Source organism: Sander vitreus, chromosome 21, assembly GCF_031162955.1.
Source record: "Sander vitreus isolate 19-12246 chromosome 21, sanVit1, whole genome shotgun sequence".
NCBI lineage: Eukaryota > Metazoa > Chordata > Actinopteri > Perciformes > Percidae > Sander > Sander vitreus.
Window position 1 is genome coordinate 24,056,220 of NC_135875.1, and position 66,022 is coordinate 24,122,241.

Consider the following 66,022-nt stretch of genomic DNA (forward strand, 5'->3'; position numbering starts at 1 on the left):
GCGGAAACTGAAAGAGCGCGCTGTCTCGCACATGCGCAAAGGGCGGTCCCGTATGACACTTTTTTTTGGAGATCTAACGTAAATCAATCTCTTAGGTGGAGCTATTAATACATTTTTAGTTAAACCACTTAAATGTGTATACATATGATCTTAAATAGATATATTTAAATAAAGCAAATGATATTTAAATGTGTCACCTCTAAGAAGGGCTTGAATCTTTTTTTTTGAGTGTGGCTGTGCCCTCTCGTAGCAGCGCCTGTCCCACTGGATTGTGGATGCCTTTGCCTCTGCATATAGAGCAAGTGGACAATCTGTACCATCTGGAGTGAAATACCACTCTACCAGGAGTGTCTCCACGTCGTGGGCGACTTTGAGAGGGGTGCCCTTGGGGGAAATATGTGCTGCGGCCTCATGGGCATCGCAGAGCACATTCTCCCGATATTACAGGGTGAATGTTGCCACCCCCAATTCCATTGGGCGTGGTTCTCTGGCCGGGGTCCTCTGCTGCATCCTTGTGTGGTGGGTACTCTGGCTTCCGCATGACTCTGTTGATATGAGTCATCCAGTGTTAAGCACTGCCTCTGGCAGTCACTAAGGATGAAATAGAACAAAAATTACGAATGTAACTACGGTTCTATGAATCCTGGATGACCGCCAGAGTTCTTGGTCACTAAAAATCATGCAAACCCTCGAGAAGATTCTGTAGGAATGTGCTTGGGGATGACACCGGAACTTAAAGTGCTTACATTATGCTCATTTTCAGGTTCAAAATTGTATTTAGAGGTTGTACCAGAATAGGTTTATGTGGTTTAATTTTTAGAAAACACCATATATTTGTTGTACTGCACATTGCTGCAGCTCCTCTTTTCACCCTGTGTGTTGAGCTCTCTGTTTTAGCTACAGAGTGAGGCATCTCACTTCTGTACCATCTTTGTTGGGAGTCGTACAAAGTAAGCACTGCCTCTGGCGGTCATCCAGGATTCATAGAACCATAGCTACATTCGTAACTTTTGTTATCCTCCGTAATATTGTCCAGTTGCTAACATTGTATATATAGGCATTAATGTCAGCCATGGCACACACTATACTTTCTCATTGTATGTACACACCAGCCAACCACAAATACATTAGGAAAACTTTTATAGAAAAAAGTTATACTACAGCTATAAAAACAGAATCTACTGCACAGTATGTGCAAGAAACAAGAATATGCTGCAAATGTATCGACCTCAAGGGTCATCCAATCTCCTCTCTGTCACACCACAACATTTTATCAACATCACACCTGATGTCCTCCCTTGCAATGCAACAAGGGAAAGTTCTTTTGTCATGACGCAGCACAACAACAACTATCTTCTGTGTTGTCCTCACAACCAGGATCCATTGCTCCCAGTAAGGACAACTGGTCGTGAGGACGGTGATCATATACCGTCCATCTCCATGCAGAAAAGAGACAATGGGATCATGACTCAGTGGGATTTACTGTAGGAATGGGGAGTATGGTGGGAGAAAAAACGAGGGTGGACCACAAACTACGTTTGGTTGCTCTAAATTGTGTGGAAATTGAATTGTTCCCCATTTTGCCTAAGTATATTTATCTGACAACTTTTACAACAATACCACATACCTATTATGTATCTAATAGATATGTGACAGGTTATTGTGATTGTTGGTTGCTCTATTTTGCATGTAGGGATTTAGATAATGAACATGTGTATAATTGCATTTGAGAATAATATGATTCAATAGCAGATGAATGCAAACTATTTTGATCTGCAAGGTTTCCTCAATGCATTTTTTACAACTGACCTAATGTTCATATAGTCATATAGTTTGACAGAGTTTAAAAGTCATTCTTTATTCATTTAGCTCTGCAGCCAATATGTGTCTGATCCTCATTCTTAATATCTAGCCTTACCCACCTTTTCTCTTTCGATGGGGAATAGTATTTATCCCCATCATTAAAGTTACATAACCCGAAATGGAAATTCCTTTTTACTGACAAATGTGTATATTCTTGGTGTTTGTTGACTTTTGTACTTTGGAGCAAAATTGTAACTGTTAAAATCTAGCTTTCAGAGTGTAATAAAAACTTAACAGCACAATAACCCTAACCCTCCCAAATGTAATGAGTCAGACGGCTTAAATTGCCGATGCTACTTGGAGTGGGGAACCCCACATACAGTTTTAATCTTAGCAATGCCAGCTCACAGCTCTCACTTATCACAGATATGTCCAAAAATTGTTTAATTCAGTTTGAAGAAGGGAACGTATGCACAGTAGCTTTTGTATCAATATAGTTTACTTAAGTTAATCTTCACGTTTAATTGAGTATTGTGCTGAAAAATGTGGAAAGACAGACATCTTTCAAGTGGAGACAAAACTGTTGAAAAGCACCAACTTCCAATGCCAATCACCAAATCAACAGCTCGGATACTTTCAAAGGAAGTAGCCCTGCAGCAGGTATTTTTACACTGAAAAACAACTGAAAATCTATCTGTACAATTTCCTCCAACTCATGCCCTGATTCACACAAGCAGGGGGGACAAGGCTGCTTTTGGCAACCAGTTAATTTCATGAAACCGTGTTTAAGTTCCCACCCAAAGTGTGCCCATTATGTGTGTGTGTGTGTGTGTGTGTGTGTGTGTGTGTGTGTGTGTGTGTGTGTGTGTGTGTGTGTGTGTGTGTGTGTGTGTGTGTGTGTTGGAGCTTTGATTAATGTCCTAAATGAAACACAGTTTGGACGTGAGGGAAATTATTTCTTAAATAGAGATTCTATTTACTGTGCTCTCCCTCCCTCTGTGTCCTCTCTGTCTCTCTCACTCTTTCATATCTCTCTTTATGATCTTGCCCTTACACTCATGCCATCTCTGTCTTTTTGTTCCTTTGATTTTCCCTCTGTCTTTACTCAGCCATCAGTCTATATTTCACTCTCTGCCTGTTATTACGGTCTCACTCTATATCCGTCTCTAGTCTCAGTTCTCACCCTGTCCAAACCTATTTACTCTCATGTTGTCTACCTATTCACCCATTAATTTATTCCCAACTGTATTGATACTGCTGTCATTTACATACTGTTAACCAATGTGTTTAGGATTGTCATTTGCATGTGTTGTTGTCAGTCCAGCCCTCTGAGGTTTTTCTGTTCCACTGTGTACTGTATTAATACATTTCTGTGTTTTTACTCATTTCATTTAAAGCAGAGATCTTCACCCCTAAGTGGTTCTTAGAGTTACCGCATTTCAAAAATTAAAATATGTCTGAAAATATACATTAACATGAATCTAACACATTATTAGCAAAGCCTTTTTGCTAAAAACATTTAATTTACACAACATTGAATAATGACAGGCTTACTATAGGTAAGACATTTAAACTTGATTTATAAATAATATGTAAATATCAATTTTCATCCATCCGGCCCAGTTTAAATTATGCAATTAAATGTTATACAATGTATGTAGTAGGGGGTCCCCGCTCCAACTCTCTTTTAAGGGGCCCTTGGCCTAAAAAACTTTGAAGACCCCTGATTTAAAGGAATGATGGGAACTATATTTGATTGCTTTCTTTCTGAGAGTGAGCTGAGAGAATCAATACCAATCTGATGTCTGCATGTCAAGCTGGAGTCAGGATGTGGTTAGCCTATCTTAGCAGGAGAGAATAGTGTGTCTGGGACTATTCTAAAGTGAAATATTATACCTATATTACAACACATCCAAAGTCTACAAATGAACATATTGCATCTCATTTGCATTTGTGTGTGTGTGCAAGTTAAACGTGTTGTGGCTAATTCTTGAAGAGCAGCTGTTATCTGTCTGCTCAGTACTTTGAATTGGTGTGTGTTCTGTTTGTGTGTGGATTAAACGGCTATACAGTGTGTTAATGTGTTTAAGGTGTTAGAAGGTGTGTTTCCTTTTCATTGTAGGCTGAGCCATGTTAATACTTTCCCTCCTGCTACCAGTCTTTATGCTAAGCTAGACTAATCAACTCCGACTCCAGTTCCATACTTAACACACACAAGCTTTTGCTTTTTAGAGTTTTTGAGTCAAACTTTAAACTCTAAGTGAGTTATTAAAGGTCCGATGTCATGCTGATTTTGAGGTTCATATATGTATTTTGGGTTTCTACGTTTCTATGTTTATATCATTTAAAGTGCTCATATTATGCTTTTTGGCTTTTCCCTTTCCTTTATAATGTTATATATCTTTTTTGTGCACGTTATAGGTTTACAAAGTGAAAAAGCCGAAAGTCCATCCCAAAGGGATTACCATCTCCAACAGAAAACACTGTTCACAAACTGCTCCAAACAGCTCTGTTGTAGTCCAGCCTTTACTTCAGAGACAAACGTGCGTCACTTTGTACCACACGTTATAATGCTCGCCTAGCTGCTAGAGTGGCACACCCTCATACTCTGCTTCTGACTGGCTAGTAGTCCTTACCTAGGTACTGTCAGGGCACGCCCTCATACTCTGCTTCTGACTGGCTAGTAGTCCTTACCTAGGTACTGAGCATATGCGACTCCCAACAAAGATGGAATAGAAGTGCGATGCCTCACTCTGTAGCTAAAACAGAGAGCTCAACACACAGGGTGAAAAGAGGAGCTGCAGCAATGTGCAGTACAACAAAAATATGGTGTTTTTTTGAAAATGAAACCATGTAAACCTATTGTGATAATACCTCTAAATACAATTATGAACCTGAAAATGAGCATAATATGAGCACTTTAATGTAAAAAAAAACCATTATGTTTCTCATACTGTCTGTCTGAATATACCTGTATTCACCCCCTGTATGAAACGCTCCAATTTAGCACCTGTCTCCTTAAGCCCCCCCCCTCCTTAAAAAGCCCAGTCCGCTCTGATTGGTCAGTGTGTCCAGATCTGCACCGTCATTACAGCCGGGGAAAGACTGTAACAGCACTGCAGCGGCACTGTAGCGGCACTTCCTACCTTCCTACCTTCCTACCTCTATTAATTATTTATTAGTAATAACCACTTGAGATGTAGCATTTCGTTTTCGAGGGGCGACATAAATGTTGCACAGTTTCTACATGTTTCACCAAGTCAAATTTAAGACTTTTTAAGACCATCATGAATGTAATTTAAGACCTTCATCACAACATCAACTGAATCCTAAATTTAGTTTTTTTTCAATCCAAGTATCGCTAAACTTGCACTTCCACATACCTAAAGAATCAAATCTGTTTTATATCTGTGGGACAATCTGTAGAGACTTGCGCCAATAACACAAAAGCTGATTGGCTGCCATGCAAGTTGCATGATGGTCTCATTTGTAGTCGTAATACAGCGAAATTATATTTGGTCTAGTGAAAGAAAGAACTACAACAACAAAAAACAGCATTAGAGGTAAAGTTGCATGGACTTAGGAAAATGAAGACCTGTTTAAAATGATTTAAGACCTGAAACACAATACTTGAGCAACTTTAAGACTTTTTAAGGCCTAAAATCTGGATTTTGAAATTTTAGACTTTTTTAAGACCCCACGGAAACACTGGTTTCAGGTTTTGTATTGTTTATTATTGCAGTTTTAATTCTGTTCAATTGTTTTGTTGCCGTCTGTTATTTCTGTGTTGCTTTAATTCTAAAGTGCATTGGGACCATGTATAATGGTGATTTTACACTTTAAACGAATTTGATCGATTGATTGATATATTGTATAGTTGTGACATCACAATCGTACAGGGAGTCCTGACGGCTCGTTTCTGATTACGGCTGTTTCTCTGTGGATTGAGCGTTTTGATACTTTCAAAGGATAGCACCTCCACTTGTTTCATAATCCAAAAAAGACATGGAAATCTCACTCTTTATTTTTACAATATGGGACATTTAAGGAAATAACTTGCACACATGCAGTGCAAGGCCTTACAGTAGGTAAGAAATAAATTGCCTGACACTGAGAGTTAATGAGCTCATCAAAATACTGTGTGCAGTGTTACAGACTTCAGAAAGGATTGGTATCCGTCAACACACAGACGTCTTCAACACACGTCCTATAAACAAGGCAACACACATGAGCCCCACAGGACCCAGCTGTGGCTCCGTCCATACAAATGCATGTTGTGCAAATATGTATTGTTCAAATCTGCAGAACTTTATTTTACTGTTTATTTGAGATGCATTTTTTAAACAAAAGGTCCACTTGTGAAAATATGTGACACACCAAGACTGTGTTCCAGTTTGTAAAACAGCAAATGCATGTTCTTAAAACTCTTCATGTAATCAACAAAATGATGGTGTCTACGAAGAAGAAGTTCTTACTCAAGACAGCAGAGAGACAAACCCCCTTCTTGTTTAGAGGAACACGCCGACTTATTGGGACTTTAGCTTATTCACCGTGTCCCCCAGAGTTAGATGAGTCCATACATACCCTTCTCATCTCCGTGCGTGTTGTAACTCTGTCTGACCCCCCCACCGCTAGCCTGGTTAGCACAGATCCTGGAGGTAACCGGTTCCAACTAGTCTACTGCTCCCAATAAGTGACAACATAACGCCAGCATTTTCATATTTACATGTTGTGATTTGTATAGTCACAGTGTGTACAAATAACGTCACATGAGACACAGTCATCTTCTAACCGTATACAAACTGGGAACTATATTCTCAGAAAGACAAAGCAGCTGCTACTTGGGCGGAGTGATATGCTCGCAGCACCCGAGAAGCCCAGCAAATCACACAGCTGCTTCGTCTTTCTGAGAAGATTGTTCCCAGTTTAGTATAGTTAGAAGATGAGCTGTTATTTGTACACGCTGTGACTATACAAATCACAACATGTAAATAGGAAAATCCTGGCGTTATTTTGTCACTTATTGGGAGCAGTAGGCTAGTTGGAACCGGTTACCTCCAGGATCTGTGCTAACCAGGCTGGGTGCGTCAGACAGAGTTACAACACGCACAGAGATGAGAAGGGTATGTATGGACTCATCTAACTCTGGGGGTTACGGTGAATAAGCTAAAGTCCCAATAAGTCTGCGTGTTCCTTTAAACAAAGAGGACAGTACACACATGCGTCATTCAGAAAAACAAAAGTGAAAATAAATTTCAAATAAATATTGGTAACACCTTAAAATAATGGAACAGGGATTATCATGAATTCATGCATGACTTCATGCATGCAAAATCATGAACTTATTCATGTAGTATATCATGAACTATCAGTATTGTACCACTATTAATGATATATCATGCATGAATTAATGCAGGAACAATATGTTTTTTAATGCATCAATTAAGGAATTTGAATCATCATGATTTCTGATTTATTTCTGATTTCTGATTTATTAATGATGTCTTCTTCATAGGTAAATCTGTAGTTAAAGTGACAAGCTAAAAAACTGAATTATAGTGTTGAAAGTGTTACCAAAGTACTTCAGGTATGTTCACTATGCTTTATCTTGCCTGTCATTAACATTAGGCTACAGCTGCATACACTTTCCATTAGTCCATAGCCACGACGTTCCACTTCCAGGATTGCGCTCGTCCGTTTTCGGATGTCCGTCATCTTCCTCTTTCTTTGTGTTGGCGTTCTAAACTCCGGTGGATTTATGAGGACTATGGTTAACTGCTCCTCAGATTTCTGCAGGGCAAATCCCGACAGCTAGCTAGACTATCTGTCCAAACTGAGTTTTCTCAGTACACGTTCCACCAAAAAAAGCTCCTTCCTGAAGCTATTTTGCAGAGGCGCCGTGGCTCCGTCCGCCACCCAAGAAGATTGTAATTGTTTTAAAGAAATGCCAATTAACCAGTGAGTACGTTTTTCTCTCATCCCAGAATGCTGTGTGGACTAGCCAGACCTTCCTCCGCAGCGCTGTGGAGGAAGGTCTGGCAATGGGAGATTAACCTTCCATCAACATGCTGAAAACGTATTGACAAGGAGAGCCGTAGATACACAGGCAGTGAACTGCCCAAGAGTTTGTGTAACAGCAGGTGAGTGTGTCTTGTAACAACAAAGCCAAGGCGCTTCAACTCTCGCTTCATTCATCCTTTTCTCCGCTGCCTTCACATGCAGTCGAAGATTTTGAAGCTTCAAATATTCGCTGTTAATAAGTACTGAAGCTTTGAAGCTTAAAAAATGGTATTTGGTACAGCCCTAGAAATTAAAAAAAGTAGAATCAGAGTTTCAAATTCTACGTTCAAGATAAATCAAACATGAAGTTCAGTTAATTATCATACAAAAAAAACATAAAAAATGATTGTGTTTTTACTATTAAAAGTCTATGCTGCTGCCTGAACTGATCCTAACATTGACTGATGTGATTCACTCCTTGTTTGCACATGATGTTGACACCTGACACTCGACTTCTGACAGCAGCTTCCTTGTGGTGAAGGTAAATGGCCGACTGCTGTGTGTCGCCCCGCTGAAACAAGCCCTCTCTGGTCTCTGATGATTATGTGAAGCTCATCCCCCCCCCCTCCCCCCTCCCCGGACCACAACAACTTTGATTTCTGTGGGAGGGGGCGAGGCTGAGCATGAAGGCAATGCATCAAAACGCCTTTGCAGTGCCGCTGATAACACAGCGCTGCCTCAGGAATAATAGACTTGATTGAATTAACCATCCATTTTTCTCCCCATCCTCTCTCCTCATATCTGGCTGTGGCTTGATCCCACTGGCAGCCAAACGCTTGTGATTGAAGAGTCAGAGAAGGAGGCGGTGGACAGAGAAAAAAAGAGGAGAAAGTCAAGAGGTGAGAGGACGAGTTTGAAAGATGAAGACGGAATGTGAAAAAGGGGAAGGCTGAAATGGGAAGCCCGGGCGTGTGAATGTGTTTGAGTTGGGTTGGAGGGGGTCATAATGGACGTCCAAGCCTCTCTTTTGTCTCTTGTCCTTCAGATCTGGTCCTTCAGCCTCTGAAATGGAAGGACGGTACAATAGTGCTTTTCCTAACGGGAGCATTCAACCATCAAACAGAATTAGGGGGATGAGGTCTTCTCGGCTCTCGACAATTAGAGACGCCCAACAAGAAAGAGTCCTTCACATGAATGATTAGAGTGCGAGCCACATGAATTAATGGTGTACTGAAAGGAAGTGTGCTGCTGCATGTTTGAAAAGCATTTCCACTGGAAACATCTGAGACCTGTGGTATTAAAGAAGCATGCTACTCTTTGTATTCAACACGCCACACACCGGGAGAATATAAAGCATGAAATGGTGGCCACTCGCAGAGGAGGAGGGAAGAGGTGTCACTGTGGATCATGTTAAGATTCTACGGGCCCAGACTTTGAACGCCGCGGCTGCTTATTAATATTCCGGTCTCACCGCATGCTTTCGTGGATGCTGAGATGGGATTGCAGTGATAACTGAAGTACATGGCGTAGGATGCAATCCCCTGAATTACTGGAACCTGACCGGCAAGCTAAGCCGCCCATAAGGCCGCCTGGAAGTAAATCAATGCCTGTAATTGGTTTGTTTCCCTTTCTCTCCCAGGCCCTCGCTCTCCCTCGCTAACATCTCATGAACATAGTTGACACAGTCCTAATTTGTTGTCTTTGTTGCCGTTTATGAAAGGAGAGGAACTAATGCGAGTGTGTTGAAAGGGTCACAGAGTGGAAGAGAACTTGAATGTAGGCAGCTCCTATTCATACCTCCTCTCCAGCCGTAATATTTCAAAATTGCATATGTGTTCTTTGGCTCATCTGCCTTTGTTGCATTTCTGCTTAAAGATGCGATCAGGGAAAGTCATTCTTCAGGTTCTATTCAAAGTTAAACTTGTAGACAGAAAAAAGATTTGTGTAACTTGAATAAATGGACTGTATTTATATAGCACTTTTCTAGTCTTGACACCATTCACCTACTGAAATGTGGGGTTCAGTATCTTGCCAGAGGACACTTGGACATGTAGTCTGCAGGGGCCAGGGATCAAACCGCCGACCTTCTGATTGCCACAGCCACCCTACGACTTGATTGGAAACACAGTGAGTCGCTTTGAATCTAAAGCTCAGAGGCAAAGATTTATAAAAAACACTTCATAACTATATCTTTTACATCATGTATCTTAAATGTTTGTAAATGAATGTTTGTACTTAAATGTGCTGATCCAAAGCCACGCCACCATTTTCAATACCTCTTATTAAATGACAGAATTGTCATGGCTTTCCAAAGTGACCCTGGCTGTCTAACACAGTATACCAACCTATCGTGTTCATATTGGATAATTCTGCAGCACACACTTTACATCAGTCAATGCAGGAAGTTGTGTGTCCTTTATGTAGCAAATAATATAATAAAGTAAACTAAACCAAACTTTTATGTTGCAAAACAGGAAGTCAGGCTGTGGGGGTCAGGCAGGATGCAGGAGACCACAGATAGGTCCCAGAACAATCCAGCTATGCTCTTCTGAAACTGTGATCTTTCTCTACCCTTAACCAGACCATAAAGCCCAGTTCAGACCAACGATTGGCGACGAGACAAAACCGTTTTAGAACGTCGCAGAGAAAAGTTTCAGTGGTCTGAACCGGCCCATCTCAGCTCGACTCAAACCAGCTTGATGGTTTGAGTCGAGCTCAAATTATTATTATAATTTTCACCGATTCATCACTACAAATGTAACTGTAGCAAGCATCTCACTATCGCAAACGTCATTCGTCATTCATATTTATGCCAAACAATATATTTAGCTAAAAAAAAGTCAGAAATTAGGATGGAAGTACAAAGAGTGGTTGCTATGGAGATGATACACCGTCTCGTCGCATTGGTGTGAACTGGCAGGTTTCAGAGTAGTGGTAGTTGCAAGTTTCAACTCGTCTCATTGCGAATCTTTGGTCTGGACTGGGCTTAATGACACCTTGTATGCTCGTAAAATATTCATCAGTTTGGATCCGTCACTTTTGTGTGCTAAGATTTATATATCCATATATATAAATATATCCAGTAGTTTATGGGAAAAGTGTCAGGTAATGATGATGGGAAGGTTTTCTCATGTTCATTCCACAAACAATGACAATAATAAATATTTTAATCTAGTATTTTACCATTAGAAAATATATCAACCATTGTTTTTTATGTGTACGACAATTTTGAACAGATGCTGCTGATAGTGACAGTTTTAATTGTTCTCCCACCCGTTCGCCATCAAGAGTCATCCTTTTTATGATTTGCTGGGTCATGATTCGGAAACCATGATGACTCAACGGAGCCTTGTCAGACTGTGGATTAAGAGCCAGCTTTTCTAATGTCCCACGTCTGATCTCAGCCATTCAGAGCCCAAACTGCCCATGGATCAGGGTTTACAGGTCTGCTCTTCTGCTCTCTGCAGTTCTGTGCGCAGATAAATGGCTCGGTCTATTTTCTGCTGTCTGGGGTTGAACAGGGCTGCAGTCGTGCTGAGATGAAACAGGGGGGGTTGATGCGCTCCTTCACCTCTACACCCTTCATTCCGCTGCATCACATCTACCCCTTCTTCCTTCACTTCCAGCCCTGCAATCTCCCCCATTCCTCCCCTCTTACTCCACCGTTCCCTTCACCATCCATCTGTTTTCTCTCCTCTCCTCTCCTCTCTGCAGAGCCTCTTTAGATTTATCACCGGCATGCCTCTACCTCTGCTTAGCTCTTGGGCCCCGTCACCGAGCATAGGGGGCGGGCGAGCCGCCTCACTTCTGAATGAGGTGACACCCACCAGCTGACGTGAGGTCAGACGCAGCAGAATGAGGTGGCGTGCCCATGTCGCTCTGCCTATTACACATGGCAGAGGTGAAATGTGTGGCCACATTACTGTCTTCATAATAACCCCCCCCGACCCATGCTACCTGTCGTTTTCGTTGACGAGATTGGGTTCACGAGAGAAGATTTTACCACTATTTTAAAGAAAACTCAAATGATGAAATATGACAGGAAAAATTTTCTTTTATTCAAATGAAAGTCAGAAAATGAAAAATTAGCACTGGGAAAGGTTTTGCCACAAACTCAAAAGTTTTCTCTCCTGTATAATTAACCTCTTCAGACCTAATAATTGTGACGTCCCTCTCTCCTCAACCTATTAAATCAAATGATGATTCATTTCTTACACTTCACTATAACTTTTATTCTTGTATTTGTATCTTATTCTTTTTTATTTTATTCTGTTTCATTGTCATGACTGTTGTTAATTGCTCTACCTCTTAACGTTCACTGTACCGTGTACGGTACACCTTGTGGCTGTGGCGTCGCTGTAACCTCCACTCATAAACGTTTTTATAACTTTAAAGCATTAAATCTTCAAAATACACAGCCATGCGACACACCAATTGAAAGCTTAGACTCTCAGGATTCCATTAAGCCCACACACAAAGCATAAGATGATTTATAGCAGTTACACAACTGCTACAAAGTTATAGAAAATAAAACAATACAGCGTAAACAGCGCAGCCCGTGTCTAGTGCATTCATACCTATTTCCTTTTTGTTGCCCAAAACTTTTTTTTCTTAAATCCCCAAGAGTTCAAGGAAATGGAATATCCAAGCCATTATATCCAAAACGAGCTGTTCGCCTCACAATCTTGACATTTCTGGCCGAATCACAACGGAAAATAGCTGAACTGTTCTCGTGTCTCTCCTGAGGCTCCTACCAACTTGATGTGGGCGTCACTGTATTCACTGACTTCTTTGGTTTCCATAGAGACCTGGTATAAGCCAATCGGTGCAGGTTTGCCTGTGATATACCAATGGAAAGCTGAAGAGTCCTCTGACGCGATGTGAGCCCACGTGCACTCGAGCGACATTTGCTCGGACCAGTTAGATTTAAATGCTATAAGACCCATCTACATTTTTAGCCAATGAGCAGACAAGTCGATACATACCAAATATGCCATTGAAAGTTTAACCCTGTAATGGCTGGAGCTGTGTCAAAGCAAAAACAGGGCCTCCTATAAGCATATGGCACCCTGTGCAATGTATAATTACTTATTTCTATATATTTATGTATATAGTTATTTCAAGTATGTGTATGATTGATGTTGGTGTGTTTGTGTATAAGTGTTTTATTTTGTACTTTATTGGCTTTTTTCTTTGCACTTTTCAAATGGAAATCAGAAAAACGCACAGACATATATGTAGAAAAAGTTCATATAAAATCCATTTTTGAGTCTTTTGGCTTCTGGATTTTGAGAAAAACACTTCCCTTGGCTTGCCCTACAACCTCAGCCTGTCCGTCACCAGGGCATATGAAGGCTTTTATCTTCTGCCTGTCAGTCAGTCACCAGGGCATAGAGAACACATGTCTGTCTCAGAAGTGTAACTGCGCAATCTCGCTATTATATTATATTGCAGCAAACGCTATCAGCGTGAAGTTTTAAAAACTGTAACCACACTTGTGTCCGCTTTACCGGCATCGCCGTGTGTGTGTGTGTGTGTGTGTGTGTGTGTGTGTGTGTGTCGGAGCTGGGCCCCGCTCTCTGTGAAAGATGCGGAGAGGACAGAGTAGCTCGCGCTTACACGCTCTGAGGTACCGAAATTTGGCACCGATTGATTTATGAATTGGTCCTTGGTTATTCTGCACTTGTGTACTGATATCGCGATGTACTTTTAACCTCGACGAGAAATATCGTAATGTTTTAACTTAGCAAGATCTCTTGGGATGAGGTAACGGTCAGTAGATAATATTAGCAAGTAACGGTGACGTTATTGTGTAAAATGAAGTCAAATGGGCTTTCTGGTTCACCGTACTTCACCATAGTTGTGTTGTCCAAATAACATGATTGAAATAATCTGGCAAAACTGCTGCCTTGTATGAAACATGTCTGCTCGTGGTGTTCCTGGTTCTCAACCATTAATTGGTGAATACAGGGTTAGGATAAGCAATAAAACTTATGAGTAAAATTACTAAAATAAGAGCAAAGATGTAAGAAAGCGTAACTGTCCTTTAGGGTGAGGACAGGATGGAGACAAATGGACCTGCCACAAGGTGCACAAGCCCAGGATAACATTTAGAGGTGGACCAGTGGTTCTGCATTGATGACTTTGTTCTCCGATCTCTCAAAGTTTATGTGTGTGTGTGTGTGTGTGTGTGTGTGTGTGTGTGTGTGTGTGTGTGTGTGTGTGTGTGTGTGTGTGTGTGTGTGTGTGTGTGCAGTGGATGTGACAGCATTGTCAAGGACATGGCTACGAGGCAAAGGCCCCTGTCTCACACGGGGACAGAGGTCTGGTGTAATCAGGTCTCTGCAGGCACCACGTCAACCTGCCTGTCATACATACACACAAACACACACATATCAGAATCACATTAAGCCGGGCCACTGTGTTCCACTCAAGTCGTTCCATTTGCTTTGATCGATACATGAAAAGTGATCCAAGACTGGTCCAATGCCTTCTACTGACAAACAAGGGCCCGAGTGGCTGTCAATCGAAAGCCATGCATTGCATTTTGTTCTGCTGCGCTGCTTATCTGGTAAGAGCAGGACTCTCTGTCTCTCTCTGGCCGATAATCAAACCCATACATGCCTCTTTGACCCTTTCTCCCATACTACCCCCTCCTTAATAAATCAGCATGTTGATACTTAGCAGATTGCATGGCTGTTTTTTTCCCTGACAGTTCCAACAAGCACGGCGATGCTGAGAGCATACAGGAAACACGCTCAGTAACACCTTGGTGGTAGCAGGAACAGAGAGACTCTCATCACAAGTTCTGCAATCCAATTTTCACATTATGCCGGGTGAATCGTTGTTGCCAGGCAATAGTATATTGATGGTTCGCTTAACTTGGCAGGACAAGCTCCGTTTGCATTCCTGTCTATTTAATGGCAGCCCAAGACGTTCCGTCACGTCTTCTACAAAGGGTCTGTTGTTTGTATTATTCAGAGCGTCACTGACAATGGCATCCTTAGGGGGGAAGTAAGGGAAACTGAAGATGGTGCTCAAATAGTGCTTTATATGAGTAAGATCTGAAAAAGCTGGCAAGAATATCCCAATACAGAAAAAAATGAAAGAACTGTGCTGCTTAAACATGAGAAGTAACCAGCATTTCAAACAAGAGTAGCATTTATTATGATTGTCTTGTTGCTTTATTGCATACAAATATCAGTATCTGCATTTAAGAGTACAGCTTCTTTTCTCTCAGTAAAAATGTGCATGGGAAGTGAAGCTCCTTATTAGGAATAAACACCGCCATCTAGTGCTGGTTGTGGCTGATGACTGCAGATGAGCAATCAGAAGCTGTTGCAAAGGATGAAAGAACCAGAGATAGAAACTACACTGTCATCTGCACCAGCTCGTCTCAGGCTCCGTTCCCTGTTTCCTTATCGGGTCCACAGCCAGACAAACCGATGCACACAAGCCCCGCCGACATCCATAGCACAGAACATCTAGGATCAATAGCTTTCTGGGAACGTAGCCAAAGGCGCTTGTATCCTCAGTGTAGCCTGCACTTACTACCTGTGTCACTTTACTCATGTTAACAGGGGTTCTATACTAGGCTAGGATGTATTTTCATATTGGACAACAGGGTCTCTCACAATACAAACACTTTCAACCAGCTTTATGGTGTCGGTCAGCTCACATGTTCTCATCTTCTCTTCTTCCTCACAGGGAACAAAAAGCCCCAGCTCATTCATCACAAGTGTGGATTTTCTTTGTGATATTGTGCATTCAGTGTGAGTTTCGACCGCAGAGATGCCTGATAGAACGAGCTGACAGAAGGCAGGAGGAGAAATTCCTCCAACACCAAGATTGCAAAAGCATTTTTGTTGCTTGTGAGGATAATGATATGGCCTGTGTCGCAGAGAGGGGGCAGTGAAGGTGGAGTTGGAGCCGAGGAAACATGTCTGTTCTGGCCAAAGAAAAAGAAAACAACAGCAGACATAGCCCAGTTGATATGAGGACAGCATATATCCAGCCCCCAAACACATAAGCCACCATCTAATATAGCTTGTGTTGTTCTCTGCAAAACTCTGCATAGGATCTGTAGAGAACCGTAATTAGAAGAGAGCTGCCATTTGGGGGGAAAGGCAATGGCCTGATATCAAGGGTGCAATTTCCACTGGGGATGGAGGGGACATTTTATTATTTCAGGTTTACTTTTTCTGTTAAGCCACCACAGTCCAGATGAGAGACAATGTGTGTTAATAAAAATGGTGATATTTGCTTTTAGTTATTAGCATGTGCTCAGAGAAATGAGCTCAGTGAGCAGCAGCAGGTGGCACGTCACCTCCACCCTAATGGTGAAGGTTGTTGTGGCTGTAAGGGATCTGAAATAAAGACCTGCAGACCTTCAAAATGATACTGCCCATTATATAACCAAACCTACACCATTGCCCACTTGAATGCACTTTTGAATTGAAGAGGGTATTTTATAGATCTTTATTTTTGAATCCATGTCTTTATATTTGAATCTACAAGTGTTATCTAAAATATTCCAAACATGTTTTGTCTTTATTCTGCTGCCGCCCCAATACAATGGCTGTGAATGGAATTTTGATTATCACAGCATTGAAAAATTACCTTTCGAATTTTGTCCATTTATGAATTGCGCTGTAGAACTATCTATCTATCTATCTATCTATCTATCTATCTATCTATCTATCTATCTATCTATCTATCTTAAAGAGCACGGTGTCTTCCAGAAACAGTGACCCCATTACTCTGGATAATCGTCAGAACATGCTGAAAACTGTTTCCTAGGGACTATTTCCTCAGTAGAAAGTAGTTCCAGTGAAAACTGTGAGGTCTATGGAATATGAAATTGGGCCAATACACACCAGTACATGGAACTTACTGTAATGTCGACCTACTATCTTTTTTTTCTGGAGCTTTCAACCATTTCCTCACCAAATGGAGTTTGGTTTTTAGTTGTAGTAGAAATCTAATGTGACCTAAGGTAGTTGTATCTGGGGGAAGGTGGTGACCCCTGTCTTGATCTTGAAGTCATAACATATTATTTACTTTCACATTACATTTATATACATTTATGCATGCAGCAAAAGAGTGAGCAGAACATTGATAGCTCAAGCATGAAAATGGTCTGTTGGATATATGTTGCAAAAAGAAGAGTATGTGAATGTAACAGCGGACTCAGATTGATTGCCTAAACTAGCTGGGTGTAGCAGTAGCTCAGTCTGTAGGGACTTGGCTTGGGATCAAGTCCCCGTACAGACCAAAGTATGGAGTGTGGACTGGTAGCTGGAGAGGTGCGCTTCAGCAAAGCACCTCACACCCAACTGCTCAGGGTGCCTGTCCATGAGCAGCCTACTCACTCTGACATCTTATAAACTCATAAATTAGTGCATGTATAGGTCCTGGGCATGTGTGTGTGTTTCAGCCCTGTGTAATGTGTGAAATAACTAACAACAGGGTGACAGGTTTGGCTTTTTAAGTGTCAGCCAAATACCTTTTTCTTGCACAAACAATCTGTAAAAGGCACAACATGTAGTCTAATACAGTACAAAAGCTGGCAGAGAAGATTTATGCTGTGTTTTAGCTGCTGCCTCCAAAATCAGCTGTCCATAAAGGGTCAGAGCCTGAATGATTATTTGCTCACAAGAATTACTGTTAGTGTTTTGAAGTAGTAATTTACTGTCAATCAATTATTTTTAAGGGCAATTTGTGCATTTGTGCATGCTATGCAGGCTGCTTGCTTTTAAAAAGAATTCTAATTCAAGCACGGATCCAGAGTAACGGGGAAACTGTTTCTGAAAAGACATGTTGCTGTTGAATTTCTTTAACATAATTTTTCATTGCTGTGAGCACTACAAACATAATTCTATGCACTGGTATTGGAGAGGAGACAGTTATATAAAACCTGGGTGATAAACCCAAAACTATCTGCATATCATCTGTAGAGGAGGATAAAGTGCTGATGTTTACGGTAAGCGTATTGTCTCACGGACGCTAGTTTGTTGCTCCAGCAAAGACTTAGGCCTACTCAACTCTGCTTTATTGTTTAATTTAGAGGCACTAGCGGTCACTTTGTGCATATGCAAAGACAATGTCAGACTCAGTAGTTTTCTCTGGACCCCAGCCAAACCTGATCAGCGATGACATGTACAGCCGCATGTCATCCTTCCACCGCTGGTTGTCGGGGTGGTGCCCAGCTAATGATGTGGGCTACGTAGATAACTGAAGGGCATCTGGAGAAAGCCTGGTCTGATTAGGAGAGACGGCATTCATCCCACTTTGGACGGAGCCGCTATCATATCAAGAAATCTGACCGAGTCTATTATCGGTCATAGACCATGACAACCCAAGTTTGATATCAGTAATCAGAGGTGCAGTGCTACGCGCTCCTCTGTGCTTCCGTTAGAGCAGTCGCCCACTCATAGTTCCATAACCACAGTGTCTGTCCCCCGATTCAGATCAGTTAAATCAAAGGTAAACAAAAGAGGAGCAAAACTTAACTTTATTAAATTAAATCTACCACTACAATAATAGAACAGAATAGAAAAATTAGATGTGGACTATTAAATATTAGATCTTTGTCTTCTAAAGCAATATTAGTAAACAATTTGATATCAGATAATCAAATTGATCTACTCTGTCTTACCAAAACATGGCTGTGCAATGAAGAATATGTTAGTCTAAATGAAGCCACTCCTCCCAGTCATAATAATACTCAAATTCCTAGAGGCTCTGGGAGTTGCAGCCATCTTCAATTCAAGCCTGTTAATTAATCCTAAACCTAAACTAAATTATATCTCGTTTGAAAGCCTTGTTCTTAATCTTCTACATCTTAAACATTACAGCCAATTATATTATTTGTTGTTTACTGAACTCCAGGTCCATATTCTTAATTTTTATCTGAATTCTCTGAGTTTTTATCATGTGTAGTCCTTAAATGAGACAAAGTACTTATGATGATGTTAATATGGGGACGTTATATTAAGTAGCCTTAGTATTGCTTTCAACTCATTACTAGATTCAATTGGTTTCAGTCAGAGTGTGCATAAAGCCACTCACTGTTTTAACCACACCCTCGACCTTGTGCTGGCATATGGCATCGAAATTGAAGATTTAATAGTATTTCCGCAGAATCCTTTATTATCAGACCATTTGTTGATAACTTTTAAATTCCTACTACCCGACTATACAAAATTAGATAAAAGCTTCTACACTAGATGCCTATCTGACAGTGCTATAGCTAAATTTAAGGAAGATATTCCAACAGCATTTAACTCAATGACATGCCTTAATATAACAGAGGACCTTTATGTTAACTTTAGTCCCTCCCAAATTGATAATTTTGTAGACGGTGCTACGGCCTCGCTACGGATGACTTTAGACTCTGTTGCTCCCCTCAAAAAGAAGATGATTAAGCCAAGGAAACTAGCACCTTGGTATAACTCCCAAACTCGCAAATTAAAACAAACCTCGCGAAAACTTGAAAGTAAATGGCGTTCCACCAAACTGAGGAAGAATCTGGTTTAGATTGGCAAGACAGTCTGAAAACATATAGGAAGGCCCTCAGAAATGCCAGATTAGACTCATCACTAATAGAAGAAAATAAGAACAACCCAAGGTTTCTTTTCAGCACTGTAGCCAGGCTGATAGAAAGTCACAGCTCTATTGAGCCATCTATTTCTATAGCTCTGAGTAGTGACAACTTTATGAGCTTCTTTAATGATAAATGTATAACAATTAGAGATAAAATTCATCACCTCTTGCCCTCAACTTCTAACGGTTCACCTTTTAACACAGGACCGCTAGAAAGAACGACAAGACCTGACATATACTTAGACTGCTTTTATCCTATAGACCTGCAACAATTAATGTTAAAGGTCTCTTCAGCTAAACCATCTACCTGTCTCTTAAACCCCATCCCAATGAGGCTACTTAAAGAAGTGTTACCTGTGGTTAACACTTCATTATTAGATATTATCAATATGTCTTTATTAACAGGTTATGTACCACAGTCATTTAAAGTAGCTGTGATAAAACCTCTTCTGAAAAAAACCACCCTCGATCCTGAGGTCTATAACCACCTATAGACCTATATCTAACCTCCCCTTTTTCTCCAAGATCCTTGAGAAGGTAGTTGCTAATCAGTTATGTGATTTTCTACATAGGAATAGTTTATTTGAGGACTTTCAGTCAGGATTTAGAATGCATCATAGCACAGAGTCCTCACTGGTGAAAATTACTAACGACCTTCTAACTGCTTCAGACAAAGGACTTGTCTCCGTACTTCAGACACGGCACCCCTTCTGTTCTCTGCTTCTCTTCATAGTCGTCAGATTCATTATAGTTTTAGACTGCCGTGGGACTTGCTTCCTTTGACACACTGAGTTCCTCTCTCCTCTCTCTTTCCACCTGTGTGCATCCATTTCCAAGAAATGCTTGTTACTAACCTAGCTCTGGAGCCCTTATGTTTTTTTAGGGTGGCACCTAAATCGTGGTTGCAGCTGTCGCTGTGGTCCTGCTCCGCGCCCTGCTATGCCCTGCTACACCTTGCTACGCTCTGCAGTGCCCTGCTATGCCCTGCTACATCCTGCTACGCCCTGCTACGTCCTGATACACCCTGTAACGCCCTGCAGTGCCCTGATACACCATAAACTACTACAACTACTATTTCTAGTCATAGTTCCATTATCTTTATTGTGACTAGTATTGCCACTGTTCATCACACCCCCAACCAGCATCGTCAGACACCGCCTACCAAGAGCCTGGGTCTGTCCAAGGTTCCTCTCTAAAAGGAACTTTTCCTCACCACTGTCACACTAAATGCTTGCTCTTGGGGGAATTACTGGAATTGTTGGGTCTTTGAACATTGTAGAGTGTGGTCTAGACCTACTCTATCTGTAAAGTGTCTTGAGATAACTCTTGTTATGATTTGATACTATAAATAAAATTGAATTAAATTGAATAGCTACATACAACTACAGGTAAGTCAGAAAATATGCTTTTTTAATTTGTGTGAACTGACCCCTTAACATTCTTGCCGTGGTCACAACAATGAAGAATCTCCACTGGAAAATAATTCATTTCATCAAATTAATGAGACATGGTCTTATTGTCCTGGAATTCATTTCTAAAGGGACATGCACTGAGGTTATCTGAAATTCACTCATTTGAAAAATGTAATGACTCCTTACATCTGGGACAGTGACATGATTTATAGTGCTTATTTTCTCACCACAATATGTCCACTGTATCAGAATAAAAATCACACTTTATCCAGGTCTATCCGGAGCCGTGTTCTCTCCACCGCTATTCATTTGTGTTCCCCATTAGTAATCCAATTACGCACACTGGCTCCTGCCACCGACGTCGCTGATCGGTTTTTAATCTTATTAAGCCTTTCAACTCGTTCAATTGTTTGTTTCAAATCAGCCAGAAACATGGTCACTGGAAGGACAGAGGAATGACACTTGGGCCAATATCCGATGAATGGAAAATCAACAGAAAGCTGGGGGTGCTGCTTCTGCCAGCATTTCTCCTCAATCACAGACTGTTCCAGGCAGGTTATACATGAGATGATAATAATGATAATAATCACAATAGTATTAATATTCAAAATAATAATAAAAATACATAATATTTATATTGTATTTTCAGGGGCCTTTTCATAGATGGGCAGAGTGTTGGCCTCTCGGATGTGGTAGGCGATGGTGTTCCAGAGGGAGGGCACAGCAGATGCAAAGGCCCTGTTGCCCCCGGTTTGGCGCTTGGTCCGGATGGTTTGCAGCAGGTTGGTGTCTGCAGATCTGAGGCGTCGGGTGGGGGTATATTGTTGAAGGAGATCAGAGAGGTGTTGTGTGTGGGGGGAGAGATTCAAGTTGTTTAGGCATTTGTAGGTGGTGAGTGGAATTTTGAAATGGATCCAGTGTTCAACACCGGGAGCCAGTGGAGGTCTTGGAGGACAGATGTGATGTGGTCTCTGCTCTCTCGGTGCCATTGAGCATTCTGGCAGCAGAGTTTTAGACATATTGGAGTTTATGGATCTTGTTGGGTGAACCGTAGAGGATGCTATTGCAGTAGTCAAGTCTGGAGGTTATGAGGGCATGGATAAGTGTTTCAGCAGCAGCAGAATGCAGGGAGAGCCGGAGGCGGGCAATGTCTTTGAGGTGGAAGAAGGCGAATTTTGTGACCTGGTTAACATGTGGTAGGAACAAGAGGGTAGGGTCAAGGGTGATTCTGGGGTTGCGGACCTAGGTGGAGGGGGTGATGATGTAGCTGTCGATGTTGAGTAAGAAGGGTCAGGGTCAGGATTTCAGATTAACTTCAGTTCAGTTTGAGGAAGTTCTGTTGCATCCACGACTTAATGTCTGCAAGGGAGGTGATAAGGGTAGAGTGAGTGGATGGGATGATGGTTTTGGAGGAAGGTAGAGTTGAGTGTTGTCGTCGTAGCATTTGAAACGGTGGCCATGACGGCAGAGGATCTGTCCCAGAGGAAGGATGTACAGGATGAAGAGAAGGGAACCAAACACTGAACCCTGTAGGACTCCGTGGATGACTGGGGCAGATTTGCAGTTGTTTATGGAGATGTATTTATGTCTTTCAAAGAGGTTTGAGTGAAACCAGGATAGTGCGGTGCCGATTAAGCCGACGTGCTGAAGCCGTGTGAGTAGGATGGAATGGTTGATGGTGTTGAAGGTGTCTGTAATACATTCACTCAGGATTTGTTCTTTAGGGATTTCGTGTTGAAGAGTGCAAATTTGAGATGTGGTTAATTCTGAGTTGGCTGGTTTGCTTTGGCCAGGGGTCGTAGGTAGGTAGAGTGCACGTGTTGTGATGATTCAGTGGAGCTGCGACTTAGCCTTCATGACCGTATGGTTGGGATGGAATGTTCCGACCCCGAGTGAAGAAAGTTTTGCCAGGATCCTCTGTGGATGTAATTAGGACTACGCAGCAGTTCAAGGTTCATGATGGGTGTCATGCACAGAGGTGGAGCGGTGAGGCTGCAAAGTTTGAGGAGTTGAGAGGTGGAGTATCATGAAAGCTGGGGAGGATGCTTGGCACAGTGGTAACTGACTAGCTGCTGGCTAACTGAGAAACGGAGGCCGAAGCCAACAGGGGCTAACCGCATCGAGACAGCTGAGAGGCTGTCCAGAATAAAGCTCATAGGGTGATCCAGCAGTGGATGTCAGTGCTGTGCTAGTTGCTAGCTAACTGCTGAGGGTGAATTCTCATGTAGCCAGGTTTCAGACAGGCATTGAAAATCAAGATTAGATTTAGTAAGAAGATGTTGGACTTGGTCACTTTTTAACTTGATGCTGCGTATGTTTAAATGTCCACATAATATACCTTTTGGCTTTTCTTTAGGGTGCCAGATTAATCTAGAGTTATTAACTGTCTGAAACACTTTTCTTGTTTGTTGGATTTAGCAGTTTCATATCGTAGTAGTCATATCGTGTTCATTACTTTCTATGTTGCTCTGGAAACATGCCGGCCTCCAGCCACCGCGCTTGCGCAGCACCGCTCCACACAGCCGCCTGCGGTCGCCCCCCCGACTTCACATGCCGACACTCCAGATTCCCGACCCACTAACAAACAGTGCATTCCACACTGGGCTCCCACAGCACCGGAACAGCAGTGACAACCAGCCAGGTTAATTTGCCCGAGTGTGGTTTTGCACCTGGCTGGAACTTCACAGGTAGAAGTTCCTTCTTCTATCATTTCCGTGGAATAGCAGCAGTTGTAGCCATTTGTATGAACTGGGCCGGGGCATTGATGAATATCTCCGGAAAATAAGAGACAGCTGATCAGCGCATCGTTTCACTGGAGTTTTACCACAGGGGGTTTGAAATGTATGTAAAGTCGGCCAGGTTGAATGAAGTCTTTAGGATATATCTCCTGTATCCAGAGTGTTTGGCATCAGTTTGCTGGTTTAAAGGATCAGGATCCGCTTTAGCACTTGAAAAATGCGTCAAGCACTGGCCATCTGGTTTTTAAATAATTGCCAGAAATACATATACCTGGAGAGCGACAAGCACACCTCTACCACCTGCAGCCATCTTTGCTTAAGCAGTTGTGTGTAGGTTCGATCTTTAAATACTAGGCTGATTTAGATACAGAGTCACGCCTGGAGGGGCAATTTGGAATCTAACTTACTTACATTCTGTAGGAGTGGAAGTCAATATTCCCACACCTCACAGGGCTTTGAAAAGGGAAATTGGTGATAAATGTTGTCAAATAAATAATCAGTCTAGATGAAGTTGGCCTCAAATGCCTCTCTGCCAGTTGAGATAGGAATCCACAAAGTGTATCTGCCATAAAAGATAAGGAGGAATCTCATCTTGTCCCCATCTTCTTTCTCACAAACCTGCCACCAGCCCCCATTTTTCTCTTACTCTCGCTCTCTTTCTTTCACACTCTTCCTTCCAGGGAGCAGTTTTCTTACTCTGTAGCCCGCTGCATCAACACATCAGCATTTAAAACAAAGAACACGTGGTGGTGGTGGCACGTAATGTGTTAAATGAACTATTTGGTTAGGTTTAAGAAAAGATCATGGTTTGGGTTGAAGTAAGAATGGTTGTTACGTAACTTAAGTTACGTACGTAAGTTAAAGGGTAATTTCAATATTTTTCAACCTGGACCCTTTTGTCCCATGCATTTGAGTTTAAGTGACTAATCTTTGAAATTGGTCCAGTATTGAGCTGTAACGCTGTAACGCTGTAACGCTGTAACCAGCAGCCGTGAAGCAGGCTGCAATGTAACCCTATAGGACAAATGTGCACCATCAATGAACCTTTCATAAGTTGTGCTACAGCTACAAATGCAGACAGAGCAGAGGTAAGCTAATGCTATTAGCTGAAGTTACTGTGTTGACCTGGCATCAGTTAGTTACACAAAAAAGCATGGCAGGATAATGGAAACTTCACCATCTTTCTATAATGTGGAGAGACACTTTGAATAACAATCTGAGCCTGTCAGTGGCAAAAACAGTTTTTTGGTAGAAGTACACTGACGGTGCACATTTGTCCTATAGGGTACATATACATTGCAGCCTGATTCACGGCTGCCGGTTACAGCATTCTCGCATAATACTGGACCAATTTTTGTTCACATTAGTCACTTAGACACCAATGCATGGGTGGGTCCAGGTTGAAAAATACAGAAATTCCCCTTTAAAATAAGTCAGCGTTGACTTTTGGTTTCACACAGGACAAACAGCGTTCTCCTGGGTGAAAGTCCATCTACCCCGACCTCCTCTCTATGTTGACTTTGAGACAGGACTGTGTTGAATCAAGGAAACCTGTGTGTCCACCATGACAAAGGATCCTGACTTTTTACAAATGACCATTGCCAATGTTTCCGTGGTGCCGGCAGGTCATTTTAACACATTATGTGCTACCACCACGTAATACAGTGTTAAAAGTTTTTTTTTAAAGTGTTCACATTACATCACTACGCTATAATCAATTTTGATTGGAAATACTTTCTAATGGAGAGCTAGTTCCTATGATTACTGTCAGTGTGTTCATTCAGCACCACTGTATGGACCATAGTTCTTGTAATAGTTTTTGTAATTTGAGTGAGCTTAGTAAATTGCTATATCCACAACAGCACTGCTGACCTTCTTGGAAAGGTCGGTTGGTGATTCCATCACATATAAATCACACCTACTCTCACGAGAAAGACAACCAAGAGTAGGAATGACAGCCATCTGTTTGCTGTCACACAGAACAGATCCCACCGGTGCATTACAACACGTACGGACATAAACACCAAATGACGAGCGGAAGAAAAACCTGAAATACAGTTAACTTACTAAAAATGGCCTCAGTAATGAGATTCGTAGTGATGTGTTGGCAGTTCTTCACTGAAGAGAGATCCAGACAAAATTATGCAAAGCTATCAAACTTGGTCATGTATATTTCACCATGAGATTGTGTTGAAATTCTTGTTATGTGTTCCTTTAAGAGCTGTAAAAAATAGGAAGGCTCGAGGGCTCCAGAAATAAAATTTGCTTTGGAACAGATGACACACACTGCAGACTGGACATTTCCCCAAGTCCCATCCTCCTCACGCCAACCCAATCACCGTGACCACCTTGAAGAGGACAGTTTGGCCATAAGACCCGTTTCTCTTTTTTTCTCCTCCACTCCATCATCCTCCGTCCCTCCCTCCCTCGTCTTCTTTTAATCCTCCTCCGCTCTCGCACACCGTCTGATTTATATGACCGGGGTGAAGACAATAGCCACTCAGAGAGGAGGATGGGAGTTGAGGGGGAGAGATTTCATTGGCGTCACCACTTTCCCAGTCACTTTCCTGGGCTGTGTTAAAGTGGAGTGGATATGCCAAGGACTGTGACTATAAACAGACAGCGCTGTCCTTGGAGGTCTTTCAGGACAACAGCTGATGGGAGATGACCTTTAACCTCAAAGAGAGTGGCCCTGGATGACTGCATGTTATCTGGAGGTGTGTGTTTGTTGGAGGGAATAAAAGAAAAAAGGTTCAGATGAGAAGACAGAGAATGCAAAAGCAATTTGGATTCTTACTTATTTTTTGTTGTCAAACATATTAAAGACTTAAGACTAGTCAAATTAAGAGTTTATTATTGTTATTATACATGGTGCATATCTATAAAGCAGTTTCAACATTTACAGCTTTTTGCCCTGTATCAGTTTCAAAACAAAACCAATTATTTTTAATTAACCCTTTGAACTCACTCCATTTTCACTCCTTTTTATTCTGAGCCAGAAGAGACCATATTTGGACGAAAGGATGGAGCTGGGGAAGAGCAAGGGGCGGATATGACGGACAACTCGAGGACACTATGCACGGTGCCGTGCTAGCCACTTGTCAATCACAAGTTAACCATAAAGTATCCCCTGCTTTATCGCCTATTTTAAAATAAATGGGACCACACTTTACAAAATGAACATCATGCTGTATTGAAGAAGACTTAAAACTAGCGACTGAGACCATGAACTCATTATGAAAATGTTTACTAGACTTCTGATCGGACTTCTTTTTGGAGCCGGTGGAGTCGCCCCCTGCTGGCCATTTTAAAGCGCTTAGACTAGAAAAGCACTATATAAATGCAGTCCATTTACCATTTCAAATATTGCAGTAGACATAATAACCTAGGGTGACCAAACATCCTCTTTTGCCCGGACATGTCCACTTTTTACGTACAGTCCGGGGCGTCCGGGGGGATTTTATAAATTCATGAAAATGTTCGGTTTTCACTGTTTTTCATGGGACCATTAAGCGTGTACTTAAATTGACTGGCGCTTCGCACACAATACTACGTTACTTTGTTGTGTGACGTAATTCCCGAGAGGCTGCCTTGTGGGCGGCTTTGCGACGCGCACATACACAGGGACCAGAGCAGACAGCGAAGCAGCATTGCACACAAAATGCCGAAGCGTTTCCTGCTAAAGATTTCCCAACGTGGTCAGAAAACACAGTGGACTTTGTTTCTGTCACTGTGACTCTAGAGTCATACTCGCTCGCCGTCACTCTCTCACTTCTCCCTCAGTCTACCACACACTCCCCACACACACACACATGCCGGCTCGACACACACACCAGCGCACAAGTATAAACATCAAGCCACTTACGTAGGCTACGGAGAAAGCTGTGCGTGGAGCCTCCACAGAACCATAAAACAAGACTTAAGTGCAGCAAAGCTGGCACATATGTTTCAGTGTCTTTATTATTCATCTTATTACATTGAAAAGGTATGAAGACATATTTTGTTGAAGCTGGATTTTCTAACACAGAAGAGGTCATATTTAGAACATTATTTCATGTTATTTATTTATTTATTTTAAAAGAGAGCTATTATTTTGTTACAGGTTTTTACAGATTTGATTTTATTACAGAAGTTATTTTTGCACCATTCAGGCATAATGAAGCATGTTCAATAACCTCTGAGAAGCCTGTCTCGAAGCCGGGCCGAGTGTCCTCTTTCTTGGAAATCAAAATATGGTCACCCTATAATAACCTCACCTTTCAGGTCAGGATAAAAAAAAAAAATAATAAAGTAACTAAGATTGGTCTCATTCAGGGATTACTGAGAAGGTAATTTTCTCTGCAAAGAAAGGCCTCCACATCTTTTTTAATTTCTTAAAAGAGACATTCAAAGTAGTCAGAAGTTTTCAAGCTGAAAATTATTGAAATTTTCTTTTATCCCCAGTGTGAAATGACGGTGTTGGTGATTTCTATGTTATTAGTATTCAATGTCTAGCCAATAATGTTACAAAAGATCTGCTTGGAGCCTAGGCAATGGCAACAAAGGAATGTCAAACAGAGCAGTAATGGCATGAGGTTTGATAAGGTCCAATAACCAACCTCCGTCAGAGCAGTGAAAAGCTCAGTCCAGTAGTTACGCAGAGATGTACACAACTACAACATATGCACATGGGCTGCGGTCCAATTGTCCTTTTTGCTTAGGAAGGTTCCTAACGTAGTGAAATGACCCAGAAGTATCTCAGTGGCAGCCATCATAAGTTTCCGTGTTGAACAACATGTTTCCTCGGAACGGTGTGCAACGGCTTTGAGATGTGTTTTCTCTCGTTTGGTGGCTGTGTCAAAGCACACAAAAAAGTGTTCAACGCACCCCCGTTTCAATTTAAAAAACGAACGTGGCCCTGGTGGAATTCTTCCTTTCTTATCTCCTTTAGCAGAGGATACACTGGACCATCCTTTACCAAAGGAAAGGAGATAACGCCATCCTAAAATTCCTCGTGGCAGCAACATTTAAAGGACAAATCTGGCACAAAATGAAGGGGTTAAAATAGGGGTTAATAACACGTGTACAGAGTCGACCGTTCTCTGGGATTTGTTTTCATGCTAATCGACGATCGATGTGACCAGTTTTATTGCAAACCACTAATTAGCTTTTAGCGCTAGTCGTCGGGGCACGGGTAAAGCAAAAAGAAATCGCTATTTCTATACCACTAATAAGGCTCAAAATAGAACCACACTTCCACAGTAGCATAATGAGGGTCCCTACATGTAAACCAAAGCATTGAGAACTTTGTAAGTGTACAGACAGTTTATTAAAAAGTTTAGAAAGAGAGTACCATTCACGTATATAGGCGGGCGCCATCCTGGGAAAGCAGTCACGACCAGTCGAACGACGAACGACGAACGCCGTGCTTGAGCTATGTTACTGGTTACCGGTTGCATGGCGTTCGTCGTTCGACTGGCTGGCAATAAAACTGATCACAGTCGATTAATATGAAAACACATCCCAGAGAACGGTCGACTCGGTACACGTGTTATTAACCCCTAGGTTCATTTTGCGCCGGATTTGTCCTTTAAAGCTACGGAGTGCCTTTCAGCCATTCATAATCAGAATATTAACCATAACACAGAAGTCTGTCATTCAAGAAAAAGGGGAATGAGACATTTTTAATTAAACATGTTTGAAACTTAAAGGTCCAGTGTGTAATGTGTTTAGTTGTTCATTATCAAAATCTGTGTTGCCGTTCACAAACTTGTCGTTTTTCATGAATATTTACCTCGACCATCAATTCCAAGTATTCCTATTGGCTTGAAATTTTACATTTGCATTTGCATGCACTGGGGTAGACGCTCCATATTCATGCACCATCTTGAAATACGTTAGCTGGTAAGGGACATACAGGACATACTGCTCCACCTTTCACATTTTTGCTGTCACATGATAAACTCACAGGTGCTGCTAATGTTGCTAATGGGTATAGTAGCTTCCCGGCCCCAGCAAGTTTGAAGAAGGAAACATGGAGGACCACATGTATTCAAAATCCAAATTTCAGGAACAGGAGTCTTCTTCTTCGCCCAGAAATAGAAAAAGGATATTGAAAAGAGCAAGAGACCGACTGTGTAGGATTCCAACACCGAGACGGTGACGAGACGAAAACAACACATATGTTGCATTCACTTGAAACTCGCCTCACCAGCCTCGTGCTGCATTCAAAGTTTTTGTAAAATGCCCTTTTTCCCATCCAGTGGTTGTTTTTGTCGTTTAACAGGAATTTACTGGTGAAATAAGGAAGAGGCTCAATATTTATATAACTTTATATAATTTATTTTTATATAACTATTTGACTGAAATGGTTATCAGAAATCATCTCAGAAATAATTTATTTAAAAAGACTAAAATGTTTTGACTAAAACTTGACTAAGATATATTGAGTTCTCTTTTGACTAAAATGACGAGACTTTTATCGACTAAAACTTGACTAACAAAAAAAGATATGTGAATGACTAAATATGACTAAAACTAACAAAACAAATTTGGCACAAGACTAAGACTAAATTAAAAATAGGTGACAAAATTAACACTAAAACCCACTTGATAATAATTGTATTACCTACACCGAGAGCTTCAATATAGAGTTTTAGGTTCGGATATGAGTTTATGGTTCGGTAGGCTCGATGTGGCGGTGCAAGGCAGAGGTTAGGCTGTGAGACTATAAGGAATGTAATTCACTCACCCATACAAAAGTGTGTGTGTGTGTGTGTGTGTGTGTGTGTGTGTGTGTGTGTGTGTGTGTGTGTGTGTGTGCGTGTGTGTGTGTGCGTGTGTGTGTGTAGCAGCTCTGCCTCTCCATACTGAGCCCCTCAGGGATAAACAGGTAGAAATATACTCTATCAGTTGAAATGCAACCCTCCAATTTCCACCCCAGGTAGGGAAAAGATACCATCTCTGATTTGAAACCACGGCTTCATTGACTCCACATCCCTCACTTGTGTCTAAGGCAGTGTAAACATTTAATGAAATGACTCTGTTTAATCCCACGAGTTCCTTAAAAGCGAATCCCTTTTTTACATCGCCAACAGGTGAAGCAGAAACAAAGCGGGCTTGACAGAGGAGGAGAAACAGGAAAGAGAGAGTGGATGAGAAGAGGCTATAATAGGGAGCTGGGTGCCGTTTGGGAGCCTGGATGTGTGGGTGGGGTGGGGGCCTGACTGTTTAAACACTCACAGACACCCATGCGTGTCGAGACTGCCAATCCTCTGGGAAATCAGGGCTCAGGAAGCCGTCAGGCTCCCTGGAAAGATCCCCATTTCTAAGGACAGAGCTCTGACAATTTGAAATGCGAAGCGGCCCAAACCACCTGCCACAACCAAAGGTTTGATATGAGGCTCTGAGGAGACAGACAGGGATGGGAAATGGGCCTCATTTGTTAAATTTTTAGATCACAGTGCTACCTTTCTCCTCCTCCTTTGTCTCTCTTTCTCGCTGCCTTTCTCTCCAGATTCATCATCATTGAGCTACAACTTTTGGAGGTGTCTGGGTATCTCCGTAATGAGAGCAACCCCCTAGATATTATTGATCTATGTCCTCAATTACCTTCCAACTCTCAATTATTAAATACAGTTCCAGCTCCTTTACTTCCAGAAGTTGTTCAAAGGGAAGAAAAGAAGGTTTACTCTCCAATCGTGCCTCTTCCTGGCACAGATGAAGTGTTTCTGTGCTACATGTCTTTTCTGATTGATTCTACACTATAATGCAATCTCTTCAGTCTTGATTTGTAAAGCAAGCGTTTCAAAGTTATCCCACACTGCCAAGGTGACCGGGTCTCTGCAGTTCATAAACTCTCTGCAGCTCGACTTCTTCTGTGTCTTTAAAAGCAAATTTACTGTATTGCCTGTGGAAACAATTTGTATTATTATCAAATTTTACCGAGGGTACGTGACAGAAAGCAGGGCTCTGATCGTGATGTGTGGTTATAATAAAAAGAAAATATGAGCAGGAGTGAGTTGAGGAGCCACCAAATATCCTATAGCAGAAAGAGGAAATAGTAATGAGACAGTACCCTAATCAACCAAGGGTTTATCAGCATACTTGACTTTATTGGAATCCCCCTGCATGCTTAAGACAAACTAAGTGAACTGTGCATGCTTAGTAATGACCCTGCAGCACCAGTATCTCTTCATAAGCAGTCAATCAAAATGTTAAGCCCCAAAGTGGAGGGTGAGTGAGCTCCTCTTCACTCAGCTTTTAGAGGAAGAGCGGAGAAAAACAAGTTTGTGCTGCAAATGTCTCTTAGGCATCATTTCTGAAGAATTTTATTTGGCTTGTTTTCATCTCTTTCAACGCCCTGAGGTTTGGTATATCATATAACAGTGTTTTTGTGTGCTTGCACTTAATATCAGAAGTCTTTCTGTGCATTGATCAGACTCACATGCACATGTTAAAAGCTACTCTTGTTGATGTTGTTGTCATCCGCTCTGCTAAAGATTTATTTTCACATGAGCTGCGGTGCATTCGGACAGCCGGGCAGGAAGTGAAACCGCGAGTCAATTCACCAAAAGAAATACCCCCCGCCCCAATACATTATACGTCTCTTCTATATGGACGACGTGACATTCATCTTGAAGGTGGAACAACATAACAGACATCACAGAAGGACAATGCCAGAAAAGAGAAGGCATGGAGTTTAATCACATGAGTGGTTGGAGTGGAAGGTAGATACTAGCTTAATAAACATGGGATTGTTCTGTAAGGTAGGGATAGACCGATTATCGGGCCGTTTTTTGGCAGTTTGCAGATTATCTGTATCGGCGTATTAAGGCCCTGACACACCAGGCCATACCAGCAGGCGGCGGGTAATCTATTTGTAACCAGCTACTCAATCGCTGGCCACTTCTATATGGATAACCACCAAATTTGCCTGATAGTAATAAATATTCAAGGTATCTAGATGTTTGGAATTGGGCCAGGTCAGAAGATTATAGGTTTGCTCGCTGAAGCCAAAAGATTGAATTACCACAGTGAAAGAACAACACAAGGCACAGAAGAAAGTTTAACTGCATGTACTGAATGCGATGCGTAACAAGGTAAATAGCATCAATACAGTAACAACTATGTATCACAAATGTAGTGAAGTGGAAAAGTGGGATCCCATGTACAAAAGTAAAAAAATTACAAAGTATCAAAATAATAAATGTTCAGTTCAATTGCGAGTGCACTCAAAACAAATTTTGACCCGGGTCTGTTAAAATAATGTTCACAATTCCACAAGTCATCAATAGTGGATCAATGCACAGGGTAATTGTCCTCCTCCAAGGAAAGCAAGTGTCAGTGTGCACAAAGTTCTACCTGACCCCTTGGCCAAGGGGGGTAAATATATCAAGGTTCTCCGGCTTGAGGTCTCTAGGTTGCAACCTCCTAGCTACAACCGGGCTCGTTATCAAGTGGGGCTTGGCTCGCCATCCAGTCTGGAACAGTTTCTCCAAGGTCTCTGAGGATTTCCAACACCGGTCTAGACTCCACCAGACCGCGATCTCTCAAACTCTGAATCTCCCTAAAAAAACCTGACCAGTGCAAAGAGGCAGCACATTAGCTTGAGCATGCCCTCCGGATTAGACTGTCTCTAGTGTTTCACACAATTAGTTACAGTCAACAGTCACAAAATCGAATATCAATACTTAAAATGTATAATTAATGTACCGCTACGATGATTTAGCTACACTGGCGTCACTTCAGGTCTCCCTCACTAGCGCGAACGGCTGAGAGGCGGGTCTAAACATTCTATTGGCTAGGGTGTAGTAACACTCAGACTTATAGGCTAATGCCACAATAACAATATGCCCTCGTATTGGATGATATCAATGTTTACAAGCGATCCTTTCAACATAAAGCATTTATTTATACTTATCGTTTTCACATGTATTGTATAATCACTTGTATATAATTACCAATATATTTATTGCATATTTATTTCACCCAGGACTTATTTATTTATATATTTATTCTATTTATTGCCCATTTTACCTCTGGGTTACATATTCGTCATTCAACCATGGAAACCGGATACCTTTGCTATGATATCCACAACAAACAGCGTTTGCTCTAGCAGCGGCAGAACCGAACAGAGCCTACGGTCCTTCTGCTTCACTTCCCGCCGGGAAGACAGCAGTACCGGGAGATGGCTAACTGGACTGTGCCTCTCCCGGGCTGTCATCCGTTCTCTCGCCAAAGAAGTCTCCCTACAGTTGGAGCGGAGTGGAGTGAACAAATGGCCTGCTGCTGGCTCGTTAGCTAACATTAGCTTGCTAATTTCACCCACCTAACATGCCTTCATCATACACTGGTTATAGAAAATTTTCCAAACTAAATTGTCACTTATCTGGCGATAGCAATGTGCTTTCCTATGATGTGACAAGAGTATGTGAATTAAACATGAAGTTGTTACATTTTGCTAATTTAGAGGCTGGCTGGCTGCTGGTAAGCTAGCTTACTGGGGGGGGAATTGTTTAGCAGAGGGGGCAGAGAGAGAGAGAGAGTCTATTACGGTCTTTATATTAAATATCACGGTATTGGATAGTAGTTTATTAACGTCAGTTTATTTTGTAATGTATATGTAGAGATCTTTTAAAAGATATGTTATTGTTAGAATAAATATGCCTAAACAAGTAGTAATGTATATCTCGGACATAATGTGCAAAAATAATTATTCCAATAGTTTGAACCTGTGTTTTTTTGAGAAGCAACATTCAAACGTAATTTTTGACCAGTTTTGACAGCTCTTTGTGTATTGGATTGATCAGATGAGATGTGTCTGTCACTCTGCTTCGGTTTCACTCACCACTGAGTCTGACTTAATTTGTATTATGTTGAAAGTTTCTAATTGATTAAATAATTGCTTAAAGCATTTACACAAGATTTTTCTGTTGGAGTTTGTAACATTTTAAAATGTTAATTTTGACTTAAAGATTTAAATTTTCACTGTAAATGCATATCGGTTGCAAATATCAGTTATCAGTTATGTTTCATTAACTACTTATAATCGGTATTGAAAACCGGTCGATTCCTACTGTAAAGTACTTGTAGAGACAATGAAATCTGTGAGTCGGGTAGGCAGGATGCTCCACTTCTGAGACCGGTGTGGTACAGCGCGTGGCGGAGGACGGAACAAATCCGGAACGCAGCACAGATGGCAAATCTGGGTTAGGGTACGTAGTGTACGGCATAGTACATAGCAGCTGCCTTTTTTTTTTTTTTAAACAGGGTTGGGTTAGTGAAAAAATGACGGCCCCTGTTGACGGTAGCTTGGCTATTTAAAAATGGCAGCTTTGTTCAGGATGTCCCACGTCATGCTAGTGACGGTTCTCTCTGACCAATCAGTGGTCTGCAGTGTTTCAACTCCACCCTTTAGTATCATTATTTGTACCTGCAAATGCGTATCTGTGTCTGTGCATCTAATTTGTAACTCGTATTTCATCATTTCAACTGTCACTGCCGCTATAACAACATAAAGCAAATTGCAAATGCACTGCAACAATGATGCTGAAAACATAAATGTAATTTATTTGACAACAAAGTCCTAATAATATCAACTTACATGGAGGAACGTCAAGTAGATTTTGCCAACCGTCTCTGAAAAATTTGACAAGGCTTCTTCATAGTCTTCATGTAGTTTAACAGCGGTTGGCATCCATAAGTGTTGCATTACCCAGCTACAGGAGAGCCCTGGGATCGTCACTTGAGACACGAATTGTTTGTGACAACAACGGTGCGGAAAAACAGTCTTAAAAGTACCTACACAAATAGAAGGAGATTTACAAATATATTTACATTGAAAAATACTAAGTTCATTAACAAATTATGAAATACGAGTTACAAATTAGACGCACGGACACAGATACGCATTTGCGGATACAAATCGCTCTGCATTCATTTGTGAATTGTGTTTCACAAGTCACAAATTAGAGGCACAGATACAACACAGATTTACGGATATGAATCACTCTGCATTCATTTGTGAATTGTGTTTTACAAGTTGCAAATACTTATGAGACTGTTTTAGCACCATAGCGTAACGTTGGTAGCAGAAAAAAGTGTACTGGAGTCAAAGCCAGTACATTTGCATTTTGGTTCCAAAGATCAGTTTCATAAACTACTAATAATCGGTATCGGCCTTGAAAAACCAGTATGGGTCGATCCTTACTGCAGTGTATTAATGCAGAGTTAGAAGTTTAACCTCGGGGACACACACGCTGCAACTCGGCTTTAATAGATTATTGTTTGAGAGAGCTAAACTTTGATAAGTATGTGTGTGACGTGAACACATTTTCACAGTGTGTGTTGAGGCATATTCAGAGGGGTTGTGTGTGTGCAACAATCTACTTAGAAAATTACAGAGAGCTTCTTAGGGCCGTTTTCAACCTACAGATCACAATAGGTGAGTTTAGTAGTTTACTTGTCTGTAAATGTCCTACATGTATGTCCATATCTATGGGTGTGTGTGTGTGTGTGTGTGTGTGTGTGTGTGTGTGTGTGTGTGTGTGTGTGTGTGTGTGTGTGTGTGTGTGTGTATATGTACAAGCCTTGTGTGTCCGGGTGAAGATAAAGGGTTTTAGATGTACCTAATCAGACATTTTTTCTCACAGTGAAACTATTTAAAACCACATTAATTCCGTTTTACTCGATCTAAGTATAAATGTTGCTTTTCCATGTCTTTACTTGTTTCCATGCAGTGCCGCAGCCAGGATCCAATGTGATGGAAAGATGACTGGCGCCCTCTAGCAGTCAAATGGATGTGCACAGATACTGTGTGGGAGCAGATTTGCCCTCCATTTTGTCAGTATTAGTCACTGTCACTATACACACTTGAACACACAGAAGGCCTATCTAGCAGATTAGTCTTAGATATGCTTTATAATTGTAGTGCAGTTCAGGAACCCTGGTCTCTCTCTCTGCTGGCTGTGAGGGAGACACAATCCGTTTTATTCCTTTTGTCTTGTCATTTTTCTGCAGCCAATGCCTTGCATATGGCAGAGACATTACTTGAGCCATGAAGGACTTCACTGAAGGAAATCAATGTAATATGCTGATAATCACAGGGCTTAATTAGTCATGAAATCTTTCATCGGAGGTTGCAGTTTCAATAAGGCTTGGGAGTCACTGAGCTGGGCTGCAGGAGAAGAGGAAGATTCAGGGTGCCATATTGCTGCCGGCAAGTGTTGTTGGAAATAATTTGCTTTATTGGCACGAACAAAAAAACAAAACATGTTGTTGCCAAAGCAGTTTACAGAAGATTCATATACATATCACGTGTTGTGTGCATCCTTGTCCCAGAAATGCTTGTTACTAACCTAGCTCTGGGGAGTTTACTCGCCGGAGTCATTATGTTTTTTTTTTCGCCCAGCATATTTCCTTGGATTAGGATGGGACCAAGATCTTGGTTGCAGCTGTCGCCGTGGTCCTGCTGCACTCCCTGCTACACCCTGCTACGCTCTGCGGTGCCCTGCCGTGTCCTGCTGAGTCCTGCTGAACCCTGCTGCGTCCTGCTACGTCCAGCTATGCTCTGCTGTGTCACGCTATGACATGAACTACTACGACTACCATTTGTAGTCACTGTTCCATTATCTTTATTGTGTGACTATTATTGCCATTGTTCATCATACCCCCAACCGGCACCGTCAGACACCGCCTACCAAGAGCCTGGGTCTGCCGAAGTTTCTTCCTAAAAGGGAGTTTTTCCTCGCCACTAAATGCTTGCTCTTGGGGGAATTACTAGAATTGTTGGGGCTTTGTAAACTATAGAGTGTGGTCTAGACCTACTCTATATGTAAAGTGTCTCGAGATAACTCGTCATGATTTGATACTATAAATAAAATTGAATTGAATTGAATTGAATTAAACATATAGGTGTCACCTATACTGTCCTGATCGTTATACAATACACCAGGGCTGTAGTACTTGAGTCCAGAGTCGAGACGCTTTTCTGTTGTCTTGGACTCGTCTTGGACTCGTCTTGGACTTTGGACTCAGACTCGCCAAATATTCTAGTTGGTTTGGACCAAGTCCAGCACTATATGCTTTTGTTCTAAAGTAACTTCCTCCTTCAAAACAAAACCATTGACGAAGCTCGCTCGTTCAGGAAACCAGTATTAGTTTAATTTAAAATCCATCTAGGACAGGCATTGAGATTGGTCGTCTGGTATACGCCTGGCTGCATCATATACAGTATGCCACCTCAATCATCAGGTATCCATCTATATCATTTTGGCAACAGACACAATGTCAGAGAGCACTTTGTTCTATGAATTATTCAGGACAAGTAATCAATTCAAGAATGGGAACATTTTATATTTTAAGTAAATAATCTGGCCTAATTTAATCCTATAGTGTTGTAACTCTGCACTTGCTTTTTGATTTTAATAAAGTAAAATAATCATCTTAAAATAGAAGATATACTGTCTCTCACATCACATAAATTATGAACAGGTAAGTGAGTGGTCTGGAAGGGGATTCTTTTTTTTTGTCTCGGTATGCCTCTCTTATTTGGTCTTACTTAGTCTTGACTTGGACTTTAACTTTGTTGCACTCAGTCTTGACTCAGTCTTGACTAGTCCTGGTCTTGGACTCGACAAAGGTGGACTTGACTACAGCCCTGCAATACACTACGTTATGAAATATCTGAATTTCAAAATGATTACACATGGTCAAACCAAACACCTGGCTTGAGCTAAAGAGAGCATGGTTCTCAGTTCTGATATGCAGCGCTGGAAGAAGTATTCAGATCCTTTACAACTACTAATACCACACTGTAAACATTAAACATTAATGTTTGAGTTTCCGGTTATGGCGGCAGAGTGAACGGCAGCACGCTCTTGAGCTCTCCTGATACTTCATGATTATCACGTAACCTGTAGTGCTTTACAGCTGATTTTTATACTCTTTACATATTGACGAACACCCAAGACGTTGACATAAACCTAAGTGCCAAATGCCTCCTAAAAAACCCGACGACAAGAAAAATAACGGACAGAGGGAGGCTGCCACGGCCAGCGCTAACACGGCTAGTGCTAAGTCGTCGCAAGCTAACATCGACAGCTTCATGGGCCCGCAGCCTCCACCCTGGTTTCTGAGGGAGATGGAAAAAATTACTAATGTGATTCAGAACACATTTGCTGCCCGTCTTAACCAAATGGACGCATCTATTGAGAAGCTGGAGGGAGGGCTGCAAGCTAACACAGAGAGGACAGCCCAACTGAAGCAAAAATGCACCGAACTCGAGCAGTCGGTCACCAGCCTGCAACAAGACTACAACGAGCTGGCTGAGAAACACTCACGGGCTGAGGCTGAACTTAGGGCACAACTCGACGACCAGGAGAATCGTCAGAGAAGGAAGAATTTGAGGATTGCAGGGTTCCCAGAGGAAATTGAAGGTAATGACGCCGTTGCCTTACTAGAAAAATGGCTACCATCGATATTGGGTCTCCCCGACACGCTGGAGATAGAGAGAGCGCACCGCACGATCCGGAGGAAACCACAGGAGAGTGGATCACCGCGAGCCTTTGTCATTAAACTTCTATGACTCAAGGATACCGCCCAAATACTGAGCGCCGCGCGGCAGAAAAGGGATCTCATGCACGGTAACTCCAAAATAATGATATTCCCGCCAGGGCAACATTAAGTACGGGATGTTTTACCCTGCAATCTTGAAAGTGGATACCCTCAGTGGGGCAACAAGAGCGTTTGACTCGGTGGATGCAGCAGAGAGATTTATTCGCAGAGAATACCCGGACATGTTTGAATAAGATACCAATTTTGGACTATGAACAGACTGTTGAGAGAGGTGAAACATTAGTGAATAACTCAATGACAGCGTTGCAGTCTTTGAACTTGATTGAAAACTACAGTAGTCTTTTCCGGAACTAGCTCAGCTGAGGTGAGGACATTTGGAAATAAGTTACGGGACCAATCCGTTCAATCTCAGGGTCTCATCAATGAGCAGGTGGGAACACTTAAACTACAACGCACTCATAAAGTTTGATGTTAGGGCCCAGTGTATTTTATTTCATTTTTATTTTTATGTTCCTGCTCTTCACTACTGATTGTTTGGGTTGAGTGAGACTCACAGAACTTTGGCTAAAGGTTAAGAGGCAACTGATACTGAGTTATGGCAGTCAAAATGCGTGTTCTTTCATATTTATCCCAGTATAGAAATTAGTAAGTACTGTAGGTGCATGGGGATATGTTCACAACTACAACAGAGAGCGGAGCAATTTCTGTATGTTCTATAATGCTACCTCAACATGACGGACTATGTTCTGTTAGTTTTGGGGTTTACCTCTTTGGTTTGGGGAAAAGAGGTCAGGGGTCAGAGTTCGACAAAGGTTTGTTTTCCTTTGCAGCCAATATCTGGGACTGTGTACCTTGTAATTATGCAGAGAAAAGAGGGAAATATTCGTTTTATGCTTAAGACCATTTTATTATTTGTATATATAAGCCACCCCAATGAGCTATAGATGTTTGGTTTGGAATGTAAGAGGGGTAAATAATTGTGTGAAAAGGAAAATTATTTTAAGTTATCTGAAACAGCACAACATCGATATAGCCTTACTGCAGGAAACACATTTGACAAACAATGAACATGTTAAACTGAAACAAGGTGGATATAGTCAAATATTTTTCTCATCATATACATCTCAGGCTAGAGGAGTGGCCATACTACTTAATAGAATATTATAATACACCTCTGCCACAGCCACAGTCACACAAGGTGTTCCCCAAGGCTCCGTACTCGGCCCCCTCCTCTTCATCATCTACATCCTCCCTCTTGGTCAGATACTCCGCCACTTCAACCTGGACCACTGTTACGCTGATGACACCCAGATCTACCTCAGCACCAAATCCCCTCACAATCCTCCCCTCTCCCACATCAACTCCTGTCTGTCAGCTATTAAAACCTGGATACAACACAACTTCCTCAAACTCAACAGTGATAAAACAGAATTCCTCCTCATAGGCTCCAAATCCACACTCCACAAAATCAATAACCCCACTCTCCCCATCAACAGCACCATTGTCTCCCCATCTCCCCAGGCCCGTAACCTTGGTGTGATCTTTGACTCCACCCTCTCCCTTGAGCCCCACATCCGTCATGTCATTAAAACCTCCTTCTTTCACCTCCGCAACATTGCCAAAATCAGACCCTCTCTCACACGCTGCTTTAAAGACTCATTCACGCCTTCATCTCCTCCCGACTGGACTACTGCAACTCACTTCTACTCGGCAACAGCTCCACCAACATCAACCGACTCCAACTGGTCCAGAACTCAGCCGCCCGACTGATCAGCCGCTCTAAATCCTGGCACCACATCACTCCAGTCCTAAAACAACTCCACTGGCTTCCTATCTCCCACCGGATCACCTACAAAATCCTGGTCCTCACCTACAAAGTCCTCCACCATCTGGCACCATCATACCTCGCTGACCTCCTCTCCCCGTACCAACCCTCACGGTCCCTCAGATCCACCTCAGCTGGTCTCCTCTGCACCCAAAAGTCCAACCTCCGCAGTTTTGGGGACAGAGCATTCTCCAGGGCAGCTCCCAGGCTCTGGAACTCCCTCCCCAAGAGATCCACACCTCTGAGTCCCTCACCATCTTCCAGTCTCGCCTCAAGACCCATCTCTTCACCACTGCCTATCCCTAGCCCCACGCCCCCCTTTTCATCTGTGCCTGAATCTTGTTTTGTTTTGTTTTGTTTGTTTGTCTCTATTATCTATACCCTGTAAAGCGACTTTGAGTTCGTGAAAAGCGCTATATAAATTCAATTCATTATTATTATTATTATTATTATTATTATTATTATAGAAATGTACCATTTCAGGTAAATTCAGTCACTAAGGACCCTTTAGGATGATTTGTGATAGTACAAGGGTTATTACACTTGGAACCCATAACACTGGTTAATGTTTACGGGCCTAACACAGATAATCCTCAGTTTTTTGAGAAACTGTTCTTTGCCTTATCTGACCTACACACAGAGGTCTACGTGGGAGAAGACTTCAACTTAGTTTTGGATCCAATCCTTGATCGGTCTTCTCAGAAAACCAGCTCTCTAACACGGAGTGCTATATGTTTAAAAGAAGAGATGCTGGGATGCACACTAAATAAAGATACTAGAGCATACTCATTTTATTCTCCTGTCCACAATAGTTATACCCGTATAGATTTATTTTTGATGCCCTCCTCTAAGATACACCAAGTCACTTCCTGTGAGTACTTGGCAAGAACCTTATCAGATCACGCTGCTTTGTTAGTAACTATACCTGCACCCACACCAATTACCAGGTGTAATGGAGATGGAGATTTACCTCACACCTACTTAACGATTCAGAATTTGTGAATATGATTGGCAGGGAAATTGACTCTTTTTTAAATATAAATCAAAACACTGCAAACCGTAACATTGTATAAGATGCTATGAAAGCTTACCTCAGAGGTCAAATAATAGCTTATACCTCAAGTAAACGCAGAAAGTATATAACCGAAATCCAATATCTTGAAAATAAGATTAAGAATTTAGAAAGACAACATGTACAGTCGGGTGACAGGATCATTCTCCAACAACTTAAAGCAAGACAGCTGGAATACAACATGCTTAATACATATAAGACAGAAAATGCTATAAAACGTATGAAACATAGATATTATGAACAGGGAGACAAGGCAAGGAAGCTTTTAGCTTGGCAGACAAAGAAAGAGGAGACAAACATGGCTATATATACAATCCAAAAGGATGACATATTCACTAGTAATCCTTAAGAGATTAATGAGGCTTTCTTGAGTTATTACCAGTCACTGTATACATCTCAAGGATGTAACACTGTGAGTATACAGCATTTTTTGGATAAGCTCACTCTTCCTACACTATCTGGTGATAGGAAGGAGATACTAGAGGGCAGTATTACGAAAGAGGAGGTGATGAAAGCTTTGACCTCACTTGCCTCAGGAAAATCACCAGGTCATGACGGATTTCCCATGGAGTTCTTTAAAACATTTACTCCCAAACTGATAGAGCCCATGCTCTTAATGTTTAATTATGCCATAGAAACAGGTAGACTCCCAGAGTCGCTGGAGCAGGCACTGATTATTGTATTACCAAAACCAGGGAAGGATCCTAAACTCTGCAGCTCGTACAGGCCGATCTCAATCTTGCCCAGCGAATATAAAAATGTTTCTAAAGTCCTTGCTCTACGACTTGAAAAAGTACTTCCTGACGTTATCAACATGGACCAAACAGGATTCATTCAGAATAGATCATCAATTGACAATTGATTGTTATTTTTTAACGTAATTTACAGCTCCAAGTCTGACCAAAACTCATGCATTGCAGTATCACTCGATGCAGAAAAGGCGTTCGACCGTGTGGAGTGGCAGTACTTGTTTGAGACGATGAGTAGAATGGGCATAGGTCCCAAATTCACCAACTTGGTCAAAATGCTTTACAAACACCCTACAGCACAAATACAAACTAACAAAGACATTTCGGCCAGATTTGTTCTATCACGTAGCACTAGAAAAGGCTGTTGCCTTTCGCCTTTATTATTTGCTATTGCGATTGAACCGCTAGCCACGGCTATAAGGTCTAATCCAGCCATTCATGGTATACAAATGGATGACTGTATTCATACTTTGTCGCTATATGCGGACGATATATTGGTATACCTCTTATGTCCAGATGAATCTATCCCAGCTCTTATGGACATACTGACAGAATATGGCAAAATATCTGGCTATAAGATCAATATAAATAAAAGTGTTGTCATGCCCCTGAACGCCAAAGCTATAGCTGACCCTCCTGATACTATGTTTCAATGGAGCCCTAATCAGATTACCTACCTTGGACTTAAAATTCCAAATAAAGAACATAATTCATTCTCCCTTAACTATACACCGTTACTAAAAAAGACAAAAGAGGACTGTAAAAGATGGAACGATTTACCTTTGTCTATAATCGGGCATGTTAATTGCATAAAAATGAATGTATTACCAAAATATTTGTATCTTTTTCAGATGTTACCAATTCCTGTCCCGAAACAATTTTTTAAACAACTCAACCTTTGCATCACACAGTTATATGGAAAAACAAACCACCCAGGATAAAGTTGGCAACTTTGCAAAACCCTTTAGGAAAAGGTGGACTGAAAGTCCCCAATTTTGAGCGTTTCTATTGGGCAGCATAAATTAGAGCAATATGGGTCTGGCAAACAGTGCAAGACCATTCACCTAAGTGGAAACAAATTAAACAGAACCATCTAACAGAGGTGAAACTGGAATCAGTTCCATATATCTGATCGCTTAGCTCTCTCTTGGTTGCAACAACAAACCCAGTTATTGTCCATACTTACAAGATCTGGCAGCAAATCCGCAAGAAAACGGGCTGTATCCAACCTATTTATGACAAGTCCCCTTTCCATTCCAATCCCTCTCTACCTGGAGCCCTTAGAGATGGTATTACAAACCTATGGTTTACAAAAGGTATTACAACTTTTGGGAATTTGTTTAAAGACGGAACCCTTCAGACTTTTGAGGGGCTCACATCACAGTAACAATACAGTCACAATACAATCTTATTCACAGAACATATTATACCCCTGAAAAACTACATAAAATAAAGTCTTAGTACTCCCAGTTTTGTCCAAGATGCAAATTGGGAGTAGGAACGTTGGTACATATGTTTTGGACTTGCCCTTGTCTTGATTTGTATTGGGTGTCTATACTCAAAGCGCTTAATGACATTACAGAATTAACCATCCCCGCAGAACCAAGAGTAAATCTCCTGGGTGACACATCTATGATGTCAGTCAATAAAAACCAACTCAAATTTATTAGAATTGCCCTTATTACAGCTAACAAATGTATAGCTATGCATTGGAAAGATGTATTACCACCTACATTTGCTAGATGGACGAATGAACTGGCATTATGCATACCAAGTGAAAAGATTATGTATAATTTGAAGGGTAAACCTGGAGAGTTTCAAAAGATCTGGGGTGGTTTTCTAGCATATGTGGACATGGTGCCCACAATACAATAATTCTTTTATATTTACACAATGTCAGGTGATGGTTAAACACGCTAATACAACATTTGGTGCGGTTTTTATTTTTTGTTTGTTTTATATTTCTTTTCTACCTATCCCTGCTAGGCACCTCCCTTCTGCAACAGTTTTGTTTTAGGCTTATTTTGTTTTAGCTCGTTTGTTTTATGTTATACTGAAGGCTAGTATTCACTCTTTCTTTTTTTTACTTGGTACACACTCTGTAAGAGTGTATGGTCGGACCTGTAGGGGTGGAGTGAGGGGGAGGGAGGGAGGGTGGGATGGGTTGGTCTGGTATCTACCTGATATATTGTTGTACAATATCCCTTTACCCTGCTCTAGGGTTGTTATATAAAAAATCCAATAAAGATATTGTTGAAAAAATAATATCAAAGTTCATGGCAATCCATCCGGTAGTTACTGTAGTTCAATTAATTAAAAACTACAAATGTGAACCACAAGGTCCATCCACCTGCTGTTCACATAGCATATTTCAGTTTAAATCTGGACCTAGAGTTTCTACATGTTTCACCATGTTAAATCTAAGACTTTTTAAAGACGTTTTTAAAGACCATTATGAATGAAATTCAAGACCTTTATTTTTTTCAAGCCAAGTATCGCTAAACTTGCACTTCCACATACCTAAAGAATAAAATCCGTTTTATGTCTGTGGGACAATCTGAAAGAGACTCGCGCCAATAACACAAAAGCTGATTGGCTGCAGTATAAGTTGCATGATGGTCTCATTTGTCGTCGTAAAACAGCGAAAGTATATTTGGACTAGCGAAAGAAAGAACTACAACACCAGGGAATATAAAAAAAGAGCATTAGAGGTAAAGTTGCATGGACGTAGGAAAATGAAGATTTAAAAAAAAATTTAAGACCTTGAACAGATATAGACAATACTAATTTTGATTTTGAAATGTCTTTTTAAGACCCTGAGGAAACCCTGTGGACCACAGAGACACTAACCCAAAATTCAAACCATTAAAACATTTCAGAGGGCTACAGCCCTGCTTATTACCATGCCATTGAATCATATTCTGAGGTTTTGAGTTAACAAGGCCCCAGATCCCCACTAACATTGAACCTTAATCCTAAATCCTGTCCTCTGCACATTCTATATACCTTTTGCACATCCCTCTCTTTTGTACATCCTGCACTAACCCATACAGCCTCTTTATTATGTATGTATGTTATTGGTTTCTGTATTTATTATTTGTGTATTTTAGATTATAGTTTTTATGTATGCACCATCAACCAAGGCAAATTCCTAGTAAGTGCAACTTACCTGGCAATAACACTCTTTCTGATTCTGATGACTGAAATGAAGTGTGTGCTACTTAACTAAAAAGACCTGAATGGGGACAGTTTTCATGAGCACTGTTTTAAAAGTAGAAAATAGTTTCAAAGAAAACTGTTGTGATTTGGACGAAATGACCTCATAAAATATTGTTCCTGGAAGCCGTGCAGAATAAGAGCTTTGAGACGGCCTTCACCGAGGAGGGACAGAACAACATCCGGTTCAGCCGAGGACAGAGGAGTCGAGGAGCTATCAAATAAGGGGGATGAGATTCAGCCTAAAACACATTTGCTCGTTGCCTCTCTCCTCTGGTGATTTCCTCGTGCCTCCTCGGTGGGAGGGACTAAGACGCCAGGAAGGGAGGCAAGTGGAGGAGACGGGGATGCAATTTAATGGCTTTCGGACGTACCCTATGTCAAATAAAGTTGAATCTAATCTAATCTAATCTAATATGGTGTTCAATAAAAAGCACCCAAGCAGAAAGCACAACAGTAATTCTGAAACGTGATTAATTGAAGATACAACAATGCCATCACACAACACAGCTGTGTGCAAGGTGCAGAAGAACAGACACTACGTGAGCTGGGCAACTTCCCAAACTGCAAAAGCCAACATACAGGATATTGCACTTGACAAAGTCTCATACAGGCCTATAGCAGCATCACAGCATAATGATGCAATACACGTTTGATGTGCAAACATATTATATCAAATAAACTCAGCAAAATATGTAGCATTACCTGGTCACAACAGATTATTCACCCTTTGCACATGACGTCACGCTCTACTCATGTGAATTATGAATGCCATGACGGACGGCGGAAGAGCTATGCTGTAGACGGACGGCAAGCCAAATGCGTACGTGTTCGTGTTCGTTCGTGTTCGTGTTCGCTCATATAATAAAATGGTTATTTATTGTTGTGCAGTGGGCTGTGCCAATAGACAGGGTAAAGCCAATATATATTTTTATCGGATACCGTTTGATGGGGAGAGAAGGCAGCGGTGGGTTGCTGCTATCAGCCGAAAGGACTGGCAGCCCTCCAAGTACTCCAGGATTTGCAGCGAGCATTGCATTGGCACACCCAGTGAACAACAGTATGTGGGTAGCCACGACCGACCATGTCCTTTAAAAACATAGGCTACGTGTAGGCTTTACTTAAGTAAAGAATAGATGTTAATACGAAATAAACCCTTTATGAGGTACCTCCCCCCGCCGTTAGCGTAGCATCACGTACCTGTAACCCAGCCTGCTATGAAGAACTGGTAAGCATCCAGACTTTTAAAAGCTTTGAGATCAGCACCAGTATATGGGGATACCCCGTTTACCACATAGTGGTACAGAACAGCACCAGTATATGGGGATACCCCGTTTACCACATAGTGGTACAGATCAGCACCAGTATATGAGGATACCCCGTTTACTACATAGTGGTACAGATTGTGTGGACTGAAGTCGGGCAGATTTGGCGATTTAAAAGTTTTTTTGTGATTGTTGCGGGCAAAAATCCTTGATTATGTGGCACGTTTTCTTAAAAAATGCGATGGAATATGCGGGATATTTATGCAATTTTATGCGATGAAATTGCGGGAACTTGCAAAAATTGCGGGAACTTGCAAAAATTGCGGGAACTTGCAAAAATGGCTTCTCGTGGGGTTTGCAGCTTTTCGATGATGTTCATATCGCGTAATTACGTCACTTCATAACGTCACTTCATAACGTCACTTCATAACGTCCCCATGGCAACAGGGGAAAATGGCTGCTGTTGTGTGAAGTAAACGCAACATTTTTCAACTTTCTGGTAAGATATATGTGACTTTTTTTGCAACAAAAATGCGGGGATTATGAAATCATGCAAGCCCCGCATATTTTGCGCGGAAATCGGCAATTTATGCTGCGTAAGTGCGGCATATTTGAAGAATAAGAAAAAAAGAAAGAAAGAAAGAAATGTCCGCATAAATATGCAGACTTTGGCTGATTATGCATTAAATTATGCGATCATGATATATGCTAATATATGATATATGATATACGATAATATGCGTTTTTCTGGAGGGACTGTAATGAGGTCCGTGAAAATGGAGGGAGGTAGAAGGTAAGGTTTGGTATCCAATCCTGCAATCTCCAACTTCTCCAAATACCGCTCTTTGTGAGCACCTACCAGATTCCCTACCTCGACCAATAACGGCACGACAGCTTGTTGTTCAATAGAAGAAGCCATAAAGAAGAAGATTATTATTACCGTTTATTTAGTGTTATTTATTTTAAACTGATTAAAACTAATGAAACTTTTCCGCTCGTCTACTACACTGTTTAGCTTGTGCTTCCGGTGATTCTGCCGTCCGTCATGGCATCATCACATGGTCGTGGTCACATATTTGCAAAGGGTGAATATTAGCCTATTCAATTCACAGATAGCATAATAGCTCTTACCTTTAGAAGTTGGTTTTTCTTTGCAACGTCGCAGATGAAATCTGCATAGTGCCGCTCCCTCACCAGATCGGACTTGATGGCCATCAAGGACAGTGCATAAAGCCTCTTCTGTTTCTGACCCATAGTTGTCCTAAGATCATTCTTTATTCGTTTCAGTTGTGAAAATGTCCTCTCTCCCACCCTCACAGTTGGATACAGGTAGTGACAGAAAAAGCCTGAGAGCAACTAAAACGTTGAGGAAGGTTGTCTGCAGTCCATTCTTCAGCACAACCTGCCTTAGGTTTGCAGGTGTCTTGTCGTGGCGTTACCTTGTTCTGTTTGACTGGTGGCCACATCTCGGGTCTTTTTCAAAAACAACTTCGCTAAAGATAACGTTAGCTACCGTTAGCTAAGGCAGAGCATAGCTGGTAGAGGGTGGTGATTCTTCCAAGCTAACCTTGGCGATTCTTCCAAGCTAACTTTGGCTAACTTAGCTCCTCAACCTCCTCCTCTTCACCATTCCTAGCTTTAAAAAAAACATTTTCATTTTCATAGCAGCCGCTTCTTTCTCTTCCTTTTCTCATTTTTTTCTCTTGGCAGCACCGCTGGGCTTTTGGTTGCTGTCCATTTTCTGCGAACACTACACACACGATCATTTTGATACCTATCTGACCGTGGATCTGTTACAAATTAATTCCACCCTTTTAATCTCAACTTTTTCTTAGAAAAACTTATCTTGAATTAGTACGATGTAAACAACCTGCTCTATGCCCACCCACCTTTATCATTAGCCAATTTCCACAATGCATTGTGTCCTCCTCCCAATCATCTTCTTCTTCTTCTTCTTTAGGGTTTTACGGCAGTTGGCATCCTACGCGTTCGCTCCCAATCATACCTGTCCAGTCATCAATTCAATTCAATTCAAATAACGTTATTTGTTCCCGAGGGGCAATTAAGAGGCAGGAAGAGTAGCACATAAAGGGACAGTTCACAGACCAGGTTCAAATACGAATAAATATTTAAATAAATAAATGTTAACGCATTGCATAATGCTGTGCATTCTAAAGTGCTAATCTAGTAAAAGTAAATAAAAAAACAATTAAAAAAGGTGCTGTGGTGCAGTTCTTAATTTCAAACTGACATATAAAATAGACTGACTTCATTTTTTTGTAAACAACTTTTATTTTATTCTGATTGGATAATTATCAAGATCGAGGCCACGCCTTGTGTAGACTATTTTTATTTAGCCGGGACAAACAATAATAATCTCCCATCACGGAGGGCCCCTCTCTGTGCAAGGGCCCCTGGGCACGTGCCCATATTGCCCATATGGTAGGCCCATAGACAGTATATAATGGACCAACAGATCCCATTGCTCTGGACGGAGACCAGTGAAGGATATTAGAAGCACTTTTCCGGTGAGCGCTGAGCGTTACTGCGCAGCCTCCAACTGAGAGAGACGACGTAAATGTGACATGAGCAACCTGTCTGAAAGTTGTAAGTCTTCTGGTAGCTGTGCCAAGAGAAATCTCAATCATTCCCAATCTTGCAGAGACAGAGAGCATAGGTATATGTAAGGAGATAACATGGACACAGGCTAATTATTGCTAACTAAAATGCTAGTTAACATTAGTAACTAAACTTAAACAGCTAATGTAAGTAGAAACTGCCTGCGAGCTTCTCCTGTACTATATGGTAATTCCTCTACTATGCGACAGTAAGTCGCGTGGTTATGACACAATCGTTAGCCTATTTTTACAAAAACGTCTGCTACGGAGCCATAACGTGAGATAATGGAGCCTTTTATACTTTGTTGTAGACCTGTTCGAGTCATGATTCACTCGGATCTTTAACCCGAGTCTTTAAATTGATTCACGAATCGCGAGTCTCTAGTATCATTAACCCGGTTCAGTTGAGTCCTACTACAATTCAATCTAAAATGATAACAGCGCCACACTCAAACCTCTTGCAACATTAGCTTCTACTATCCTAGCCATGTTAGCTGCAAAAAGCTTTATAACTTACAATTTCGTAGGCAACAGCAACTCCACAAGTCAACTCAAGCGCCTGAGTGAGCAAAGAGACAGTCCCGACCCGCAGACTCAGAGCCGGAAGCTTGCAGACCATGGGATTCACTCGAGAACTCTTGAGTCAACTCGTGAGTTGTCGGTGATTCATGAGTTGTCGGTGATTCATGAGTTGTCGGTGATTCATGAGTTCTCGCGCGAATCAGCTGGCTATATGAGTGGATCTGATTCAGACGAGCAAGTGAAGTCTCTCCTCAAGCTCAGAGTAAAGCAAATCCACAACAAAAGCCATTTTTTCACTTCTGAAATAACATATAATGTTCTGCACGTAGCCTAGCTAGGCCTACTGTAGGTTTTGGTGTATAAATGTAGTATGTTAAATGCAATTAGGTCGAGCAGACAGTCCGAAACATTACAAGCTCGCCTCGGCTCGGCTGGCTCGGCTCGCAGACAACCCATGAGTTGCCGACAACTCACGAGTCCTCGATGACTCGTGAGTTGTTGATGACTCGTGAATTCTCGCGAGAGTCAGTCAATCCCGCGAATCAGCCGGCTACGTTGTTATGAGTGGATCTGATTCAGACGAGCGAGCATAGCGAGCGAGTGAGGTCTCTCCTCGAGCTCAGGGTAAAGCAAATCAACAACAAAAGCCATTCTTTCACTTCTGAAATAACATACAATGTTCTGCGCGTAGCCTAGCTAGGCCTACTGTAGGTTTGGTGTATAAATGTAGTATATTAAAATGCAATTAGGGCGAGCAGACAGTCCGTAAGCTCACGTTTTTTTTGTCTTCAAAAAAATTTATTATTCAAGTACAGATACACATACACATTGAAAACATTAAATGCATACATACATACATGAAAAAGGGGCGCATGGAATTTACATTAAAGAGGTTGCAAGTCATTGTGAATGTACAGAGTCCGGATGGCTTTCTTATTTGTCAGTCCTATTAACATTTCAAAATATAATTTCATTTGGTTTTCCAAATAAAATTAAAAGATTCTAAATGAAAACATGGCATTTTATCCAAATCAAAAGCTCGCCTTGGATGTAGCATACAATACTGACTGAAGTGACTCAAGTGACTCACACAACCTGGATCAGTTTAGTAAGTGACTCAGAATAACCCGAATCCTTAAAAGGAATCGAGTTTGCCAGGCCTACTTTGTCATGTTTCTTTAGAAATAAACAATGGACAAAAAAAGTCTATAAACGCTTCAGATGTAAAGTTATTCGCTGTCAAAGTGACGTCAAAATGAATGGCAGTCAATGGAATGCTAACGTCGGGTGATCGTTTGGTAGCATCAAAATGGCGTCATAGGAGGTTCGAGTTCTGAAGCGAAGCTTACCCCCTTGGGTAGGCCTACTGTACATCCAGGCCAGTGGATATGTGCTCCATCTAAACTGAGCTGAATGGTATTTCTTTGTTGCTGACTTGCTTTTACTTCATGTTCCACGAGCTCGGTATGAACTTGGGAGAACTGTTTTTAACTTTAGTGCACCTGACTCCTTGAACAGAATCAACTCAATTGTGCCTCTTGGACAATTTAGAAATCTGGTTTTGAACCTGCAAACTTCTACTTGTAACTGCTTTACATAGTTGTACATTCTTTTGCATCCTTATTGTCCTAATTTATAAAATGTCTTTCTATATTTCTTATGATTGTATTTTCTGTGTTTTTGTCTTTGTCATCTCACTGGATGCCATTGTAAATGAGGGTCGCTCCTCAATGATCTCTCGAGGATAAATAGCCTAAAGGTGCATTTTGTTCGCGTGAATGAGTGACATGTCCGCTGTGCACTTGAAGGCATCGTGTGGACATGAGTCCCCTGGGTGCCCACTGGATACAGTGACGTGTCGTGGATGGAGGGCGGGGCCTGCTCACAGGTGTCAGGTGGGGAAACTTGCGTCCTGTAAAAGCAGTGCAGGTGTTCGGCGCCGGTACTCGGGCTCTCGCCTCTCCTCCTGTTGAGTATGGCCCCCAGCTGCTTTGGCAACTGCGCGCCGTTTGTCTTCCTCGCCATTGTGTTTGATGCCGCGGGTCTGGCTGTACTTCTGGTTGGGATTTTCGGCAACCTGAACGTGGACGGCCGCTTCTATGGAGATTTCCTCATCTACACTGGCGCGATCATCGTGTCCCTCAGTTTGATCTGGTGGGTTCTGTGGTACACCGGGAACGTGCCGATGCACGCGGAGGACAGGACAGCTGGCTCCCTGGACATCAGCTTTATGCAGTGGGCCGGGAAGCTGTCGAAGAGGCTCTACAAAGGCCCCATCAAGCCTCTGGAAGCCGGGGAGAAAAAGAAGAAGAGCATCGGGAGCGGGAAGGAGATGAACTGTGGGACTGGGACTGTGCGTGCCTGTGCGCCGTGTCGGATCACGTGGGGAGATGGCAACGGAGCGGGTCAGGACAACAGAGGGTTCGATGGATGGACGGAGCGCGCGTCTCCAGCGGACATAAACGTGGAGCTGGGGGTGTTGCAGATCTCCGACGTGGCTCTGCAGGCAGCGGATGGCAGAGCAGAGAGGGTACGTATCATCAGCTCATCCGGGTCTGCTCTCTGTTATTGTAATGGCTCACTGCTGTTGAGACTTTGAAAACCATTTCCCATAAAACCCTCTCACTCTCCTGACACTGTAACTTGTTGAACTCACTTACAGTTAAAGCAAGCCTCTGAAACATGTATGATCCTCTGAAAGTCAGCACATTGCCCTGCCCCCCCCAGATATTCATTCTAGCATAGGGGTCTTTAACGTTTTTTTAAGCCAAGGACCCCTTAACTGAAAGAAAGACGCAGGGACCCCCTACTACATATAAAACTAGGTTGCATAATAAACTGGGCCTACAATAAGGTGTAGGGCAGCATAAAGCCTTTTATAGATACCTTTTGTTTGCATAGAATACTAAGCTATTAAAATACTAATTTGTTGACATGATTTTATAAATCATGTTTTGATGTTAAATATATATGTGGCAGAGTCAATCGTTAGGATGAACTGTATCTGTGGATGACTACCTTACCTTTAGGCCAGTAAGTCTATCATCAATAAAATAAAAATCACAAATAGCCTGATTTATATTTGCAAATACTGTAATATGTTAATTTTTCTAACAGCTTAACAATACTTTGGTAGCCCCCCTGCAGTAACTCTGAGGACCCCCTGTTGAAGATCTCTGTTCTAGCATCTTTATGGGCCCTCTTCACATGAGGGCCTTGGGTACTCAGTCCCATTTCCACCCCCGGTCCGACACCGCTGAGGTCATTACTATGCAATGTCTCACATTATTGTCAGTGATCAGATGACACCCAGAGAGTGAAGCAAAAATGAAAGTGAAACAAAATTAAACTGTAAAATGAATCAATGGCTGTGTCCCAATTCTATACATTGTAACAGTATACATATATTCATCTTTATGGCAATGTACACTATTCCCCCACCTATACATCGACATCAAACTCCAAAATCATGTGTTTTATTGTATAGATGCTGTTTTTCTTTTTTAGTATAGGCTACTTAATATTTTTATGTTCTATAGTGGACACACTACATGCCAAAACCTGCTTAGAATTAGTTTGCTGTATGGAATTGGGACACAGCTGATGTTTTTGGATGGTCAGAAAACAAAAGAAATTGCAGGAGGGTGAGGCTGCAATGGGGAAACTGGAGCTCCTGTGTTTCTAACATCCTGGTTTCAACTCTGACTAAGAGCACATCATGTTAAGGGTTTTATCACTGGACAGTGTCCAATGAACACAAGCCTCCACCTAAGGACAACATTTCTACTGTAGCAGCCGCCTGCCTCTCTACATTTATGAGCCGTAAAGTGGCATGTTGATCAATTACATTTGATAGTGGCTGAATGGATAAGTAACATGGAGAGAGAGATACGGTCCAGCTTTAAGTTATGACTGCCTTCTCTGCACATGTATTCATGTTGTTGTGTAATGTCAACATGAGGCTGTAAGCTGGTAATAATGGAGGCGTGTATAGTGTTTCATAGCCGCCTTTAGTTAAAACCTGAAGCAGGGAAATATCAGGAAAATGAATAGTACTACTCCCATGTCTGTTAGAGAGCTTTAATTTAGAAATTCCACATCGCCATGGCCTGATATTGTCTGAGTGACACTCTGAGCTGCTCTGCTGTCATTTTAAGGTGAAGTTGGTCTGTTGTAGTTAGTAGCCTTTGCAGTTTTATTGCATCCAGCATAATAAAGATAACGTTTGCCCTTTTGAACTATAATGACGGATGCTCGTTGCCAAGCCTGCTTCAGTTAGCGTTGTTGTCTGATCACGGCCGAGTCTTCTCGGATCCATGCAGATATTACACATAATGTTGTTTTTTTTCTCATTTAAATTTTCATTGAATTCTTAATAGTAGAGTATATAAGTACAGGGTTGGTCATACATTTCGGAGTCTTGGCATAAACATACGACAGGTCACAGAGGAAAAATAAAACTTGAAAAATAAAGTAAGAAATATAAGGGGGAAATCCAGTCTACAGAAGGACGAAGAAGCTATGCTGTATTTAGTCTCTGCTTTCTTAGGTTGAGTTTTCATTAGCCCTTGTGTAGGTCCAAAAAAAGATCCCAAGGGGTCATCCCATCCTCCTTCTTAGCCGAAAGTTTGTGAAGCATAGACTCATAAGATGCTGTCTCCACCATTCAATTAGTCCAGTCTTTAAGAATAGGAGATACCGCAGTTTGCCAGTGTCTTAAAATAACTCTAGAAGCTGTGACCAACCCCACCATGATGACAGAAAAAGTTCTTTTTGATATATTCGGTATTTGTGATCTGTCCCCTAGTAAACATACGGCAGGAGTCAGGGGAATCACTGTACCTGTCCAGTTACTCAGGAAGTCCACAACTTTGACCCAAAATTGACTAACTAATGCACATTCCCATACACAGTGAAGAAAACTTCCTACCTCTGTTTTACACTTCCAACACATATTATCGTTCATCAATTTCATTCTATGTAATCTCACAGGGGTATGATAATATCTATGCATTATCTTATACTGTGTGAACTTCCCTCTTGCTTCCCTTACATACTTTCCACAGTCTGCTAGTACCTCCAACCATTTCTTCTGTGTAAAGTTTATTTATATATTACTGAATAGTTTGTTAGTCTATTGCAGCGTTCCTGTGGCGCATTCAGATATTCCAAAATATAATTTTCTGAACAATTACCAAATCGGGATTTTACACAGTCCCTTATTTGCAAGTATTTCCAAAAATGTTGTTTGCCTTCGAGTTTAAATTTATAAATAAATAATTCCTCATAAGACATGAATTGTCCATTTTTGTACAGGTCTCCTATAGTACATACACCACTTGAACGCCACTGCTTCCAATACACTGACGTTTTACCAATATGTATGGCAGGATTAAACCACAATGAAGCATATATCTGTACATATTGCGACAGCTTATACATTTTGTGTACCTTGGCCCACACTTCCTTAGAGCGCACAAGAATTGGGTTTGTTGTTTTACTTTGTTGAGACAGTTGCTCCTTTGGACTAAATGGTAAACATAACTCATTCTCAGTCTCCATCCAGTCTAGCTTGTTGTCTGTCGTTTTCCAATATTTGGCTAATTTAGCCATTTCAAAAGATATCCCATATAACCTTGGATCTGGTAAACCTAATCCCCCTTTCTCCTTGGCGGCGCAGGGTTTACTTACGTTTTATCCTTGCTCTTTTCCCATCCCATAAGAACTATAATTTAGTTTAACTATATCATCATACTTGAAAAATGGCAGGCGGTATCATGATTGGCAGCATCATTACTAAATAGTTAAATTGAGGAGCTACTATCATTTTAATAATATTGACTTTTCCCCACAGAGTGAGTTTTATCTTTTGCCACTTCTCCAAATTTGTTTTAATTTTTTGCAGTTTTTATATTTGTAAGTGGGATATATATAATAAGTGGGATTGTCTGGAATCTGGCAATATAATAACCATTATGGTGGAATACACTAGCTAAGCAATTTACAAAAAATATCTGTGCTGACATAGTTTACATGAGAATACATTATAAAGTTGTAGACCATGTAGAAATTTTGTTGCAATTTCAAAACCGGATTACTCAGGGACCGCTTGTTGTACTGATGCATGTGTTGAGTGAAGAGTTTGTGAGATATTTCACAGAGAGTAATGGTGTGCAGAGATTTATGCAGAATGCAAATATGATAACATTTCATGTAAGTTCAATCTTAATTTTCTTGCAATTTGTCACAGCAATGGGGTTAACACTTTTGCATGCACTGTATCCGTGTCACATTCTCATTAGGGGCTGAGCCCCCCTGAAGGTCTGATCCTAGAATCGCCCCTGCTGCTACTTCATACTTGTACTCCACTACACCTCAGAGGGAAATGTTGTAATGTTTACTGCACTACATTTATCTGACAGCTTTTGCTTTATTGCTTCACGCTGGGCTTGTTTCTGCAACAGCTCATTGATTATCGGATACAATTAAAACTATTGAGGAAATATTTTCCTTTGACATTGGTCCAGTATTAAACGAGATCTCTGCATTCGGAAACGGTGAAACAAGCTACAATGTAAGTTAATAGGACGTCAATTGTACAGCTTGTTTTTACGTTCATAAAAGTGCTCGTTTTGCCACTGACAGGCTCAGATTAATATTCTAAGTGTCTGACAACATTATGGAAAGGATTTCTAAGGAGGTCGACCTTTCTGTTAAAGAGTAAGATCCTTTTTTTAAAAACATAAAAAGTCCTCGAAATTGCGTTCGCTGAACCCACCAGAGTCCATGTAAATAAACAGTAATATTAGATGACCAGTCAGGTTCTCTGCTGTGACGAGCGCTCGGTGTGTGGACTCTGGTGATGATGTGATGACGTTCGAAGCACAAACAATCCACGTGCTGGGTCAACCGATGTATGTTGGGTTGATGGATTTTGACTCAACGCATGAGTTGCACAAAATAACCCAAATTCCATATAAATAACCCATAATGGTTCAAACATTTCATAACCCAGCAGTTGGGTAGATGAAATAACCCAGCTGTTTTTAGGGTGTGGTCTCGGGTTTGGCTGAACCCCTAAAGATCTCTAATACAGATCCACAGAGGATGCCATCTCTTCTGCTCTCCACTCAGCCCTCAAACACCTTGAAAGAATACTGTTTGTTGATTTCAGCTCAGCCTTCAATACAACCCCCCCCCATCCCCCCCCCCTCCAATCAAACTGATGGCCACTCTGGGCTTCAGTACTACACCTTGCAACTAGGTATTGGGCTTCCCCATAAACAGATCCCAGTCAGTTCAGTTTGGCGGCTGTACCTCCTCCAGCCTCTTGAACTCCAAAGCCCCCCAGGGCTGTGTGCTTAGCCCCCTCCTGTTCACGCAGTACACCCATGACTGCAATCCCCACCATGGGAGAGAACTCTATTGTGAAGTTTGCGGACGACACCACCATCATCGGCAGAAATTATGTTTTCTGTAGGAACGTTCTTTTACAGTAGAGCAATAGAAAGCCTCCTGACTCAGCCCAGGACAGGGGGATTAAACATAATTGCCCAGAACATCATTAGTACCCATCTAGCAAGCATCAGTGATTAGTGAAGACTTTCCCCTCCCAGAAATAGCCTGTTCACCCTGCTGCCGTCTGGTAAGTGATACAGAAGTATCTGCTGCCGTACTACCAGACTACAGAGCAGCTTCTTTCCTCAGGCTGGGAGACTCCTCAACTCATCATCTGTACTCATACTGTAGTACGTACTGTAATCATAACAAATTGTTCTTTTTCCTTGTGTAGCATAAAGAGAGTACAACTCGCATTTCGTTGTGCAAATCTGTTATGTAGAATGAATAACAAACCTTGTAATGTGTCTCTGTGTTACGTAATATGTTCTTAGGTTTCTCTTGCAAAAGAGATCACAATCTCAATGAGACTTCCTGAATAGATAACGGAGACTTCCTTAATATATAACTAGTTTAACTAGTAGTGCATACTGTATAATCAGTCTCAGTCTGACTATGTTCAGAAGATTGTGGCGTCCGGCGACTTTCCCGCTTAGAAACTCAAGTGAAGATAATTACCTCTTCTGAAGAATCCATCATGTTTTTTAATCCTCCGTGTCCTCCTTGGCTACTAGCGACTGTGTGGAGGAGGGGTGGGGGGGGTGCGCAATCCCAGAAGGCTTGTATCAATTGGACACGCCGACAGTATTGTTGTCATTACTTAGAACTCCTCATGGGGGAGACAGAAATAATGCACTATAGCTTTAACAGATTCACTTTATCGGACAATAATCTCACAAGCCTTACAGAGCATATTTAAGAAAGACTTTAGCCTATGTCTTCATTTGTGTTTTCCCCTCCGTTCACATTCATTTTCATTGCCAACGTCATGTGTTGTTTTAAACCTGTTCTAATATACAAACCTTTCTCTCCTCTTTACAGGTGATGCCTGGCTCTCCTGGTGCTGAAGGATGGACTCCCTCCTGAAAACATGAAGTTATGAACTAAAGTCACTTTTAAAAAATTTTTTATTGAAAGACAATTCCTTCATCAGGGAAAAGCCTCCTGCGTCCACAGCAGGCAGAAGGGCTGTGCACAGAGGAAGAAAAGGTCTTTGACATTTACATAGCAAATTTCTATTTTTATGTGCTGATTTTGTGACATGTAAAATAATTTTTCTTGGGAATAAAGTTTACATGTATCTGGATGTAGTTGTTGTTTGAGGGTGTTTCTGCGCACAGGTGACTGATACTGTTGGTGTCAGATAACAGCACAGTAACGCCCATGCACTGAGTGGCTGAGTTGTTTTCTCTACCTTTTTTATTGTTTAAAAAGCTTTATGTGCCATACAGGAAGCTGGGTTTTCCCCCCTCTCTGTCACTTTTTGAAGGATGTAAACTGCATTCTCGGTGTTCTTCCACTCTTCTATTCCAAATCATCAAGGCCAAAAATAAAAGGCCAATATTTCTAGCTCTCCCCAAAACTTGCCAAAATGCAACCTAGATTCTTTTTGTGAATGTACCAGAGTCAAACTTTTGTTTAAAAGCATATTTAGGACGGAATCACCACTTACCGTATTTTCGTTTTTCGGTCAAATGGCCTTTTGAATGGGAGTGCTAGGGGCGCTTTTATGCTAGCCTCAAAATAGCTATTTTTAAAACACTAAGAAGGCTCGACACAACATGAAACTTTGCTCAAAGTATCACCAGGGGCTCTACACCTTAACAAAAGCATTGAGAACGTTGTTTGTGTACCCAGAGTTTACTAAAAAGGTTTTGAGCAACTCACGTTAGCAGTGTTGTTGTTTACGCTATCCGCCATTTTCCCAGTCAAAAATAGGCGATCTCCGAATGCGAATGAACGGACTCCATAGGAGGAAATGTCATTCCTATATGACGCTCCTTTTTCAACTACAAGGTCAATATTTCTTTCACTAACGACAAAACAACAAATTATCCGTGCATTTATATGGAACTAAACTTTTGGAGCTTTCCATCTTTACTCTCCTCCCTCGACTATTTTTGACTGGCTCGATAGACGACGACCGGAAGAACAAGAGCTACAGTGAGTTGCTCAAAACCTTTTTTTTTAGTAAACTCCGTGTACACAAACAATGTTCTCAATGCTTTCGTTAAGGTGTAGAGCCCCTGGTGATACTTAGAGCAAAGTTTCATGTTGTGTCGAGCCTTCTTAGTGTTTTAAAAATAGCTATTTTGAGGCTAGCATAAAAGTGCCCCTAGCACTCCCATTCAAAAGGCTATTTGACCGAAAATACGGTAAATCTTAAAAGTGGCGATTCCGTCCTAAATATGCTTTTAAACGAAAGTTTGACTCGGGTACATTCACAAAAAGACCCTAGGTTGCATTTTGGCAAGAGTTACGCTTTAAGCGTGGATCGGTGGATGCTAGAATGCAACATGCTTATGAAATGAAGCCACATCCAATAGAGCCGGGAATTCTCTTGACATCATTAAGGAAACATTTTTCTCCTGTCTGTCCGGGAATTCTCTTGACATCATTAAGGAAACATTTTTCTCCTGTCCGTCCGGGAATTCTCTTGACATCATTAAGGAAACGTCATGTCAGAGAGAGAGAAAAAAAAAGTGAGATGTAGATATAATGAAAAGGCCATTTTAACCTGAGTGTTCTCATAAGCCTCACCTCAGACTCACAGACAGCGCTGAGAAGGGAAGAAGCATTTCTTCTGAATTCATTTCGCTCCTTACATTTTTCACGTCATACAGATAAACTGCCAAAGCTGTGAATTCCCGAAATTGTAAGCGCAGCCAAATCCTCCTATCATGGACTATAGGGACTTTCAGGGCCGCTGCCTGCTGCTTTTCTTCATCGCCGTCCTCCTGGATGTAGTAGGCCTCATCGTCTTCTTCATCGGGGTTTTCGCTCCGCTCAGCTTCTGGGATTTCTTCGTCTTCTTAGGACCCCTCATCATCTTCAGCAGCCTGGTGTTCTGGATTTTGTGGTACCTGGGAAACCTGGAGGTGCCAATGGAGGAGTTACTGCCCAAATGATGATTCATTTGCAACACAAATGAAGTTTTCACAGTTTTCCAGCCACTGGTGCTGGAAAATGAAACTAAAGCTACAGGTTCAGGTGCATATGGTCACATTTTTTAAAACATTACACAATCAAGACTTTATGTGACCTGAAGGGTTTTCATGTAATAAAGCTCCGTTCCTTCCTCTGTAGGGTGAAAATTCTCAGCTTCTACTCGATCTCGCTGCAGGATGTTTGTGTCTTTGCTTCTCCACCAAAAGAAACGTGGAACAGACAAAACATGGAACTTTAATCTGAACGGGCATCTGTATAATGAACACTAGAGTTCACAAACTGGGACGAACCGGGACACAGTTTTAAAAACGGGGCCACATTTGTAAAATCACATTTGTCACATTGTTTATTCATTATTCAGTCCAATAAATTAATGTAAAATAATATCAATAAATAGCTGCTATTTGTAACTCCAAATAGCCTACAATTGTGGATGTTTTTCGCCTCGTTGGAGTCTGGTGCATCTGCTTTTAGTTGTTTTGTGTCTCTTTGTAGTCGTTTTGTGTCTCTATGTAGTTATTTTGTATTTCTTTGTAGTCGTTTTGTGTCTCTTTGTAGTAATTTTGTATCTCATAGTCGCATAGTGGTGGGTGGTGATGGCGTAGTGGATATGACACATGCCTTTGGTGTGGGAGACCTGGGTTAGAATCCCACTGTGATACATCAACCAATGTGTACCTGAGCAAGACACTTACCCCCAATTTCCACAAACTGCAGAACGGTTGCGGATCCGCTCCGGAACAGCAGCCAAGTCAATAGGTTTCCGTTAAAGTCAATGTGTGTATTTTCACTGACTGCGGAACGGCTGCATTCCGACTCCACTCCGGCGATACACAGAACTTCTATTTTTGACGGACGCCGGAGAGCTCCGCAGCAATTCAGCACAGGGCAGATTGTGTGGGACAGGAAGTCGAGCACAGAAACAAAATAAAACATCCGGTTAATTTTCAGAATAAAATACACCTTGCTCACGGCGGATCATATTTCCCTGCACTACAGCTTGAAAACGTCATAATGGGCGGAGACAGGCCTGAAGTCAAGTTTGTGGTTCTGTTTATAGAAACTACATCCTGTTATATTGCGCGATCATATGTGAATTCGAAGATCTCGTGGGTCCTTGTGACTTCAGCCGCAGCCATTACGCAACAAATCCGCACCTGGTGGGTATTGAAGGACGGCGGGGCATGGAGCCGACACGCAGCAGAGCCAATCCGCAGCCATTCCGCAGTTGGTGGAAATTGCGGTTAACCCCTAGTTGCAAGACACTTAACCCCTAGTTGCTTCAGAGGCGTGCGACCTCTGACATATATAGCAATTGTAAGTCACTTTGGATAAAAGCGTCAACTAAATGACATGTAATGTAATGTAGTCATTTTGTGTCTCTTTGTAGTTATATCGTGTCTCTTTGTGGTCATTTTGCGTTTCTTTGTATTTTAGTGTATCTGTTTTTAGAAGTGTTGCATCACTCTGTAGTTGATTTGTCTCTCTGTAGTCATTTTGCTTCACTTTGTATTCTAGTGCATCTCTTTGTATTAGTTATTCATGATGATTCCATGCTGTAAATTCTGTGTTTAATAAGATACATTTTGATTATTTGATCAGATCATGTAGATTTTCAATGTCTCAAGACATTTCCACGCCATTTACATCTTGATGACACTCTTCATGATGTATTTACTCCCTCTCTTTCTTATTGATTTCCTTCTAAGGCCGTTGTTCTCGACTAGTCTCTATGGTGATTTCCCTGTTGTGAAATCTGAGTATTGGTCGTTCAACAGAAACCAGTCTAACTGGGTCCATTAGCCACTGGGACAGGGAGTGCTTTCATTTAACAAGAATGGGTATGTGTGAGGAGGAAATATTTTTCCTGTCTATGAAACTTGAAACAAGTAAGTGGCAGAAGTTGTTTCTCTGTTACTAAAGTAGACACCCTATTTACAGAGTGGCTGATATTTAATCTTAACACCAGAATAATCCTCAGTCTTAACACGCCAGAGGCCTGTACTACGAAGCAAGATTTGGCGTTAACGAGGTAAATTCAGGTTCAACCCAGGGTTTTGTGTATCATGACGGTGGATCACTTGTTACCGGGTTCAATCGCCGTGGTAACTTATGCTGAACACCTAACCTGCTCGGGTGTAGGTTATGTTGGAGATTAGAGATCAACCGGTATAAAAGCACCGCCTACTGACCAATCAATACTCGATTGATAACGGCGTCACCGTTCTTAGAAGATCAGGTGGAGCTCGGTGCGCGGAGAGAGAGAGAGAGCTGCGCTCAGAAAAGTTAAAACATTTAGAGACCGACAACCCCATTAACATTTCCTGATTGGTATTTTTATGAAAGATATAGATTTTCAGCGGAGGTAATTACGTTTAGGCTATTTGTTGGCTTGTTGAGCCGTGTGTTGCCAGTGCGCACATTGGTTTGAATTGTTTTTATATATTTTATTTATTCTCACGATCGCTTCCATTGCCAGGGTTGCAACTGAAATAATAGGCTAAAGCAACGACAGTTTATGGAAAGAACAAGTGTAATTATGGTCAGATATTGTGCCTGACTCATGGGGAAGTGATATTGATAAGCGTTGTGATTTACGCATTTACAGCGTTGGCTATTTTTTTTGCCAGCTTTGCTTCCTGTTTTAGGAAGCAGCGACTGTATTGCGTTTTGCCTGTAAAACCGTGTCTGTGTTCTTCATATTTATGTAGAATTATAGTTTGCTCTTCTTATTTAAAATACGCGGCTCTGGTAGATGTTTGTGATTGGTCATGCTGTGCAAACACGCCTCTTTTATGTGAACGCGCGCGTCTCTGGATTGTGAAACCCTGGGTTGAATGAACTAGTTGTTAACCACCGTCGTGACAGCTTATGCTTTACCGCGGTTGTCAGGTTAGGTGAAGGCGGGTAACTGAAATCAATCCAGGGCATGTTGATCTTGATTCGTAGTACAGGCCTCAGGCCACAAGAATAGGGCCTAAAACAAGGAAAACAAAGAGGGACAAAGAGGAAAACAATAGAAACTAATAGAATTTTTTTTTTAGAAAAAGGTCCACTTTTAATTACTTTACTTATAACACAATGTTATGACATGTTTTAATCAACAAATTAATGGATTTCAAAATGTAGGCACAGTACCTCTTAGACGTCTTTGCAAAATCCATGACTCTGCTCTTCATATGGTGTGTCAGCCGTGAGGTTCCACCTCACACCTATCCTGTCTTTCCAACACCTGTTGCCAGCCTGCTGTACATGGCCAGCGAAAAATAGGGTTGAAAAGTCTGAAAAAAAGGTAATAAGGGCCCTAAAGTTGAGATTACTTACTAAACTAAACGTAGCTCAGTTCTAACTGAGCTATGTTCAGGACCAATACAGTTTGCATAAATGACATAATCATATCTATATGATTACGTCATTGTCAGAGAACACGTGCAAAATGGTGCGTTGGTGTAGTGTTAGTGTTGGTGGAGTGTTTGGTGTTGGTGGAGTGTTTGGTGTTGGTGGAGTGTTAGTGTTGGTGGAGTGTTTAGTGTTGGTGGAGTGTTTGGTGTTGGTGGAGTGTTTGGTGTTGGTGGAGTGTTAGTGTTGGTGGAGTGTTTGGTGTTGGTGGAGTGTTAAGGCCTTTTTACAGTCGCCACAGCCGACCTGTCGTGCGCCAATGTGACGTCAAAAAATAAGTGCACCACTATTTTTTTCAGCGGTGTGCGACAAAGCGGAAACAGGAAGCATGGACGAGTTCGAGGACAACCGGATGCCAGGACTCTCAGAGTGACTGCAAGTCTCTCTTGTAAACTTACTGGGTTAAGATTAGTTCTTTTATGGTGAATGAAAGGCTTGATCCAACGAAGTAGGTCATGGAATCAAATCGAAGCATTGACGTTAATGCTGCTGCCAGTTCTGCCATTGTTTACCTTTTTCTTCTAGTCCGTAGAAATAGCAAATTCAGTAGCCTTTACTCATTAGCGACACCTCTGTTCAGGAGAAGACTGCAACTAGTGTCTCGACCACCAAGCATGAGTATAAATAGTTACGGCGCTTCCATGCTGTCACATTTGCACGTTTGGTGTTGGTGTTGGTGGAGTGTTTGGAGTTGCTGGATTGTTTGGTGTTGGTGCAGTGTTTGGTGTTGGTGCAGTGTTGTTGTTGGTGGAGTGTTTGGTGTTGGTGGAGTGTTTGGTGTTAGTGTTGTTGGAGTGTTTGGTGGAGTGTTAGTGTTGGCATTGATGGAGTGTTTGGTGTTGGAGTGTTTGGTGTTGGAGTGTTTAGTGTTGGTGGAGTGTTAGGTGTTGGTGGAGTGTTAGGTGAGATATGTAATATGTAAATAAAACTTGCAAAACCAAATTTAAAGAAATCCGCCATTAAAGTCCTGCATTTTAAGTTATCATTTGAAGTAAAGTACAGCAAAATGTACAGAAAGTAGCAAAAGTAAAAGTACCCATTATGCATAATGGCTCCTGTAACGGTGATAACAATATATAGTATTGGATTTGTATTATGTGTAAGTAGCATTTTAGTGTTGTCAATGTGATCTACTTTACATGCTGATGAGTAGTTCAATCTGTAAACAATGCAACACGTTAAATATTTGATGATCAACTAGTAGTAACTTTACTCAAGTAATGTACTTAAGTATAATTTTGAGGTATTTTATACTTGTACTCCACTGCACCTCAGAGAGAAATATTCTACTTCACTACATTAAAATAACAGCTGTTGTTACTAGATTTGACATTTAAAGCTACATTGTGTAAGAATTTCTCCCATCTAGCGGTGAAATTGTATATGACAACCAACTGAATATTACTTTCTAGCCCCTCCCATTCCGAGCACATTTTAACTCCTATGGTGGCCGTAAGCCAAGATTAACATGGCTTCCAATATGAGTATCAGTGCTATCGTTATTCTGTATATTGTACGAGAAGAATAGTGTAAGGCAATGTTTACAGTGTAGGCTACATATTTTTCTCCGTGAGCAGAGTCAGAGATCAGTTGATGCGACGGTTAGCGAGGAAAAGCTAAAGGAAGAGGAAAAGGTAAAGAAAACCAAAAGACAGAGCGGTGAGACCTCCTAGGC

The 66,022-nt window shown here is 41.5% G+C and overlaps 1 protein-coding gene across 1 annotated transcript; it reads left to right on the forward strand.

Annotated features, from left to right (window-relative positions):
- Nucleotides 1-52,276: 52,276 nt before the first annotated feature.
- Nucleotides 52,277-59,086, forward strand: LOC144536577 (uncharacterized). Its single transcript, XM_078279789.1, has 2 exons — nucleotides 52,277-52,912; nucleotides 58,822-59,086. Exons 1-2 carry the CDS (start codon nucleotides 52,358-52,360, stop codon nucleotides 58,864-58,866), a joined length of 600 nt encoding a protein of 199 aa, XP_078135915.1. The 5' UTR covers nucleotides 52,277-52,357; the 3' UTR covers nucleotides 58,867-59,086.
- Nucleotides 59,087-66,022: the final 6,936 nt, after the last annotated feature.

Coding starts and splice junctions, on each gene's coding strand:
- LOC144536577 (XM_078279789.1), top strand. CDS start 52,358: ATGGCCCCCAGCTGCTTTGGCAACTGCGCGCCGTTTGTCTTCCTCGCC. Junction 52,913..58,821: donor CGGATGGCAGAGCAGAGAGG/GTACGTATCATC, acceptor TCCTCTTTACAG/GTGATGCCTGGCTCTCCTGG.